A 72,089-nucleotide genomic window follows, 5' to 3' on the forward strand; every position below is an offset into this window, starting at 1 on the left:
ATGTTATTGGCTATTATGAAATAATTTATATTTAATGGAGCAGTAAACCCCAATTCAGTACACCGTTTTTAATACACAAATTCAAGTAGCTCCGTTTTTTTAATTTCTTTCGTAAGGCTAACGATCATTAATTTTTAAGTTTGGATATTTATTTTAGTAATATGCATTTATTAAGTTCGGTTCTATTATTAAAGAATAAAATTAACTAAATGTGACATAATTGATCATAACCGTATCTTTTAAACACATAATCATGAGTTTTATCTTTTTTTAAGAGATTATTTCTTAACCTTTGACCAAGAAATATTCTGTCCAATAAAAAAAACTACTAAAAAATAAAAATAAAAACACACTTCTTGATCGTTAATTTACCCACGCAATCTTCTTGCCTTTTTTTCATACTTTTTACTACTTATTAGTTATTACTATTAATTTTGATTATGAATTTTCTCCCCAATAACAGTTTGGCTGCGTTTTTCTAGTTCCATTTATGAAGGTTTTGATCATATTAATACGTTAATAAAGTGTTTTTCTTGTTTTAAATCCTGTTCAATTTAATTTTGTCACAAATAAAAAATACCTGTCACATTTTGCTTTGGTATGTGTCCTGCCTTTTTATTTTTTATTCATGCATTAAGATTCCGACGAAAAATGTTATAAAAAAAGTTTAGTTTTTCTAAGGTGGAGAAAGTTTCTTTAATTTGATAAAAAAAAAAAAAACGTGTTAATAGACTTTCTAAGGTCTCGGCAAGCAAAGGTCTCTGTATATATTGTTTACCAAATCATCTATTTTTTAGAAATAGTATATGTGTTGATAGTGTAAATGATTTAAAAATAATTATTTACATTATTATTCAATTACATTTTATTATCATGTACGATAAATTTTAATTTTTTACAATAATTATCTTTAAAATTATGTCAATCATAATTTTTTATTATTTGATAGTGTTAATTTTTTATACTAACAACAATATAAATTAAGCTCTTATATATGTTTTATCACGTTTTTGTTCTTGCTAAACTTTATAAGGTATCAAGTAAAAGTCAATTTTATTTTGTTCACCAAATCAATTATCTTTCATCATGTTTCGTGTCCTTGCTTTATATATATTTTTAATTATTTATATTTTTAATAATTGATAAATTTGTAATTAAATTTTAGATATATATATATATATATATATATATATATATATATGACTATAACATTTTTTTTCTAATTCACTAGGTAAATATAACTTTTTAATTTGCTCGAGTATGTAACTGACAATTTTAATAAAAGTTTATTGGATAACGTATGATTTTAGTTTTGACAGTTTTTAACTTACAAGAAAACATAATAAAATAAAATAATATAAAACCAACAAGGTGTCATTACTTAACGGTCAAAATGGACCAAAATGACAAAAATATTAGAGGAAAAAAGTTCAAAAATGTTGACCAATTATCAAAATATTTTAGAATTAAAATCATAAATGTCAAAAAACTTAGAGACTCAAAACATAACTTATCCACGTTTATTCGATATGTTATATATGTACTATTGGACATTAAATTTTCTGAATTGGTTAAAAATAACATTTTATATTAGTTATGAGTATAATATAAATTTAGGAGATATAGCATGTGTGAACTTTTTAAATTGATTATTTAACCGATGTAATTAGAATTTTTTTTAGAACTATTGTTAACGGAACTGTTCTGAAGTGGTTTTATAATACCTCAAGGTCAGATCCAAGTTTAAAAATTATAAATAAATAAAAACATCCGCAAGGTTTTTTTTTTTATATCCAAATAGATATTTTATTTTTTTAAGTGAGAGAGTACGGACTGTATGTAGTATGAACTTTTTTTTTTAGTAACATCAACTTTAGGCTAAAGTATGGACTTCATATAAGGCTCGGCTATGGACCTACATTTTAATCGTGGATAAGTAATTTAAAAAAAAATCGTGGATAAGTAATTTAAAAAAAACGTGGATAAGCCCAAAAAATATGCATAACTTTAAACTTTAAATCCATGAATAAAAAAAAAGTTAAACACAAGAAAAAATAGTGAAGAAAAAAAATTGAGAGCAGGAAGACAATTCATCAATTTTATATGATTATGAGTGTGTTTGAAATAATTGTAAAAATTATATTATTTCAATAATTGGTTATATGTATAATCGATTATAATAAAAAAAAAATTTATTATTGTGTAGGATGCAAATTAGGAACTATGGGACAATTGCTTCCATAAGATAAATCTTTTTATTTATACATATTGATAAAAAATTAAATTAATGTCTTTTAGTTATTATTATTCCATGACTCCATTTCTCTTTTGAACGGTAAAATCATTGCACCGAGTAAAATTATTACAAAAAAAAATTCCCAATCCCAATTCAATAAATATAAAAATCATCAACATGATATAATATAATGGATAAATAAAAATATTTCTTAAATATGTGATTAATTTTTTTTAGAGATTAATCCTTTAAATAAATATCTAAGCTTGGAAAGATTAGTCTTTTACTCTCTTAAGAATATATACTCTTGATATAAAAAAATGAACATACAAAATTCAAATACAAAATAAGATTGTACACAAATAAGCATCGACCTTGCAAATCAACAAATGTTAAATGTACGCAAATAAGTCTTTATAACAAATCATATTGCCAATCATGTTAATGACCTTTATGTTTATTAATTTGAGATTTATGTTTTTTCATGATGATTTTACTTTCAACTTTCAGACGATAATTATATATATATATATATATATATATATATATATATATATATATATATATATATATATATATATATATATATATATATATATATATATATATATATATATATATATATATATATATATATATATATATATATATATTGGCATTGTAATTAACACAATTATCATAAATACTTAAACACTTAACGCTCCACAAATAAAATATCTGATACCATCACAATTTTACTATAATATAAACTAGTATTGTAATTAACACAATTATTTGAAGAGAGTAGAACTAATAAACATCGAATAACCAATTAAAAAAATCTATCTCATGATCCCATCTACTATATTCACATAAATTAATATCATCATCTAAAAATGACCAAACACCTTTCTTAACCCTCCTCCCCTTGCATGTGTTCTTGCAACGACATAAAGGGATGCGATTGCGCACTAGCATTCCATTACCTTTCCATAAATGATCTACAAATTGTTTGACCCTATTCCTGCATTTTATAATACACATGGACTTCCTTATAAATCGCATATACTCGAGTCCTTGTTTTCTCAATTCATCATCATGTGAGCACAGTAAAATCATACCGAATACATATTTTGCTTCCATGTGACCCTCTAGAGCAGCGATTTTCAAGTCTTCAATGCCATTAATGTTTTCATTTGGATAATTAAAGAATTCCTACAATCCTTCTCTATACATATTAAAATTAATGTCTCATAAACATTTGTGTAGGAATTAATAAATAAATAATTAATAATTAAGAATTAAATTATAATTGAGTTAAATATGAAAAGTTTTTAAAAATAAATGTTCAAATTTGGGTTTGGGAACTAGACCACGTTTACAGGATCCATTTAAGATAATCTTTGATACCAGGTCAGAAAGTGGATTTTTCATGAGCTTAACTCAATCCTACAAAATCGGCCTGTAAGGTGAGGGTTATTCTCCACTTATATAGTTTATCTTGACACTATCTTTATTCGATGTGAGACTTCAACATACCTTATTTTTCCTCAAGGCTATCCGCCATATGAGACTTTTAACACACCCTTCTATCTAGGTGTGACCACATGATTAGAGGTTCCTGTATCAATAATCCACATCGTGTTTTTACCTGTCATTCTTTCTATGGTGCTTCCTCTTATGATTGTTCAGAAGATCACTAAAGTTTGCCACTACTTATTGCTTAAACCTGTCAACCCGCCCTTGTCTGTATCCATCGCTGGCAAAATCGTTCCTCCATTGGAAGTCTGGGTAGCATTTGCATGCACACTTATGTCTCTCCCACGGTCCTGATAAGCACCCCATGTTTGGACTTGGGTGATCACACTTCCAGGATTGTCATTCAAACTTAGATCATATGGAGATGGTGTTCTCTTTACCGTTTATGATCCTTCATCGCGCTTATCCGCCATTCTTTAACACTCTTTTTTTTAATTAGAGTTTGGCTTCGATACCATAAGAAAACAATAAATGGAATTTGTTGTTCTGCCTCTATTAGAAACAATCGATAGATATATATACAAGGTCATCCAATCATCTAGCTAAAATTTCTCTTATAGCCTTTCCTAACATATCTGATACAACTCTCTAACCTAAAAATAAGTGATCTTAATAATAAAGGGATCAAGATACAAAATAAAATTAAAATATAATTGTTCGTGTGTCGGCAAATATATCGATTCGCACAAGTAGTATATTAAAACGGTAAGACCAAGTGTCAAGTCCACAGAGAATTTGTTTCACTCAGAAACTGTACATCCAATATACAAACATTTGTATAAACTAAAAGCAAAGTAAATATCAAGTTGAATTATGTACTACAGTCTCTGTGAATAAAAACTAAATATCTAGAAACTTAGGGGTGAAAACAGTCAAGTAAAAGTGTTGGGTTGTTCTACTAAATTTTTCTTGATGTTATTATGTATTTTTCTCTATTTAATATTATCCTAGTTTTCTTATACTGAGAAATTACTCAAACCAAGATCCCTCTGGTGAATGAGCCTAACTCTCTTTAAACCTTGTTCTTGATCTTTCAAAAAACTCAGTCTAAAAGAGTTGCATTAAGTCTACAACATAATATGAACTAGATCACTGCACTTCATTCCTAGACATACAAATTTCTAGCTTGCTCTACCAAGTTCTAAGGCTTTAAAGCATTTCCCAATGCTGAAAATCCTAACTATACACACAAATGGGTGATCAAGCCATAAGCATGCAAAAATAAGCATAGATAGAAGTAATAAACACAAAAAAAAAACAACATTAAATAGATAGTGAAAGGGTATTACATTAAGGGTTCAGTAGAACTTTCCAACCAAGAAGTTTTGCCTTCCATTACAAGAAATATTCTCTCAATACAAGAAGGAACAAAGTTTGGTGAAAGAAAAAGTCAAAGAATGGTTGAGGATGTCTCCTCCAGCCTTTAAAATCCTAATTTCACTCCTCTAACCTAAGCTCTCTTAGCTGTTATCTCTTTGTCGCTTCAGCTTTCCTTTTTGCTCTATTTTTCGACTCCTCCCTTGTTTCTGCCAACTTCAGTGTTTTAAAGGCTCTTGGACGTTTCAACTTGTGAAGGCTCGCTTAGCGAGACTGACTCGCTAAGTGAGAGTAAGTGAATTTTGACTTAGTGAGTTGGGCGCGCTAAGAGCGAGACGGGACAACGACCTCGTTGGGCGGGCTTGCGGCACGCTGGGCGAGCACATCTCTGACTAATCCTCTTCTAGGGTTTCCCAACCCGCTAAGTAAGCTGTATGTCTTGCTTAACGGATGTCACTCGCTAAGCGGATCTACCTCGCTTAGCGAGTCATCAGCTATTTGAACCTTCTCTTCTTTTAGCTTGAAATTGAAGTGGTTTCAACATTAATTCACAAAATTAGAGTATCTACTATATAAAACCTCACTAAACATGAAAATATGTACAATTCTTACAAATAGAACCATAAATTGGAGGTAAGATGCTAATTTTGTGCAAATATTCAATACAAAACTAAGTTATGAATAACGACCAACAACAATCAATATTAATACAAATAGAATCAATTAGGATCAGCAAAATTATGCAGTAATATTCTCAATACAATTAGGATCAACACAATCATGCAAAATCATACAACAATATTCTCAATATTCTGCATTAGTTAACAATAAAAAGAATGCAATGTAGTATATATTATATGATTATAGATCTCCAAGTTATAGCCTTTAAACAACTTAATTATATATGTTGGAATGTGCTTCAACTTTATAGTCATCACACCTATTTTGCTTTATAGTCATCACACCTATTAGAAAAAAAAAACCCTCGGTATTTGATTTAAAGAAAGATTAACACATGAATTGTATTTTATGAAGAATTAAATTATTAAAATACATTGGCAACACTATTAAAAAAATATTTTTAATATTGTTAATTTAACATCGATTTTATGAAAATGAATGTTAAAAAAAAATATGATAACATTTTTATAAATAAAGTGACTTTTATTAAGATTGATCTTATAAAAACTGATATTGTATATATCACTTAACACAATAATCTTCACCTTTAATTAAAAATATTATATATCCAAGGGTTATAAAACAGTTTCTTACCGTGAGAAACTTTGCTGCTTTCCCGCTCTAGAGGCCGCCTAACAACTAAACACGACAACTAGACATGTTGAGGAAGTCTGGCTCTCCTCATTCCCCCCTACTGCAAAACGCTGTCCGGGTCAAGTATTTATTTCTATCAAGTTTTGTCGATTTTAAAAGTTTGAATTTGAATTCTAATTATTCATTTATGAATTTGAGAAAGTTACATAAATAACAGGACTTCATTTTATTGTTATTTAATTCATTTTAACAAATTACTAATATATTCTTAATTATTATATAAATAGTCTTAAAGAAATTATTAAATAATTGTTTCATTTTAGTCATTAATACAAAATTTGTCTCTCTCTTTCTTCTTTTTAATATATAAAACATATCATCTGGGTTCGTCCTTCATTAAAAAAAGGTTATCTTTTTAGTCACTAAATAAAAATAAAGATTACACACCATATATTTGGGACATATATACACTATCATATTTTTTAAGATTAAAATGATTACTCCCGAGTCTACTATTACTATAAGTGAAGAATAAGTTACTGATTTTACAAAATTAGACCAACTAAAAAATTGACACGTTTAGTGTTTTGTATTTTATTTGTCATTTTGCTTTAATAATATAATAAGTTTACTTTATTAAGCAATAAGCAAATATCCTTTGATCAAGAAATGTCAGTCAATGCTATGGGAAAGACTCTACCATTTTGTTTCTCTATTTTTCTTAGATCATGACACACAACATTATTCTTAATAATTTCTCATTTCTCTTTCTCTCTTTGAATGAAATGATGGTTGAGACACATACCAAATTTCACTTATTCCTCTTCGTGAAGTTGACAAGAAAACATGAGCAGAGGAAGGACTAGAAGCGAGCAAAAAAGAGGAGATTTGTGGAGAAATTTCAAAATTGAGGTCAACAAAGGTCAGTTTGATACCTGATAATTTCGTTCTCCTTCTACAATCAAACGATTTGATCATTTTTTTGGTTTTGGGGCTTTAGGATTTTCGTTACTTTGTAGGCTCTGATGTGGATGATTTGTTTTTTTATGGGGGTACATGTTCTGTAATTTCTATTTTCTTTTTACGGCTTTAGCTTCTTTTTCTAGTAATCTCTCCTCAGTATAAAGAAAAAACGTGAACAGGGGGTGTTAGGAGAAAATAAAAAAAACTATTGTGTTTTAAGGGTTTTCATATTTGCATTGTTTGTTTTAGCTTGAGGTTTAATGTTTTCTTTTTGGTGTTTTAATGTTTATTTTTTTTTAGATTTTGCATTTTTTTATCCTCACTTTGAGTATATCAATTGTTAGGCTTTTAGATGCTGACAATTATATTTAATCTACGATTTCAATGAGTAGGTAGTGTCTAGATTAATCTATGGTGTTTAATTATATTAACTAAAAACAGCTAAGTGCCTGACCCTATTTATTGTGATCAGGATTTTCTTTCAATGAGTTGTCTGTGGTGCTTAATTATATTAACTCTTTGATTACTAACCAAGCATATAAACCGTAGCTCCAATATCAATCTTTGATTTTGAAAGATATTGCATATAGTGGCAAGTGTGATAGTGCAAACATACTACATATGTTACCAAGTAAAAACAAAATTGAAGTTACTTTAGCTCTTTTATCAATCAATGATTGGAAGGTATTTCTTTTTTATTATTTCTATATGACATAAAAGTCATTGATTCTTACTCAATTTTAACATTATAAGTTCAATTGTTAGGGAGAAAAAGTTCCTCCAATTTGGTATTGTATTTGAGTGCATGTATATAGTGGATCAATCATGATGTGTGTTTATGGGTTATCTATTCAAAGATGTGACTACAACATTTAGTGTTTCTTATTTGCAATATTCTAAACCTTCTCTAATAAACTCTATTGCCTCAAGCCTTAACCTCTTGGAATTGGCAAAGGTGTACATTTGATATTTTGCTTCCTTCTTAGCATAAAAGTCTAAATAGATTCTATGCCAACATTTCACCGATCCAAGGACCTGTAATTAACTAAGGACTACTTTGAGAGCAAAATTGACAGTAATTCAATGCTCAAGGTAGAAGATAGTTTTAGAAGATAACCCAATTGACAAGATAGATAAAATTGAAAGCCAGGTCTTTGATGCGATTACACCTGGATTTCTAAATGCTTTGACAAGATTTGGTCTCCTAAATCATAAAATCAAACTCAAAATTGAAACCTCAGTCATGTTATTAAAAAATTTAGACCAAGTTGAAGGAGATTAATTGTTACAAGGCTTGCAAATCGTGTCATTGAAGCAAAAGTCATGTATGAAAAAAAATGAATTTTTTTTATATTTCGCGTATATGTATGTCTCCGTCCGAATCACCTTGGCCATTCAAATTGATTAGGAGACAATTTCCTATCATAGTCTTATTGTCATGACAATCAACAAAGCTCAAGGTCAATCACTTGAAAATGTTGAATTATACTTACTTAGGTCAATCACTTGAAAATGTTGAATTATACTTACTTAGACCTGTCTTTAATCACCATCAATCAAATGTATGTTGCTATTTCTAGAGTTAAAAGCAAACAAGGATTAAAGATTTTGATACATGATAATAATAATGAGAAAAAATCATTAAACACTACTACTAATGTTGTTTTCAAAGAGGTCTTTGACAACCTTTAATTAGGTAGTGTCAATTTAATTTAATTTACAAGTAGTTCTTTAAAATTTCTTTTCCATATTACAGGCATCAAGACAACAACATTACTTACCATTGATCAATATTATTATTGTCTTTGAAAATCTCAAATAGGTAAGTTTTTAATTTAAAACTTATTAAAATTTAGCATTGTTATAATTTACTTATTCAATAACAATTTTTTTTCATATATTGCATATATCACGACAATAACATTACTTATTTTGGATGAAAGTTATTATATTGTCTTATCATTATAATAGACTTGATTTATTTTATGTAATGAGTTAGTCAATTTAATTTAATATTTTTAAGTAGTTATTTTAAGTTTGATTTATTTGACTAAAATTAATTAAATTAAAATATTTGTTTACATGTATCCGCAAAATAACATTACTATTTACTCATTTTAGATGAAAGCTAAAACTCTCTTAAACTATTTTATTTATATTAATATAAATGGTAAATAGTCACTTTTGTCTCTCAATGTGTAATTCGTTGACAAATACGTCCTCAAAAGATGAAAATACAAAATATATCTAACCGTTAACTTCCATCTGATACCGTTAATAAAATAGCCTACGTAAAATGATGACCAGTACGGAATGTCAGCATAGAGACATATTTGTCATAATATTTTTTTGACTTTTCGTCTTCTCACTCCGCTACAAATGCGTTCCTGAAAGATGAAAATACAAAATTTATAGTCTCTAAAAGTATAAAAAGTGCAGCAAACATATCCGGACATTAATAATAGATCATTATTATTATTATTATTATGTGTTTATAGTTTAATGTTCTTATTCGTTTAATACTTATGCAATATATTTTTTAAATTATCTTTTAATATATATTTTTATTATTTTGATTTCCTTGTCAAACCTTAATTTTTGCTGTTAAAAAAAAACTATGTTATAATTTGATCAAATTTCTCACTTTAATCTTTAAAATGATTTCATATTTCAATTTCAACTTAAGTATCCATATATTTAGATTCAAAATAATATGTCAAGAATTTTGAATAAAAAAAATACAATCGATCGTAGGACTAAATTTATTTATTTATTTTTAAAAAAATTTAATCAACTAGTTTTATATATATATATATATATATACCTTAAATATGAAAGAATTCCTTGCATGTACTTCTAATTGAGAATAATTACTTACAAATAAAAAACACAAATAAATTTAAATAAAAAATACAATAATGTTGAAACTAATAAAGAGGTTAACTTCAAAACAAAATAAAAGAAGACAAATACAAAAATTTATTTTTTACTTTGGAACATAGAGTTGGATTTCTATCTAATTTAGGAAATGAAGGGACCTTCTATTCTATTTGGCAAGTACTTAATAAATATTAATAATTAATTACAAAAAATTTTAAGAAATAAAAGGTTTTCCTTTTTTTAAAATAATAACTTAATTTTTTTATATCATAAAAGTAAAAGAAATTTATTTTATTTTAGAGTTGATTAATTAAAAAAACTAATTAATAATTTAATAAACGAATAAATAGATAATCAAAAGTAGCCTAGTATAAATGTCTCTTAAACTCATTTTAGATGGAAGTTAACAAGCAATGCAAATGCACGGGTAACTTAGTTCTGAATAAACGCGAAAGCAACACTTATAGGGTGGTGACGAATTCAAGGGTAGATAAGAAAAAGAAAAAATGTGTAGCCTCGAGAAGCGTGGCAACGCCTGGGTACTAACCCTCGACGGCGACGACGGCGACGTCCAACACCGCCTCAACCCAACCCTAATTGATTCCCTCCTCTCAACGCTTAACCGTCTCGCATCTCAAGCCACTCCCGGCTCCGTCCTCGTCACCACCGCCACCGGCAAATTCTTCTCCAACGGCTTCGACCTTTCCTGGGCGCGCGCCGCCGCTTCCGCCTCCGCCGCCACCGACCGCCTCCAGTTCATGGTGGACTCCCTCAAGCCCGTCTTGGCGGCGATCATGTCCCTTCCCATGCCCACCATCGTCGCCATCAACGGCCACGCCTCCGCCGCCGGGTTCCTCCTCGCGGTCAGCCACGATTACGTCCTCATGCGCAGCGACCGCGGCGTGCTCTACATGCCGGAGGTAGACCTCGGGCTGCCGCTGCCGGGCTACTTCGCCGCCGTCATAAGGTCCAAGATCAGGTCCCCGGCGGTGATGCGCGACTTGGTGCTGGGCGGCGCGAAGCTAACGGCGGCGGAGGCGGTGAGGATGGGAATCGTGGATTCGGCGCACGATAGCGCGGAGAGCACGGTGGAGGCTGCAATGCGCCTGGGGGAGCAGTTGGCACGGAGGAAGTGGGTGGGTGAAGTGTACGCAGAGATAAGGAAAAGTCTTTACCCAGACGCGTGTAAGGTTCTAGGGTTGACTCAGAAAGCGATCGTCTCCAAGATCTGAATCAATGAATCTCTATTATTTCATTAATCCGTGTTTGGATTGGCTTTTTCTTACTCTTGGACGCGCATCCTCCTGCAACAATATAAAGCGGCTTCTACGTCTTTCTAGTAGATACTTACGCGCATCCAAACGCCACACAACAAACAATTATTAGTTAATTATTTTTGTTTGTTGTACTTTTGTATCTTTTCCTGGACCCGAAAGATCCGCTTTCACTTATCAATAATAAATAATTTTTTTTTTTCTAAAAGTAAATATATCGGACTGATAAATTTATTTCTAAATATGAAAAAAAAATTAGTCTTTAAAAATATAAAAAGTGAGTTAATTTTATCTTATCGTTTACTTTCATGTGTTAATGTTATGAAATCTAAAATTATTAACAAATACATTTTTACATTTAATTGACATTTTGATCAGATTCAATTTATTGAATATATTTATTCATAAGTTATATTTTTTTAAGAACGAAAATGCAATAAAGTTGTTAAATTTAAAAGTATATTTGTGAGTAACTTTATTTTTGTCTTTTGCATGTTAGGTAATTGAGTTTTCTAACATTAAAAAATGAAAGTTTTTGATGAGATAAATTTATCTTATTTTATAGATTAAATTTTATTTTTTTATCTTTTAGAAAAGAATTTGTTAGTATTATACACACATAAAAATAATTATTTATTCTAATAAGAATTCTTTAATTTTTAAATTTAATTTATATTTAATCAATGTGTAAAAGATTTTTATAACTTGATTTATACTACATTTGACTTGTTAGTTTTAGTTTGTATGTTTGGATTAACGTATAAAACCTTAGGAAGACCTAAGGATCTGAAATTCTGAATGCTCTTCAATCTTTTTAGTTTCTCCCTCTTTCATTTGACTTGTTCTTTTCATTTATTTTTGGGCTGGAGAGGTAAAAGAGGATGGGAGAGGATTTATGATAGGATGCGCCAAATGAGGTCCAAAAGGAAAAAAAAAATAAAATAAATGATTTAAGGATTTTATTGGGTTATTATGTATTTATGTTATTTAGTTTGGGAGTTGTTATTTCCATTCCTTTTTATTGCTAATACACTCCCATTTTCTATTTCTTTTCCCAAAATATCCTGAATTTTAGAAATTAATTTTCCTGCGTGTTGCATTTTCCCTCTTCAAGACATCAACGCACTCTTCCTCAATCAAAACAGTGAAACGCCGACCCCGCTCCCCTTCCGCCGTGCCACCCCTGTGTAACTCCCCTCTTATAAATTTGATTTAAAATACCATTTTTTGGAATTAACTTTCCTAAAGGAAAATTCGGATAGACAAAATGAATTATGTATTGTCTAATTTATGATAAATTTTTTTGAATTTAAGTAAAATTATCTGAAATATTATATATATATATATATATATATATATATATATATATATATATATATATATATATATAAATTATGATTTGTAATCAAATAAAAATTTGTGAGTGTATCAGCATCAAATTCTTATATCAAGATGTGACATTGGGATGCACAACCACAAAGGAGGTTAATATAGACCAGATCAGAACTTGGTTGATGATGAGTAATTGAGCTATCAAGAAAGTGACATGTTACCAAACCGTGACACCATAAAAGGGAACACTGACAAAACCCATAAATAATTCTGGTACGCAAGAGAGAACGTTACAAGGAAATTAAATAGTGTTGTAGAACTGAATAATTTGAAAATAGAATCTGAATTTGCAACGTGAGTAAGGCACAACAAGGGTATGGCACATTGCCACTATAGTGTAGTCTGGAGTTGCAACTTACATCTACTATACTCTATTGATATCTAATCATAAATTATTATTTATCATAAATTATTTTGAATTTAAACAAAATTATCTTAAATATTATATATATAAATCGTATCAGCATTAAATTCTTATTAATATTTTTCATTTTTTTCTATAAAAAATTATATTATCTATTATATATGTATTTTTCTCTCTTACAAGTGTATTTTTTCTTAATATATTTGAAGTGTTTAAGTATATTTTTTCTCAATGTATGACGCGTACTTACGTACGAAAGAAAGAATTAATTAGTGTATATATGTGTGGGTGTTTATAATTATATAAATGATTTTAAATAAAGTTAATTTTAATTAAAAAATAAATTTAAAGTGAAATAAGTTATAATTAGATTTTTTTTTTAATTTTAAAAATAAGCTAGTAATAAAATTTAGTATAATTTTTTATTCAATATAAAATTTATCTAAAATAATTTAACTCAAAATCAATTTTAATTTCAAAATTAATTTCTTAATATGAAATTAAAAATGTAAGTATTTACTTAAATTACATTAATTAATATATTAATATATTAATATAAATTTAGATTATCAAAGAAAAATTTAAATACGGATTAAATGGGCAACATTCTTCTATTATATTATATATACGTCCTCCAACTCCAAAAAGCCTGGTCAGAGGTGGCCCCAAAGCACTAATTAGAGTAGCAAAGGACTATAAATAGATAGGATCAGCCCCTCCTAATAGGAACTATAGTTGAGTTTGAGTACGTCTAAATCTTCTTGTAATGGAATTCTCACCGTCACAGTCCTCCATTCTATCAAGAGTTGCAAAGTTAAAGGGAAGTATGTTTAAGAACGTAGATCCCTATTTTTATTTGTGTCCTTCTGAATATGATACTGCATGGTTAGCTATGATACTCATAAGCCTTCCAAACCCATGTTCAAAAATCAAAACCCTGCAGGCTTCTGGGGAGATTGTGATGCCTTTGGTCATCCACCCATTGAAACTATTCCTGCCACTATTGCTTCCATGTTGGCTGTTAAGCAGTACAAAACAGGCGCATTAACAATTCAGAAAGTTATTAATATTTTAGTTCACAAAATGCACCATACATACAAATTGGTAAACTTATTCACAGGTACTTCTTCCAGAAGAATGTAAGGAAAAAATAAATAAATTTCTTCATAAATTCAAATTAATTTGTGTACGGATTAATTTATAGAAGGTCTCTCACTTTTTAGAGAACTTAATTTTTACTCATTAATAAGGAGAGCAACACTACTTAGAAAGCTAACTGAACAATAAAAAGTTAGTTGGTAGTGAAAAATTAATTATTAAAATGATTGAAAAGTGTAAAATAATATAAAAATAATAAAAATATTATTTATTTTATAAAATAATCAGAAAATTTAATAAATATATTAAAAATAAAATGGGAAAAAGTATTAAAAAATAAAAATTAAAAGTTAACGTTTTAAACAATACTAAAATTTAGTGAAAATCTATAAAAAAATTATTTTTTAAACAATTAAATAAATTTTTTAACTAATAAATAAATTATATATAATCAAGAATTATTATTTTAATAACTAACAAAAATTGCCCACGTTTAGTGAATACTTTACTTATTAGGAGCTACTAGCTATTGAAATCTAAAGTATATGTAACAGAACTGAAATATAGTACGTGTTTTAAATTACCACGTGTACTTACATGCTTTATTTAAGGATATAATTAATAATTAATGCACGTGACACAACTAGTGGGAACCATTAGTTTTTTTTTTTTTTTTTTGAATTAGGGGGACACCCCACTCGGGGGACCATTAGCTGATCAGTGAAAACTGAAAACACACAGTTGTTCGTCCTATTAATTTAATTATGGTGCATTTTTTAATTTGCGTAATTTTTAGCGATGAATTATTTTAGATAAGCTTTCTCAATAGCATTTTAAATATAGGTTATATGATTGGCTTTCATTATTTTTTCTTAAAAGTTCTAACAATAAACTGAATTTTTAAATGTGAGCAAAACTATTAAATAAATTAATTCAAACTAACACTGATAAAGCTTTTAATAATTCTTGCATTACGTCTGCAGTTTTGATTACTTTGAAATTCATTAGTTCTTGCTTTTTCAGGAATTACGTGAAACAAGAATCATGGATAAAACCAAGTACCATGCTTGCACCGCAGCTTCACAAAGACTCTCTAGCATTCCAACTCTTGCGCAATCATGGCTACAAAGTATCATCATGTATGAAAACTGATCACTAAATAACTTAATTATTTGTTTCATATATTCCAACTCTTGAATTAAAATTTTTAATTCTAAAATTAAAAATTTTAAAAGCTAGGCTTAGGGTTAGGGGAGCTAAAAGTTTTATTTGCCGTGACTAATGAAATGTCATGCACTACTATTTTTCAGCGAGTTTGTGTTGGTTTTTACATGACGAAGAAATTCGAGGTCTTGTTGAAAAGGATTATGAGTTCTTCTCAAGCACAATGGTTAACACCTACGGAGCGTCAAATCTTATGTTCTGCGGAGAATGTGAAGTTGAGGAAGCAATGTCTTTTTCAAGGAAAATACATACAATCTTCAAATTGCCGACCATACGTTCGTAGTATCCACTAAATTCCAAATTAAATTGGTGCTTTATATGATTTATACGTTTCCCTTTTTTCTTTTTATAATTCCCAAAGGTGACCAAGTGGGTGATTAAATAAGTGTTGCTGTGAGAGTCAAACCTATATTAATTACTGTTTTGTGGCCATTGTGATAGAACTAATTAATTAATCAAGTTAATTATTTTCGTTTTAACTTCATTGGTTAATAAATATATATAATGAATTTGACACTTTTAAAATATATGTATTTCAAAGAGTTTTGAAATTATCATTGTAATATGATTGTACGTAGAAGTTAAGAGTTAATTAAAGGAATTAATCATTTGAATTATTTAGCTGTGAATATTTTTGGGATATATATTTTTAAGAAGAGACATTTTTAACATAAACTTATATTAAAACCTTTGAATGTTTAATATATTAAATTTTTTTATATTTAAAAATAAAAAATTTAATTATTAACATAATTTCCATTTACTAAAAACTAAAAAAATGTTAATTTTTACAAAATAATTTTTTTAAAAAAATAAAAAACATATAATTAATTATGCTAAAGGCATAATGGATTATATACCTCTCCAAACTTAAATAGAAGGCATTTCATCGTGGAGACAGCAACAGCACCAAAAAGAAAAGAAAGAAGAAGAAAAATGTCACGGGTTGCATGCATGAGTACAACATGACAAAAACCAGCACTACCACACTCGATTCCGCCAGTATTGTGGTCTTTTAGCACTTCTTGTGCAATTATATATATACATATTACATTTGCCTATTAAAAAGAAAAAGCTATCACATTCTGTGTTACCTTCAGCTTTGCCATACAGAGACACTTTTTATATATAATTGAAGACATAACCCCGGTTCAAATTAATTAAGGACCACTGTGAGGATGAATAATTGGAGCCCGATCCTTTGTATTTCAACCAACACCATGCATTTTGATAGCTTAATGCTGTAAAGAAAGGAAAACAATAATGGGGTCATAATTAACCAGTAATTAAGAATTTACGTGAGTCTCTGCTAAATTAATTAATTATTAATTGTATAATTTATTATTAATTAACTGTTCAGGCAAAGTGTGTTTATGTACTTTAATTTGCCAATAGATTAATTACGAGTTGAATATATCATGGATTGCTCGTCTGGATCATTTGGAATACAGAATGTGGATCGAAGAAAATGAAGCCAATGCCCTGTCGAAAGGAAAGACCTCGTATAACAGGTGCTTAGCTCAATTATGTTTTTGCAAAATTTAATTATTTTCAGTCTCTAAATAAAATTGTGTTTTATATCTTATATTTTATCTTACGTTAATACTTTTAGTATCAGCTCTTAAGTTTGACCGATGATGTCGCAGTCACTTGACTTGTCATCAATAAATCTTACAGAAAGTTACGTTAAATATTTTTTTTATAAAATGCATTATTAATCCTTCATCAATAGTTTATTTTGATGACATCAACTAATTTAAAAAATTAAAATCTAAATGCATAATTTTTGCCAAAAAAAAAATTACGTGTAAAAAAATTAAATAATTACTCATCAAATTCAATGTGGCAAGTCACATAATTATAATTATTATGTCATTAATTAATTTTTTATTAGATAGTAAAAATTGAAGTCATTAATAATTTTGTTATTTGATAGTTAAAATTAAAATCGTTAGCATAAATAATATATAGGGATTAAAAATGCTAAAAATATTATTTAGGGACTAAGAGTGAATTTTGCAAAAAATAATTAGAAATTAAAAACATAATTAACTCTTTTGTTTTTATCACTTTATTTTAAAAATATTTTAAATATAAAAATTGATTCTTATTAAACCAATTTAAATTTAAACTTAATATTGATTTTTTAAAAAATAAATTGAGTTTTGAATTAATTTAAATTCAAATTAAATAAAGTCCACATTTAATGATAATCAACCGAATAACTGCTCTACTCAGTAACATTTGCAGTCAATTTATGTGTTTCGTAGGATATCACACCTGCATAATGATCAGCTGCTTCAACTTGCGATCGAAAACTATGAGTTAAAGCAATCAATTTACAAAAAGGAGCTGGAAGAACTAAAGTGGTATGATCTAGTTTTTTAGAATTTTGTCAATGCTATGATCTATCATTTGAGTTTTCCAGGACTTTTATTTAATATATTCAATGCTATGATCAATAATTTGTGGGTTCACAAAACATTATTTTCATTTGGGGTATAAGTAAGATGGGGTCTTAGTGGCATGGGATTTGGCAGGGATAAAACTAAGCTACCTTGCTATAGCTGCTGCCACTTCCGTCCCACATGACTCTTACATACGAATGTTAGTGGCCAAGAGTGCTATAATAATCACAGTTGCAGATGATTTCTATGACTTGGAAGGCCTCACTGATGCAGTCAGAAGCTATTAAAATTCTGTAAAATTTTCCCTCTCAGTAGTAAAAAACACACCAAAGAAACTTTTCTTAACAAGAACAAATATCAATGACCCCATTTTCTTAATTAAGTTCTTGTAAATCACATATGGGACTCGAATGGCTTAAGTGGCCACAGCAAAGTCATATTCCAAGCTCTGGATAATCTTGTGAGTGAAGCTTCTACCAAGTACCTTCAACAAGTTGGAATTTATGATGACATAACTAACAGCATGCAAGATCTTGTAAGTATAAAACCTCGATTATGATGTGATTTTCAACTTTGTTCTTTCATGAGAGAAAATAACATGGCAAACTTGTTACTTCTGTGAAGTGGTATGAAACATTCTATTCTTGTCTCATAGAAGCAAAGTGGAGCAAAACGGGACAAACACCATCATTAGATAACTACCTCAAATATGGCATGATCTCCATTGCTGTTCATACATTGGTGCTTCCAGCCTCATGTTTTCTTAAACATAGCTTATCAAATCAGAAACTGAGACCAGCCCAATAGAAAGCCATTACAAATCTACTTATGGTTATTTGTAGTTAACATATAAGTGAACTTGACATCAAATTTTAATCCAAAATTTTAAGGTTTAAATTTATAAATCTTTTTTTTCATATTTAACTTTTTTACTTCTACTTGACACGTGAGATTTTATTTTACACTTATATAGTTATATTTCCAACAGTTATCTAAATGATTAAATGTCATTCATGACTTTACTTGTCAAATAGTAATTAACAAGTATTTTTAAAGGTTTAAATATAATTTTGATGTTCTTATTTTTTAAAATTTATAATTTTTATCTTTTATTTTAAAAATAGTAATATTTAATTCTCATATTTCTTAAAAGCTATAATTTTAATCTCTTATTTTAAAATAAAAATATTTAATCCCAAAATATCAAAAAATTCTTAATTTAAAATAAGTTAACATCATTCTTTAATTCAAATCAAGTACAGGCGAATGATCCTTATTTTCTTATTTTAGGCACCAAACTAAATTCAAATATCTTATATATTTTTACGGGTTCCCAAATAAAATTACAATCTTATCCCTGACTTTTTTTTTTTTATGGAATATAAATATTTCATGTGTATCTACAGAAGGAAAAAGAACAGGGGAAAATAAACAGAGTTTTGGTGAACATGGTAGAGGACCAGAGTCAAGTATTGAAGAATCGATTGCTTTAGTGACAGAGATGATCCATAAAAAGAAGAAAGAGTTGCTTGAACATGTCCTTATTGAAGGACATTCTGATTTGCCCAAGGCTAGCAATCATCTCCAGCTGTCATGTCTCAGTTTTTCACATGCTCTTCAACTGCAGTAATCGATATGACTCCGAAACAGCAATGCTTCAAGATATCAGCAAAGCAATCTACCTTCCTTTGAGTAAAAAATCAAAGCCACTTGATGTTGTTCCTCTCCAATCAGTGCCAAAGGAAAAAACACCAATACCAGTCTCAAAGCAAATCGTGCTTTAAGCATCACAAGAGGACCACTTTTACTGCACATCATGTTTCACAGCCTGCTTTAAGAAAAGGACATGCAATGGTTCCTTTGACACACAATGTTGTCCGGGGCTTCCTTTAGCTAGATTTGTCGTTGTGGGATGTTAACTGTAGAGTTGGAAATGAAAAAATAAGGTGCATTCAAAATTGAATTTTTATCATTAAGTTTTAAATGATTTAAATGTTAAATAAAATATTATATTTTACTATATGAAACTTATTTGAATAAATATTTTTGTTTTAACTTTTAAAAGAATTAATTTATTATAGTCAATGACAATCTTTATTATAAATAGAGAAAAAAATTAATGAAAAAGCTACGCATGAAGAGAGAATATGTGAGAAAAGAGATTATGAATCAAAATCATTTTGTTGAAAGAAATGTCTTTATGTGAGAGTGTTATAATTTCTTGTAATCATTGAGTGTAGCACTCGGGTTTGTAAAATTGGAGTGAATTACAATCTTGTAATCATTTGTGTGATAAAAAAATATTTTTGAGATGATTTTATGTATATAGTCAAGAAGTATCGAATCATGTTAAATTTTTAATTATATTTATTATTATTTTTCTTACAATTAATCTTATATTCTTCCTAGAGTGTAACTAATTTTGTTTCTAAGAAGATTGATTACCAAACAGCTACAGAGTTATTAGGACTTCAATTCAGCATTAATTAATGAATTGATTCCCGGATGAGTTTAAATAGATTTTACCATCCTTTTACAAACTTCCATGTAAAATATTTTAAGTGTGTTTTGTGTTGCTTAAACGTTCTTATTGCAGACTTCCTCAACAATTAGAACAAGTGGTTCAGGAAGGTGTGTTAAAAACTGGATTTCAGTAAATTTAAATCAATTTTATTGTGTCTACCCTAAATTTTTATGATATGCTTAATGATTAAGTTGCAACCATCTCATCCCATTCACACCTTCAGGCCATAACCACGACCAGGGGTGGAGCCAACTCTAGACCAGAGGGGGGCAACTATTAAAGTCAAAACTTTGTCTAACAAATATATACACAAAATTTTATACACATTATTTGATTATTTATTTATTAACTATCTTTTTTACATATTACGAAAATTATTTATAATTGAATCTACCCTATTTTATAGTAATTTTCTTTTGAAGAAATTTTTTTCTAAACAAAAACCAGTGTATCAATTATTATTTTAACCATTAAAAACAATTATAAATAAAGAAGAATAAAAAAAAATTGTATGTTATTATCATTTAAGATAATAATTTTCAACAATCGTCGAATCGAAGAATTATCTCCGGTATTACTTGTACCCGTTCACATAGTTATACTTATAAATATATGAATTATATATCATCACCGATAAAAAAAAATTGAAAAAGAAGTTCGTTCAACCAAAACCAGTAACACTCTTTTATTTATATATATATATATATATATATATATATATATATATATATATATATATATATATATATATATAAATCTGTGCTAATTGGTTGCTTAACATTTTGATAAGATATAGACAACTAGCTAGCTAGACAGAAAATTATGTTGTGATAAAAGCAAAAACTTCTTTCGGGAGTTCACAAGTTAAAGATCACTTTCTCTCTCTCTCTCTATATATATATATGAATTCAGGATGAATATGATTATTTTGTGGACGGTGGTGATTCTCCAAGAAGAAAGGAATAGAAGAATGCCAATGAGTTGCTTGGTTTGAAACAAGGCACTGCATGGCCAGCTCCCCGAAATGTCGCAAACGTAAGCCCCTCGTATTCTTGATACCACCCACTAACCTGTTCCAAGGAGAGAATATATATAATATATCGTTAAAAAATAAATATTTAATGACAATACTAAATAATTTGTCCATAGACTTTAATTAAAATGAATTTTAAAATTTTAAAATACAAATAAAATCATTACTATCTAATCATACGTACATAAATTGTGTGCGTGAATTTCAAACAATTAAAGAAGAGAAAATAATTAAAAATAGAAATAACTTAAGGAAAAAAATAAACAATCAAATTAGAATAATTATAGCTAATATTTCAAAACGGATTCAGTTAATTTCTCAACATTCATATATTTTTACTGAAATTTTTATTTTTCTTGTAATTTTCACGAGACTTTACTAATTAAAACAATAAACATGAATTAAGCAGAAGTGTTATCTTAATTAAATCAATAGCTTCCTGTACGTACTAAAGTTAAAGGTTTAAGCAAAGATACGAAAGAGATAATTCAAAGATATATTTAAGAGTAGAGTTTTGAAAGAAAATTAAGATACTAGAGGATAAATTTCTGTTATTAAATTACAAGAGTAATATATATATATAATATGTTTAAATAAACAAAAGAGTATGTCCTTAAATTTACCAATTTATCATTTTTTTTATTTTAAAAATTATTAAATAAAAGAATATTTAATAGAAATAAATATATTCTCTCTTTAATTTCTTTTTCTTATTAAACCCTTTCTATTGAGCATATATACCTCTCTCACACACACAAAATAAAAGCAATATTCCTTCAATTCATGATCTCTTACCTCCTTTTCATGGTACCAAGGCCTCCATCTCTTAGTGATAGGCAAACCTAGAATACTTAAGCTGTATCTTGTTGATAGCACTGGCACCCTACCATCAGTGTCTCCACTGAGGTCAACAATGGAAAGACAGAAAACCATGCATGAGAAAACGTACGTGGTAGCTAGCACATGCAGGGACCTTTGTTTTGAACTTGAAGGTTGAAATAGAATATTATTTACCTGTAAACCCAAATCCTAAGTCCTGCTGAAATAAGCTTCTTGTAGATTGGGATAACAGAAGGCTTCGATTGTGCCCAGCCCTTGAATATGTTTTCACTGATTTAAATTAACCATTAAAAAAGGGTTAATATAGAGAAAAGAACAGGAAATATCCTATTACATCATAACAAATTATGAAGTTGTTCAATAACTCTATTAATTAATTTGGACAAGTACATTTGTAATTAACCTGACCAAAAAAGAAAGTGAAAATGAAATAGTATGTACTTGCAAATACTCCAATTCCTCAGATTGTAACCATCACTGGCATGGAGTGCCTTCTGAACATCTGGTCTATTATAAAAAGTTTTAGCATAATTATCCAAACATGGATCATAACCTCCCATGATCCGTGGCATCTGTAAACCAAATCCACAAGTGTCAGTACAACATATACCTTATATTCACAACTAGTAATGAATGAATAATGATATGTTAACACTATCTTTCTTCTCTTATCACATCATATATATTTTTTATTATATCTATACTTTTTTCTCTTCTTTTGCTTTCGCTCTCTGAGTCAGTGCATGTATATGAGCACTATGTATCCCTGCATCATTTTTGGTTATGAAATGGTCATCAATATTCGTTTTATACAAGTTATCTAACAACATATTAAAAGTAACATCAGACAATAAAACTTTTGTTAAAAGTTAATTCTCAATTAATTTCACTATGTGTGTGTATATAATTAATTATGCATTCTTTGATCACACTCACCATTTTAGATGAGCGATTCATCACCATTTTCTTGGATTGATCGTTTGACCGCGCTGTACTAGCGAAGCAGACAGAGGTGTAGAGGCTGTAGATATCAATTTCATTGTACTGTTTGAGTGTTTCATCCACTCCTTGAGTACAATCTTTGTTACTCCACGGATCACTGCTATTGAACTCACAGCTTGCTTTGATAGTTTTGTAAGTTTCATCAGATATCACTGCATGGCTCCAAGCATAATCAACCATACCTGACCAGTCCTCAGCATCAGATGTTTCAGGGTTGCCCAGCTGCAAAAAACTTAAAAATAAATATATTAAGGATAACATGTGTTATTTTCATTCTACTAGCATTAAATTAATGAGAAGGATTCAATCCACTAACTACCAGAGATGAAACTATGAAACGTATGTACGTAATTATTGATGAAAAAATTAATACATAATTATCTCTGTAAAGATGCTCATAGAACATGATGTGACTTTGCGTAATAGGTCATCGTGAAACTAACGTGTATAGATATGCTGAACTACAATGGAAATATTCTTGGTAATAAAGCAAGGTTCTTTATATACTTTGATTTTTATTTACCGCCTCTTCGGTAGATGCAAAAGTCACGTTAATTCTGAAAGAAACAAAAATTTTAATTCTTAAATTTCATTTTTAAGAATTTATTTTGAATGTGAAATTAAAAAATGTATATCTATATATCTTAAAAGTGGTTCTATCATATATACCATCTAAATTAACAATCAATTCCTCTTAACTTATTTTTAAACAAACAGAATTTAAGTATAGTACGTAAGTGTTTTTAGTAGTATATATTCTCCAATATACTACCAATCATAATTAGAATTTTGATTTGATAACCTACATCTATAATAAAGCAGCTTTATGCGAGTTAGCAAATTAAAGCTCCAATTTTATAATTAAACAATATTAATAAGATTTATAATTCTGCATTAAGTTTTGTTCTTTATAACACCTTTCTCAAGCACAATCAATTGGTTAAAACTCAATTCTTCGTTTGAAATCATCTTTCAACCTCGATTCTAAGATTATTTTTAACAAAATATGAAACAAACAAACTGTTTAGTAGCTAGGTATTATTAGCTATTAAAATTATGGAAGACTACCAAAATTCCCTTGAGATCAATGTGAAGGGAAGGGTCCTTGTTTCTATCGTGGATGAGTTCAGCTAGCTCCGGTACATACTTTCCTGAAAATTAAAGCGTGTCGCATGGTCACTTTAGTCTTTAGAGGACTATAAATGACGGGTTCATTGGTTTGTTTGTTAGTTTCAATTTAAGTAATCAGTACCTGCATAGCTCTCTCCTGCTATATAAAATGTCCTTGTTATATATGATGGAAACTTGAGGAACCAATTGTGCAGAAAAGTGTAAGCATCATTAGCTGTTTCAAACAGTCGATAGAGAGAGCTAGCACAGTTAAATTTATCAGAGAACATTGAAAAATTAAGCTAGCTATCTAGGAACAATAGAAAATGTGATTAACCTTGATTAAATTAAAATTAGTAACAGTTGATATTGATGTACACAACAAGGATATCAAAATTAAGACCTGTGAAGTCATCTCCCAGTCGTGCATATTCGCTGGTTGTATTTGAATAGGAAAAGCCAACTCCAACAGGAGATTCCAGGAATAAAATGTTGGCCTCTGCGTTATCATATTCCACTTATATATGTCAAGAATTCTAAGCATCAATTAACAATCATCATCATGTAGGGACAAATAATGGAGCACTAGTGTGTGTGGTTCAACATAATTTTATAATATTGTTAACATAGAAAGTAGAAACTAGAAAGCAGTAATTAGGTGGACTGTGTCAACAAATTTTAATATGTACATATGTTTGTGGTCCTAGATCTCACATTTCATACCTTTGTTCCATGAAAAGTTATTGAATTTAAGGCCCTTGCCATCGGTGTCCACTAAAAATGGGCCAATCTCCTGTGTTGCTCCATATCCCACAGAAGAGCACCCAGGACCTGTAGTTTTTTTAACAAAAATATAAAGGCACGTTGTCACCTTGTCAGAGAACATACATATAAAAAAGAAACATCAAATGAACTGGGGTTTAGGGTTTTAATGAAACTTTATTTTTTAAAATTTGTTAGAGGCTAGATCAATTTTAGTTTGAACCTATCAAACATAATGCTGGCACATTAGTTTAAACCAATCAAACATGTTGGCACAGTAATCAAAGCACAATATATATAAGCTTACTTACCTCCATTAAGCCACAGCACTAATGGTTTGTCTTGAGGCTTGGTCATGGCCTCATAGAACCAATAAAAGAGTGCTCGGCCATTGGTTTCGTTGACTGTGACATATCCAGCATAGTGCTGAAAATCTACAGGAGGCTGGCCAGGCAAGTTAGTCACAAGATCACCATTATTATGATCCCCAAAGCTCAATTTTCTCCTCACACCGCCCCATTGTCTATCTCTAGAAGAAACACTACTGGCCTTCAGAGATAGAAAAAGTATCAAAACTAAAGTGTAGATTATATTGTCCATAATATTATGGAAACAAGTCACAACAACAAAATTTTCTATTGATTAATATTATTCTATTCTATACTTGATTGATAGACAAAGAGAACTGCATACCTATTTATACTGACTGAGTGCTATGGATGGCTAGAATTTAGAAAAGCAGATTGGGTCGATGAGAGAGTCCAACCTGGCAATATCTTTATCCTCTCTTGTTGACTGGCAGGGATGATATGACCCTTGTCATGGATGTTAGGCAGCTTCTAGAGCATTCATGCATGCAACAAAATTGAGTGCAACCTCCAATATATTGTGTTCATCTGGGGGTGGTTCCACTTGAATAATTTATTATGTAGTAATTAACATGAATTATAAATATTTACGATGGTTATTTAAGAAATTATTCTTATTTGAATTTTGATTAGTAATTTCTCCATTTGATGTGAAAATAAAAAATAAAAAAAGTTTGAGAACAGGAGAAAGTGTGTGATATGATTGATTGTCCTAATTTTTACCAAAAATATTCTATATATAGACAGGTATATCATATTCTAAAATTAATAGTATTCGCTTCTTTTTTTTCTTGCCAAATAGATAAAAGACAATAAGAAGAAAACAAAATAAACCACACGGACACTTCGCCTATACTAAATATTAAATATTGGTTTAATTGAATTTGATCTGAAAATTATGATTTAAATATGTAAAAAGTTTGTGAAAATATTAAACTTCTATTACTATAGTTTATAATAAATAATTCAATGTAATTAATACCTTTAACATAATGTGTTTTTTTTAAGATTAATAATATCAATTATCAACTTTTTATTGAAATAATCATTTGACAAAAATAACAAATTCTTATCTCAATCTCAATAGGTGAATTTGACTACATAGATCATATTATATCATTGGACAAAGTTAAAAACAAAAGTTTGATACTTTTAATTAATACTTTTTTCTTCTTCTTTTGTACGTGTCCAAATTATTTTTACCAATTTTTTCCATCTTTTATTAAATACATATTCAATAAAATACATGTATATATTTATTAAACATATTAAAATACACGTACATATATTAAATATATATTTATTAAAATACATACTGACAATTATAATGCATATATATATATATATACTATGTATTTTATTATGTTTTACGGATATATTTAATCTATTTAAATTTATTAAATATATCGTATTTAGTATATCAGTAAAATTAATTTCCCAATAATATTTTTTTACAAAGGAATTTCCCAATAACATTAAATATCATATTTATTAAATATAGTATGCAGTGAGATATATTATTAAATGAAAATTAAGAGATAAAATAATAATATATTTTTATATCATCAAAATAATTATGTTAGACATTAAAATATTGTAAAACTTTTAGTGTTCTAAAACATATATTACAGTTATTAAATTTAATAAATATATTATATTTAAAATATATAAAATTTATTATATTTTATTGAAAATATATTATTTATTAAATATAATAAGTAGTAAAATAAATAAAATGATTAAATATTTAAATGTTGTATTTATTATATAATATATTTTTAATATTTTATTAATCATGGTATATAATTAAAATATGAACTATCTTTATTATTTATAAAAAACATTATTTTATTAAATATAATTGATATTTAAATTTAAAAATATGGTTAAATATTATATTTCATTAAATATATGTAATATATTTGTTAATTTTTTAAAGTATAATTATTAATTAGAGCTGTGAAAAAACTATTTTTAATTAGAGAAGTTGAATAGCATGATAGTAATTAATAGAAATATGAAACTAAAATTAAGATTAAATTTTAAATTTAATATTTGTATTTAAGTCTATTTTACTTTTTTTTACGGGCAGTCTATTTTACTACTGTATATCGATATAGATAGATATAGATTAATTAATGTAATTATTTTAATGGGAAACATAGAAAGATATGAAGAAAAGGAAGAAAAGAATTACTGTTGAGAAAATTTCAACAAAAATATACCTCATTGATTAATTAAATTTATAGCATTTGTATCTGATAATACATCATCATCTGGATCGAGATCGATCCTCTAAACTGAGAGTGCACCCATCTTTGTTCCTTACTTTTATTCTATATTTATGCTGCAATCATCAATCCCATCAAATGATTTCTGAAAAAAAAAAATACATTATTTAGCTATTGATTGTATTATGCAAGAATAATGCTTCCTAAAAGACAAATTAACGTTCCTTCACACACAAAAAAGGACAAACTAACGTGGTCAGCATGAGCGAAGGAGAATTTATTGGTTAGAATTATGACGCTTCTGCAGTTCTTGTTTAAGAGTCGATTAAACATTTCAATCAAAGTACATCAAAGATACCCTGTGTTTTTTATATCCACTAGATAAAACTTTGATGAAAAGAGATTTATCTTTCAGTAATTTAAGGATTCCTGTATTTAATATTGATTATTTAAAAGATGGATTATGATTAGATATTTAAAAGTAAATCACTAAATTGTTAGAAACATGCGGATTAGGGGTAAGTTTAAAAGTAATTTATATTTATACTTTACTTAAAATTAAAATATTCATAAAATACAAATGATACTTATTGATGAATTAATAAATGTAATTCCACCGTTATTATATATAACACTAAATTATATAATTATCAAGATTAAAAAAATTGTTAATTTAATTAATGATAATAAATTTATTTTAAATTTATAATTTTTTTTCAAAACTATAATTGGTGTTAATATTTTTTTCTGTTTTAATTGTTTGTCAATATATTATTTCTCTTCTTTTAATAAATGATATTTCTAATCTAAAATTAATTAATTAATAAAAAATTATAAATTAAATGTTATAAAAAAGATAAAATATTATTTTAAATTTACATCTTATAAATAAATAAAAATATGAAATTAGTGTTTGACGTCCTGATGATGTGACTAACTGTGGACCAGTAATTGCGATAAGCAACGTTATTTGGAATGATTAAACACAATTATTTGCTTAAAAAAAATTAACAAAGCATTTGTGAGTGGCTTTTCATGTTTATCATCAAATCTCAAGGCTTAACTCTAAATACGTGGTGGAAACTGGAAACTGGAAACTGGAAACCACAAAATTAGAGTACGGTGGGAGCAGAGAAAATTATCGGTGAAATAAAATGAGTAAAGATCAGAGAATATTTTTAATGGTATTCACATAACTAATACAACTTTTGTCACTACAATTTTATTTTTTTTACAATGAAAGTTTTTATTAATAAGTTATTTAATTTACAAATATTCTATTTTTTTATTTAATGCAAACTTAAGTAATTTATCGGTAATAATTATTTATATAAGTAATTCTTTTAATTTTTAAATAACTCAAAATCACATTTATCATATTAAAATAATATTTTTTTTATAACCACCTCGTTAAGCCACTTTGATTGTGAATGTTCGTTCTTATAGGCTGATATAAAAATACAAGTAAAACGTGGATGCCAATATATAAGTTAAAAAAAAAAGAATTTGGAATATTTAATATAATAAAATAAAATAAATAATAACAACTAGCTAAGAAAATATTAAAGAAACAGTTTCAGATTTGCAAACTAAATTTAAGAAATCTCCTTTATAAAGTCGATCGAGATTCCTGTTTCTGTAAGCCAATCAGCAGGCCTTGTGTTTTGCAGAATAGTTTAAAACTATTATCATTTATTTATTTTGTTGTGCACTTCATAAAAGCTACATACAGTTTTATCGATAAACTGATGAGTAGTGATGAATTGATTTTATCTTGATCATTAGTGTACACGTGAAAAGAAATCATAGTTACACAGTACTTATTACTTTATTCTAAAGACTAATATTCATTTAAGTTCATTTGTTGACATAGCTAGGCTAATCTTTTTTGAGAGAGAGGGAGCAAATAGATAGATTAATCTCTTGAATATATCTTGATTAATAATTTGAAGAATTAGTCTTTAAGTCTTGATCATTAGGGATACTCTTTATATATATATATATATATATATATATATATATATATATATATATATATATATATATATATGGAAAAAAATGTTGGGTAGTCTTTATTCGGTGCATATATAGTCATATCGAAAAGACCATACAAAGTCACAGAGGGCAAGCAGTATATATCTCTCTGCATATTGACCAACGACCATATTCTTGTTGATTGATGAACATGTCATTAGAGGAAAATTGCATTTTGGTATATATTCCAAAATGGTCGTTGCCCTCTAAAATATGTAATGAAAAGCTACCTATTTTCAAGAATCTCATCATCACAAAGTAGAAAGGTTTAGTTTTGTGGCTAACCTTGTGCGTTATGACTTGAACTAGGGGAACCCTAAGTGCCGAGAGGAATGCAAGAAGTAATCAATGCAAGTTGATCGTTGAACAGTGACTATTTGATGATGATTATTCCAACTTTATTAATTTGAAGAATGGGTAAATATCATCTTTAAATTATTCTTTTTAGTAATTAATTTCTTTCTATTTGTCAGTGTTCGAATGCAGTTTTTCAATTCGATCGTCTCAAATATTATTATTATTTGGGAAGAAATTGAAAAAAAAAATTGAATACATAACTTTTTTTTATCATGTTTCTTGTGTGAAATATCCATTATAATTTTATCGATGACTAATCTTTTTTAGAAACATAACTAATATTTTTATTAAGATCATTTTTCTAAATTACATTTTTATTTATTTATAAAGCTCAAATATACTTAAAAAAAATAAATTCAATTTCCTAGTTGTAAATACATTCATATTTAGCTTATTCAGCTGATAGGAGACATTTAGAATTAGAATAATATTACGTGATAGTTGCACAATATATATAATTCATACCTCCATATATACTATAGCCGAGGTGTAAGTGGGCTTAGGTAATGAAATGATCTTATAGGAACATGAAACTGTCAGAAAATGTGGTCTTTGAGAATTAAGATCGATCGACTAAACATAACATCACAAGAGCATTGCTACACACATAACAACAACTCGATCAACTCAGCATTAATTATATGGCCAATAATTAGTATAGATGTCCACCTGTTTAATTAACTGTAACTTCATTTTTATGTATTAATTTATATTTTTTATTATTTCAGGACCACCAAGTCACCAACACAAAGCAGGACTCTGATCAAAGGTAGAAAAACAAACAATGATTGTTAAGCTCAAAATGATATATTATAGATCTTCTTCCCCTTATTCAATATTTCAAGTAGAATGCGGCATGACTATAGAGCTGTTCATTTCCACCTCTTGGGTGCGGAAACTGGTGTGTGGCCATTTACCTCGATCGTGAAGGAGACACGTCTTCATATGGCAACTAGACACTGAACGTAAATGTTCAATTTGTCAAGAGTTGGAGTACATACATTAACATTTAGTGATAAGCATCAGCTTTTTTTGTCCCTTTTCAATTTTCTAGATGTTTAATAGGTTTAAGAACTTATAGTACCCCATAATCAAGTTAATCCTAAGATAAGGCGCACTTTCTAAATGAGAGATGGGATTAAGATCACGCAGGAATATGGAGTCAATTCATTGTCAAATCAATCAGAAATTAATTGTTACTGTATAGTTAAGGGCCATGCAGAAGAAAGGAGTGGGGAGCTAGGAACCTAGTCCACAATTTACATGAGCAATACTACATGTAAAAAAAATTATGGTAGGAAATATTTATTACCTTTTGATAATAATTAATATTTGTTTGTTGATTGATATTTTTAATAGAATTTTCTTTTAACTTATATTTATTTTTTTCATCTATAACATTTAAAGTCGAAACTTTATTTAGAAGAATCAAATTACTTAGACAAATCACTTGTTACAACATGTAATTAATTACTTGCAAGTTATAACCTTTGTATCTACTTATTACATGCTGGAATATTTTTTCCTCAGCTAGTTACGATTTACAGCACATGCATGTTTGCTACCCAACAATTGTTTCTTTGATTATAAAAATCCTCTGCCCTAGCTTGTTACTCCAAACGTGGAACTTGACCAAAAAGATTGAATACATATATAGACAATTCTGGCAGAAAAAGGTGTGCATGCATGCGCAATAGATAAAGCAAGAAATTGAACCGAGGTGAGGCGTAACCGGCCGGGGAATATCACTGGCAGTGAATAATAGATATAGTGGAATGAAAGTTGGATTTATTTATAAACATTGATTCTTATTACTTACTTCTTATTCTTGTTGGGGAGATTCGAGGGGTACACCTGTGGACTACGAGAGCCACCACATAAGGAGACCTGACACCACACTCTAACCCAAAACCTTAAGGCTCAGGTTTATGGGTCTTCTCCTCACTTATATGGTGTTTAACCTTTCCACTTCTACCCAATGTGGAACTTCACCTCACACTTGTAACCCAACACATCTCCCCCTCAAGTGTGAGTCTCTTCCACATGATAGTCTCCCCCTCGAGCGAAAGTCTTTATCATCCACGAGTATAGCCATGGCCACCTGCGGTACTTGCCCTGCCCGCTAGCCATTCTGGCTACCCCGCTCCACCTGCGGGGCACGCTGTACCGCTAGCCATTCTGGCCACCTGCGGTACTTGCATACTCGTCTGAGTCGGTCACCAACTTGAACCATCGGCTCTGATATCAATTGTTGAGGAGATTCGAGGGGTACACCTGTGGACCACGAGCCACCACATTTATTCTTGCTCACATTCTTGATGGGAAAAACACATCAACATATTAAAAACTTAATAACAAAATAATAGGCAATTAAAATAAATTTCCTTAAACTTGCAAGAATTTATTAGGAGTACCAATAAAATATCGAACGCAAAATAAAAATTAAGAGCACACAAAAGATACAATTTGTTTAACATGAAAAACACTTTAATGTAAGGGTAAAAATCACAGGTAGTTCAGAACAAAGAAATAATTCCACTATAATCAACAAAGGTACAAGAGAGTCTCCAACAAGTATACTAAAACGTGTTACAAACAGTCAAACCAAAACCAAACACCAATGCTTACAATAGAAAAACCAAAAGATGGAAAACACCAAATGCAAAGCAGGAAATGCGAAGCACTTATCTCTCTCTCTAGATATCTTTTTCAGAATCCAATCGGACAATTTGAATTATCACGTTTGTAGAACCTGTTGTCCAAAAATAAGTCTAAGCCAACAATGAACGAATCCACAGTTACAATTTGAAAAATGCTCTATTAGGTGTGCGAAAATCATAATGATTCTTCCTCTCCTTTCTCTCTCAATATTTTGTAACTGTTTTCCCTTACAAATAAGTCTCTCTCTTACACCCTAATCTGACCCTCTCCACTTAAACAAGTGAGACAAATTGAGTTTTCTCATTTGGGTCTTTACTCCATATAGGAAGGGAGCCCAAAAAATCCAACAAATCTCCCCCTCACAACTATGTGGAGGTGACCACCAAACCGGCGATCTCACAACAATCTTCAAGCTTCCCTCCTGGTAATGCCTTAGTCATCATATCAGCACCATTATCATCAGTATGAATTTCGGTCAACTCAAACAACTTAGCATCTAAAGCATCTCGTATCCAATGATATCTTACATCAATATGCTTAGACCTTGAATGAAAGGTTAAGTTCTTACCAAGATGAGTAGCACTCTGACTATCCACAAATAGTAGATATTTATCTTGAACAAAATCAAGCTCTTGCACGAATTTTTTCACCCATAGCAACTCCTTGCAAGATTCGGTAATGACGATGAATTCTATCTCTGTAGTAGACAAAGCTACACACCTCTATAGTTTGGTCTACTAAGTCATAGCTTCCCCTGCAAATTTAATCAAATAGCCCGAAGTGGACTTCCTGAAATCAATGTCTCCAGCCATGAGTCTGGAATCAATGTCTCTAGTCATATTTGAGCCAGAGTACCCCACCGAAGTAGGCTTATCACCACCAAAACAAAGCCTCTTATCAACAGTACCACATGCTCCTTTCCACTCGATTTCATTGCTTATTGACAACAAAATTTTACTCCACAAGATCGATTTTCAGCGACCTCCTGCAACTGAAAACTCATTGAAGCATGATATTCCTCAACCAGGATGAGGGCATGAATTGAAAACTCAACGCTTGAGCATCCTTTGTTGCGGGACTCTAACGTACGTGGCACACACACGACATCAATCATTGCACATGTTTCGTCAATGTACAAGTTCTGACATCCTCACCATAGCAACCGATGACATCAACACAAATTCCTTAATGCTATCGGTGTTGCAAAGCTTCAAACGTGATTAATGCTTGGTCCATTAATGAGAATATTACAGTAGTTAGAATCTTGGACCGTTGCCATTAAAGAAGTTTCTTAGGTAGAAGGATATAGTGGACACGAAACACTTGACTTTTGAAAGGATGACAAGTAAATATTAACCAAATGATCCAAATTAAATTAATAACCCAAATAAGTTATTTTGCAATTGAATGAAATTTGATTACCTTCATTTAAATTACTTTGCATTTTAAATTTTTTGGTATTTTTAAACTCTATCCAAACACGATAGAATTTTAAAATCCTGCATGCAAACACATACTAAAAGAAACTAAATAGAGCAAGATTGAAAAAGGAAAAAGATGTTATCTATCTATACTATTTACAATGAGCACAATTTCTATGTTTCTGTCTATGCTACTATTCTCTACAGCCTATACAAATTTTAACGACTAAACCAAAATTTCAAGGTAAACAATTGAATCATCTCTCTATGAAAACAATTCATATAATCTTCATGTCAACAGAGGCCATGCTACAATATTTCCAGCACCCTGTTTCTTCTGCTGCCCCCCAAAAGAACAACCCACTGCGCCTGCTCCCAGGAAAAAAATCATCAATCCAAAAAATTAAAATTATATATCTGTATGGATATATGTCTAATCACATCATGAACAAGTATTTTAGATCATCCACTGTAAGGCGACTTTGACGACCACCAGTTCCATCCTCTCCAAAGGCAGATGCAACCATTGTTCGCTTTTTTTGCTGCAAGAAGAGAGTACAGATTTTCTATCGTGAGTGACCACCCAATACAAATGTGTAAAGCCCAGATACAGATAAAAGCTTAAGAAATCAAAGACCAAATTGCAAGCACCAGAGAAAAAAGATAAACCAATGTACAACATTTTTTAAAGAAACAAATATGATTAGCCGAGTTCCATATTCTCTGTAAACCACTAAATTTTGTTCAGGAATACTATAATTCTTATATATATATATATATATATATATATATATATAAAAGAATCATCTTCAACCACAAAAATGTTAATTAAAGAAAAAGGCAAATTTTGCACCAGAACACAATTATATGAGCCCATCAATAAAATAAACTAATTATAGCCTTTATACCCATAATGCAGCAGCAAGACTTTATTGCATTAAGTATTTTTTTTTCTCTTATGCTACTTAAATACATACACATTAAATCTGTCTTTAACCCAAAAGGCATGTGCTCAAAGCTCCCATCAAGAATCAGAGTTATGCATAAACGCATACTACTGGTAAAAGAATATTCAGCAAACAGAACCCAATAAACAAAGGGAACCAGAAAAGGACTAACTCACTTAGTGAACTCATTGTAATCTATGCATTTATATGTGCAATTGTCCATTGAGAGTTCAGCAGTATTCCGATCTCCTTCCAAAAAGTTTTGTTCATTAAATTGTCCCTCAAGAATTGTTTTTAAGGCGACAAACCAACTAGATCAACTTTATCATTACTATTAATTTAACACATACACTGCCCTAAGTGTACTACTAACCACAATAATATAATAAATTTCGTAGGCAATTTTTTAAAAAAAAGCATGTTTAAGGCAACCTAAAGAAAATACCTGCAGAGCTAAAATACGGTCTTCAACTGTATCTCTAACGGTTAACCGTAAAACTGTGACAGGACGAGTTTGTCCAATTCGATGGGCTCGGTCTATTGCCTGATCTTCAGTTGTAGGATTCCACCATAGATCTAGCATAAGAACATGGCAGGCAGCAACCATATTCAGACCAAGACTAGCAGCCTTTAAAGACATAATCATAACTGAAACCTGAAAGACAACATAGATCATAATTAGCAATTATATTGAATACAGAAATAGAACCAAATAATATCACTTGTACCTCACTCCCAATATTCAAAAAACAACCAAAACCATTTCCCACTAGGCAGGGTTGACTATTGTTCCAAATATTCCTGACATGGAAAATTTAGAACTTCGGTTATTGATAATGTAGCTTTACAAACCTCAGGGAGAGTGTTAAAATCTTTGACAGCTTTATCTCTTGCAGTGACTGACATTGTTCCATCCAGTCTTCTATACTGGATTGAAGAATTCTTAAGACATGCTTCAAGTAAATCTAGCATCCTTGTCCACTGAGAAAACACTATAGCTTTCTCTCCTACACCGACTGAATTATTAGAGCTTCTCTCCTCAAACACATTTTGACTCTCGGGAATTTCATTTAAGGATTTCATTCTGTCAGCACTAGATGAACTACCAAGGCCATCAGTACTTTCCCCAGAAGTGCTCTGCACAGAATTGTTTTGGGAAGCACAGCATTGTGGTTTAGACAACAACTGCAACACCTCAAGTGCAGCCTTTATTTTTGAAGAATTGCATGGCTGAGCCTGAGAAAAAAACTCAGATTCCTCCACTTCACAACCAGAGTAATCAGGCAAATTATCACCAGCCTGTTCAGAAAAAGAACTATTCAGTGTGACTTTGGAAAACACTGAAGACATGCTTAGTCGGGTTGTGCAGTTTGTAGCAGGGCACTGATTGTCATCACCAGTAAGATGTTCACAAATGCACTGGTTACAAAAAACATGTCCACAAACTGAAACAACAGCATATTCAGGAGGGTCCTGCATAGAAACCAAGTAAGAAGAAAATCAGAGCAGAGAAGTCAGGCTTGGGATTACTAAAATAATGATATGGTAAATTGGTAATTATAAGATAATCCCATTATTATCAACTTTAACTCTTATCAAGCAAGAGGGCTTAAGAAAATAAATATCATACTTTCTACCTACCATGAAATGCAACAAGTAGAAAAAACAAGTCTCTTATTTTTAGTACACTCTTATTTTCCTCAATCACAACCCCCAACAGTACCATAATATACGGTTACAACTATCAGATTGAAAGCAGTTACAACTATCAGATGGCAAGCAGAGTGATAAAGAATATAAGTAACGAAGAAAAGGAATTAAGTAAAAGTTGTAAGCAGAGGTATTAGAAAATAGAAATTCGGAATAAAAAATATAAGATCACTTAATTTCTGATTAAATACTAGAGTATTGTGTTTTCTCAAATCACCATTGTTTCCCCTTTTTCTTTCTCTCTAAAACTTGCATTTTTCTTAACACATGTACATATGTGCGTACATTAAACATCTCATGCATACACAGATCAGTTACACTAATCCATATAACATATATTAATTTACAAAAAAAATACAGTCAAACATACATTACAGATACCACAGAGGGCCAAGGATGCCTCCAAACATTTTAAAAGAGATAATCGTTTTTCCTGAGGAAGATTCTTTGCCATCTCAACTGAGGATTTCCAGAGAGAGTTAGAATTGTAACGTTTGACAAGCAGAGGATGATCGCACGCTTGTCTAAGGCGCAAAAGCATCAACAAAATGTTAACATAGTTTTGCTTCACAGTTCCAGCATCAGCATATTCCTATGACATGACAATAGGAATTTAATAAGGATCGGCGTTAAAGTATACTACCAGGTACAATCCTCCTGGATTTGGAATAGAATAATGAGCACGACAATATTAAAGAGAGAGAGGAAGGGAGATTTTCATTATTTAAATGTTTCAAGACCATAATAAGAGTAAAGAACAGGTCATACCTGAAACTGTGCTCGGGAATCAGCCTCTAGTTTGGAATAAAAATCTCGTTCCTCCTGTGAAAATTCCACTTTTTTCAACTCTACAGATTTAGGTGGCAAGGAAATGATAGGCTCCCCATCAAGAAGTGAGCCTACAGCAAATAATCACCATAGCAAGGTTATATACAAGTCTTACTTAAGGGATAGCAGCAATTATTTAATAGAATGAATTCATTTATAATCAACTTGCTAAGGGTGCAAGAAATGGAAACTGTAATAATCTATGATTCAAAACTGTTTCTAACTTAATTTCCATCACGCAGATGGAGAACAGCATAAAATATTGAAATTGAAACATATTAGGAAACAATAAAGGACAATACTCTAGGATAGAGAGCACAAAAGATTATTTAACCAACTTAAGTGATGATGTGATTCTTGCAAGCAAGTTTACCTTTTGTCCGACGTAACATTATTGTTTTTAAGACAGCTTGTAGCTTTCTGTATCCTTTTGATGGACTTCTGCTGATAGGGATCTTAATTGTGGAACAGAATGAAGTGTACACAGCATAAGGATCATATCTTAAAAATCTAAAGTAACTATAGAGATCGTCAATTGCATTCTGGATAGGAGTCCCCGACAAGCACCATCTACGCTTGGCTCGAAGACCCCAACAGGCCCTTGCAACTTGAGTTCTGTGATTCTTTATACTCTGGGCCTCATCCAGGACAACTCTAAACCAAGCCACTTTTGCAAGAGGACGAGCAACAGCCTCAAGCATCGCACTGTCCAATCGCTTCTTTCCACTTTTAGAACTAGGAGGGCATTTCCTTTTCTTACTTGATATTGCATGATCATCATAAGTTCCTTTTTCTTCATCATCTTTGTCAACAAGAGGCTGCTTAGGAACCTCCATGCTGACAATTGAATAAGTCGTCAGAACAACATCATATTTGGCAAGCTCATAAGGATCTTTTGTTCGATTGCTTCCATGATATACTAGCACAGAGAGTTTTGCTTTGCAGGTTACCTTATTGTGCAACTCCTCGGCCCATTGCCGCAGGACACTTGTTGGACAAACAATAAGGGTTCCTGCAGATGGCCTTCCCTTCGCAGGCACTAACAAATTCATGTTCTGGTTTGGATTTCTACTAGACAAATCCTGACACATATTAGATTCGTTCTTTACTATTCCATTCTCAGGAAGCTGATCATCATCTGCATCCAGATTCAAAGTTTCTAATTCAAATTTTTGGGCATTGCTGCACTTATTCAGCAATGGAGGTCTTTCCTTTAATATTAAAGCTATGGTTGACACTGTTTTCCCAAGACCCTACAAGAGAATAACTTCTAAATCAATTGAGTGCAAGGAAATCATATACTTGTTGACAGTCAACTATCATCTCAGATTATGAGTGCAGTGCACTGACCTGATCATCTGCAAGAATTCCTCCAGAACAGTATAAACTTGACGTTTCCTTCTGAACCATCCATGATAGAGCAATTCTCTGAAATAGCAACTACTTTAGTTGGGGGTGACTCAGATACAGAGTAAGCAAGTTATCAGGGCATCAAAGCAAAAATTGGATTGAACTTATAAAGGAAAAGGATTGTATAGGAGTCAGAATAACAAACACCAAACCACCACACAAGAGACTTTGTAAATTTAACCAACAATATATAACCTCAAAAGGAAAGCAAAATATCTTCAGGAACAATTTTCAACCTTCAAGGAAAAAAAAACACTTTAGTTTCTGAAATTTGGAAATAAGTTTTGATTAGACAAAACACAATCATTGAAACTAGGACATACACATGAGAGAAATCTTTTTCAAAAACTGAAGCACACTAGTTTCAATGATTGTTTTGTCTAATCAAAACTTCTTAGTGCTTCTGTGAGCAAGAATCAATTACAGAAGTTTGAGGTACAAATAACTAATTATTACATTACACTACTAATAATTGATTCTTAGGCCTCAATGCCTTATTACTTGGATTACTAAGGCAGCAAGGATGAGGTGACTAAGGGTCACGATGGGGAGTTTACTTTTCAACCACCCTTCACACATTGCATGAAGGAGTAAGGTGTACCGCGTAAAACCTGCTGGGGAGGCGCAGCTAAGGAAGCAAGGATGAGGTGACTAAGAATGGAGGCTTTATGGCAGGCATTAGAAATGTTGAAGCACTGGAATATTTCATATTTCTGTCTTTTGTTTTCTTGTTTTACGAGTGTGGAAATGAGGAAGTCAAGATTCTGATTTCTAATTGGGGGTTGTCCATATATTTTTGAAAGAAAATACCTAGTTTCCATCATCGATTGATGCAATTCATTCACTTGCAAGATAAATCAAATAAAAGTTCCTTTTTCTGTTTGACTGGCAAATTCCAGATCCAGACATTACAACAGACCTAAAAATCCTATCTTTACATTTTTAAAGGAGAGACAACACCTAAAAAAATAAAAAAGATTGGACTTGCAAAGTAACCTGATGTCGTAAAAGAGGAACTGCCAGCAGACCATCTGGTGGACTAATCTCTGACTTTGGTTGGGATAGATCCTGCAACAAACAGCAAAAAGTTCACAGGACATTAAGATATTATGATATGTCCTACAAGCCTAGGCAAAATTTGAATATAGCAAGAATCAGGGAGGGTGCGGGGACAATTATAAACCAACTCTATCCCAAAGATAACATTTCAAAATAATACATGCATTACTGTCTCCACCAAATTTCATCTATTCACATCATACCTTCAATAACTATTAAAGGATATAATTGAAATCATGCCAGACTGAAGGGGGGGGGGGGGGGGGGGAGCAACTTATGTACATGGCTGCATGTGCGAAGAATACCCTTAAAACTTCCAAGAGCTATGGAATATAAAAGAAAAAGTGTCAACCTGCAATGCAACTCGTAATATGTACTGCTCGTCACGTGCCTTGGGCCTCACACTTCCCGCCATATAAGAATGAGTATAACCCCCTCTAGAAGATTCTGATGTAATAAGGGAATTCCCAAGCTCTGCTGATCGACTTATAAGTGCAGGGTGATTGATGTCTTCAGTATTAGATGTCTCAATACTTCCTTTTGAAAGATGAGAATCAATACTTCTATGTTCGATTACTTTGCCCTCTCCTTCACTCATAACACAATTATACTGCTTCCCACTGGCAATAGATGTCTGGGCATTATACAAAGATTTGTCTAATGGTTTTAAATTCAAATTTCCCATGTTTCCTGGAAAGTTATTGGCAGCTCCATCGACACCATCTTGATAATATTTGGCTTTCTGAGTTGTTGCAATTGTAACCCCATCCTCGCAGTTAAAGAAATCATTACCCTGACATCCAACAGCAGGGAAAATACCAGATAGTTGTTTCATCTCTTGACCTACACTGAACTCAGCATCATCACTGTGAACAGAGTTTTGGTAAGGCATAACCCGTTCGTCTCTTTCGGCTTTGACATTAAGTGATTGAACTTCACTCGAAATATATGAACAACAATTTGAAAGTTGCACTGACGCATTGTCTTCAAAGAGAACATTACCGGGAAAAGATGATGCATATTTACTATCTGCAAACCTAAATCGACTATCTTGAAAAGATATCCCACCATTAATGCCGGAATGCATGCCACTACTTGTATCAGCAAATAACTCCATTTTAGCAACCTTCATGTTCTTCATCATTTCTTCATTTTTCCGCACGTGAGGATAAACACCATTAGACAAACGACCAGAACTGTTGGCAACAACAGGTCTATCATCCATACCTTGGTAACAATTCAAAGATGGATAATAGTCACTAAAATCATTGGGAACATTGGAACCTTGACAAATAGAAGAATCAGTTGAAGTTGCAACATGTGAAGATCTATCAGCAGCATCCACATACGACATTTCAAAAGATGTACATGAGTCATTTTCTTGTTTACCAGAAAATCCAATAATGTCTTCCATATATGTTTCATAATCTCCAAAATTTAAATCAATATTCTCAATGATAGAGCCATGTGAAGCATCTGCATGCATAAAAAATAATCAGACTGCCGCCCAAGTTTCAAGTATAACATAACAATGATCTAAAGTAAAATTTTTAAAGAATGAACGAGTTGCCAATGTCTTTGTCTAATGATAACCCAGTAAAGATTTTTCATACATTCAGATTGTGCATCATATCCTATATGCTTGATTTGGCTGTCATTTTCACGCTTCCACGGAGTCAGGTTCAAATTATCTCCACAGACAGCTGCACAGCTTGAAATCGCCTCAGGAACAGGGAACCTTCTGTCTGCAATGTAAGCAGGCAACTCACAATTAGAAACTTCTGTCATTTCTGTGAAGCAATTTTCATCACTTTCAACCATGGAGGAGTCCCTGAAACCACCAGCAAGAGCATTTGGGGAAGAAAAAATCTGTGATGAAGGCCCCTGGTTTTCATGTTTACATTCAAGGACATAATTCCCTGCAGAATCACATAAACTAGTTAAGCCCCTGATCTCAGAATGTAACCCATCTGAAACCACTAAGTCAAATTTTAAGACAAAGTGGCACTTGAGGCACTAGTAAGTAAGTAGGCAAGAGAAACAGTCTAGACTCTACTGTAAAATATTAGTGCAACTACAATACATATTATATCCAATATTCAGAGTTAAAGAATGTTCTTCTAAAGTTCAATAGACTAATTACAACCAATAAGGAGAGGAAATGACCAAAAAAGGCCACATAAGTTTACATACCATTTTGAAGTAGAAAATTATCATGGAGGCCAGCTTCACCAGGAGAATTATTTTTCAATGAAAAATCCTCAGGACTACTCTGCAGCATGATATCCAGAAGATTAGAATAAAAGATAATATTGCATATGAATTCTAGATATTCATAAGAGGCATAAGGATTAAGTAAACAATCATTTTAATGATGTTTTCAAACATAAACTAATTGAAAAGACCTATAGGAACATAAAGCAACAGAAGCTATGACTTCTCAGTCTCCATGCTATTGTTAAGCCCCTTTTTCTGTATAAGAATCAACACCCACTACCCCATTCAGCACCTCAAAAATTTAACTAAAACAAAAGATGATTTCGGTGACACCGGCACAAACTAGTTATAAAATACCACATGTCCTTCAACATTACAACAAGGAATTGAAAATGAAAGGTGCAGAAAAAATCATGACAATATTCTTCATACATACGGTACAAAAAAGAAGGCGTACAAACAGATTTTACCAAGTTTCATGGCCCAACAGGATAAGCCATACATGATCCTAAGTCTAAGACTTTCCGACTCAATAAGTCACTGACAACTATTGAAGATGATTCTAGGAATAAGGGATTTAACACGACAATCGCATTTTGCAGTGAACATAGCATACAGAAGAGAAACTGAAATACTGCATCCATTGAAAATTAACATTGCAAGCAGTTCCACATCTTATATAATCAAAGAATTCAATCATACAAATGGCACCGAAACATGAACATAATTTATTGCAAACAATTGGTAAAGTTGAACAGTTGAATTCCAGTATTCCACTAAATCCGATCAGAATTCACAATGACCTCCACTCACAGCATTGAAAAATTGGGAGAATTCGTCGGCACACTCATTAAAGGCACAAAACCATACCTCGGAAGGATTGGTGTCCTCGTCGAGAACGCTCATAACAGTGTCCAAATCGATGCAGAGCTTATCGTCGTTGGCGACGTCTCCGTCGTCGCCCAAGAGATACGGGTAATCAAAAACCTCGTTTGCCATCATCGCCAAGAAGTTAAAAAGATCGAATCAAAACCCTAACTCGTTTTTTTTTTTTCAGAAGGCGTCGCCACAAAAGCAAAACCTCCGGTGGCAAATCTCGAAATCGAAGAGCGATGAGGTTTTCAATCCCATTCCAAAAAGGGAGAGAGGGAGGCGTGAAGCGCGGGTTCGTGAAGAATCTGCGGAGGTTTCTGAGAAGGTTCGTGAAGCGACTTTTCTTCGTAACGTCGTGTTGTGTTCGGAAGAAGAGAGAGAAAGAGGGAAAGTTAGAGAGAGAAAGGACAAAGTCGTTCGTGAATCGTGGATGTAGGTTTAAATAGGGTTTGGGGTGAGCAGGGGGGTAGGGGGTGCGCACGTTAAGAAGGCGTGCTCGCCTTATGATTGGGTTGTTATTCAAGTTATAGTGCGCGCGCGGGCACGGAGAATCACCATACGTCATGTCTATAGTACGACGCCGTATTAATTTCCACACAACTGGTAGTTACCGGTTAATTTCATTACTGTTGTTTAAGATCGACAAAATCATGTATTTGGTCATTTATTTTAGTTTTATTTTTTATTTTTAAGTTTAATGTAATCTTTTATTTTATTTTTTGGTTTGATTTAATTTTTATTAGTTAACTTTTTAAAAGATAAAAAATTAGACCGAATAAAAAAATAAAAAAATAAATTAAATTTTTAAAAGATAAAACTAAACATCCACTAATAAATCGTTTTAGAGATTAATATTTATACATGTGCATACACAACCAATTACATCCTTTTATTTTGACACCTCACATAGTATTTAACTAAATATAGATGGAAAAAATAGTTAAAAATGTAAACAACATGCTGCAGTTACAGTACACCACGTTCTCAGTCACACGTTTACGTTTTGCACCCTCTTGATTGTGGCCGTTGCCTCCTGCCTCCACCATATGATGCCCAACGGTGCTGCAATGACTGCTCTATTATGAGCAAAGACAGTATGTGTTATTGGTTCTGAAAAGTAAGGCAAAATGGTTTATCGCTGCCGCAATTTGATGCTTATTACAGGGAACGTCATACATCAACGTAATTATGCAGAAACCCATGTGTCTCTACGTGAAAATTGAGAATTGGGTAAGACAAAAAAGAAAGGTGCATGAAACAACACTCTTGAGAGAGAGAGAGGGTGAAAGGTAGAAAACCTGCAGTGCCCTAAGGTTACATTTTTAAATTAACTAAAACACTATTATTATATGATGTGACAAAATAAAGGAATGTAATTGGTTATGTATGGAAAGTCTTTTTACAATTTTACCCTAAATAATGATGTATGGGCATTAATCTCATTAATAAAACACCTGATAAAACAAAGTCAAATTGAAAAATTACATAACATGAGAAGATTTTCTTTCGTTATCGATTGGGCCTTGTTCAGGTCCAGTTGAGACCCGGTAGAAAACGAAGCGGATCCGAACTCAATGAGGAAAACCGAAGCAAATATCTGTATATCACATTGAAACAGAACTCTAGAAGCAACTTGGAAGAAAGGGATCGCCGGCGGCACCCTCCGAAGACGGAGATACACCCACTCACAACCACTTTCCCGGAAAATAACCACCGACCACAATTTCTTGGAATTTATTTTGCGGTGAATTCACTTTCTGCCTTTAATTTTTTCATCCCCTCGCGTGCGGATTTTGTTTTCCCCTTCCGCCGATAGGGTTTTGATGATTTTAATTTTGTTGATTTGGAAGGATGTGGAAACTTAAAATGCGACTGCTTTTTGATTTTTTTTAAATTGTTGATGCTGACCTACGACCTGCAGTTTTGGTGCCTTTGTTGTTCGGATTTTCAGGTGAGGGAGCTCGTCTCGTGTGTCGTTTAGGGCTAGAAATGGGGTTTAAGTGGGTGCACTGATGTCATTGTTCTTGCTTGAGATTCGTCAACTTGCAGAAATCGAGGCAATGGTATTTGACTCTCTCTCTCTCTAGCTTTTTCCTTTGTGGATGGTGAATACATATTTAATTAGTTTAATTTTAATGTCGGTGGTGCAAAGGATCTAAAATTTGTGCTCATTTAAGAATTTTAGAACTCTTGATGCTTTGTTCTATATTCCATTACCATGTGACTTGTAAAGAATCTCGTAATGATGGTTCAGATTTGTTATATTTTGTGGATTAGTTTTTCCTACATTTTCACAAGCACCTCATATAAATAGAAGGAGTGCTTCGTTTTATACTGAACAACTAATGGTTTGGATTTGGATTCTGTGGGAGGAGATTAATTTAGCAAGCAAGCAAGGTCTTTGTTTTCTCATTTATTTCGGTTTTACACAACAAATGAATAGACAACAAAGGAATAGAGGGAAATATGTGATGCATATGAAGTCAATTTTAGTCTTATTTCTGGAAGTATTACTTTTTATGGGACTGATTGTGGACAATGTTTTACATACTGCATGGAAGTGATTAAAGTGAACTAACTCCGATATATGTCATGACAAATGATTTTTTATCCTTGTAATTTATTGTGTGAAGGCTGCATCTAAGAAACTGATAACAAGAGAAGAGTGGGAGAAGAAGCTTAGTGATGTGAAGATTAGAAAAGAAGACATGAATAAATTGGTAATGAATTTCCTTGTCACCGAAGGCTATGTTGAAGCTGCTGAGAAATTTCGAATGGAGTCTGGAACTGAACGCATCCTTTTTATTAATTTATTTATTTATTTATTTATTTTTGGGTCTATGAGTGCAAGAGATTGTATTCTTTATCCAGCTATGATTTTCCTTATTGATCTACAGCAGACATAGATCTTGCAACAATAACAGATCGCATGGCTGTTAAGAAAGCAGTACAAAGTGGTAATGTTGAGGATGCAATTGAAAAAGTGAATGACTTAAATCCGGAGGTAGGCTTCCTTTTATTTATTTATTTTGTGATGTGATAACTTCCCATTTCTATGCATATTTATTTTTAGTGTACAATAACACGTAATGCATGCATTATTCAATTTCTTACCTGCTGGATAGCTAAACACGCACTTCCCTATGGGATAAATATGTGGTAGTGATATTGCAATGTAGTCCACATGTTAACAATGCCAATGACAGGGATTGTTTGTCTTATATACAGTGCTTGTATTTTGCTTTATTTTTTTTAAAACAAGGCCTGCAGGGAGGTATGCAGAATTTAAATAGAATATGACCTAGCCTCTTTCAGTTGGTTACCATCCCATCTCCTACCCAACTATCCTAACTTGCTTAATACTACATGCTAAAAATTGCACAATTTGCAACTTGCAATTTGCCAAGCTAGCTATTTTTATCTTGTGGTAAGTTGCATATGACTCTGAATCACGTGATACATGAATGAATTGTGCAATCCAACCAATTCTGCATCACCAGTACTAATCACATGATTCAGTGATACTTCCCCCCATCTTCTACTTTTTTTCCACCAATTCTCATCAAAGAAATTCACATTGTTTCCCAATAATTGTTAGTATGCACTTTATTTGACTGTTTCCTTATTCTGTTTTCATTTTTCTAATATAGAGGTTTTAGCTTCACAGTTCACATCTTCAGTTATGACTTATGACATGATTTTGTTTCTTTATTCTGTTTGGCCTAAAAGGCTTTTTGACTGGCTTAAAGCATAGCCTTTTTAATTAAATAGGCTTTTAATGAAAGCCTTTGTTTGACTTGACACCTAAGCATAATATTAACATGTGCTAGGTCAGAGGTTCCTGATGAGAAGCTTGGCCTATTCTCACTCCTAAGCACTAATTCACTGTGCATCATTACATATTCTTGTTTCTTACGTCGCTTCTACATTTTTTTCAATATTTTATTTCAAAGGTTAGTTTGGTATCTTAATTTTTTGCGTGTACATTTATTTCTTGCAGATTAATGCCTCTTTTATACCCACTACTTTTTTTTGTGTCATTCTTCTTAAAACTAGTCTGGCATCCAATCAAATACATAACAATTTTGTACACCTCAGAGCTATCACTTGTTATTGTCTTATCCATTTTGTTTTGAAATACTGTCTGCAGATACTGGACACAAATCCCCAATTATTTTTCCATCTTCAACAGCAACGATTGATAGAACTCATCCGGAATGGAAAAGTAGAAGAAGCTCTAGAGTTTGCCCAAGAGGAGCTTGCACCAAGGGGAGAGGAAAATGTAAATCTAATCAAATGAATTTTCTTATCTCTATCTTTTCATGTAAAATCTTGGAAAGAATGTAAATTAGTATTCTGAATTTTGGGTTGTGTGCAATTTGCTCTCTGACATAAAAATGTATATTTCATTCCCAAGCCATTTTTATAATGTGTGGAAAATAATCCTTTCGTAGCTAGTTAATTTGCTATCAATAAGACAATTCCTTGCTATGGGGTATCGGAAGGGTTGTTTTGTATATTTAAAAAAGCTAGGAAGTGAAATACACCTTTGAAAACATCAAGGACTAAATTGCATACGACCCAAATTTGAAGTCCAGGGTATTAAATTGCATTTTTCCATAAAATCTTTGTTAGGATTCTGGCCTTTACATTAATGGGTTATTTGTTTGTATTGTCAATTTACTTTAATTGCTTGTAGTTAAGAAAAATCCAATATGGGAAAGTAAATTGTTATTGTGGAAAATTTGTATGTAACTGTTTCAGAGACTTGGGGCTAATACTTGCCTGTTGGATTTCAGCAAAGTTTTTTGGAAGAGTTGGAGAGGACTGTTGCACTTCTTGCCTTTGAAGATGTTTCTAACTGTCCTGTTGGAGAGCTGCTTGACATATCACAGCGTTTAAAGACAGCAAGTGAGGTGAATGCAGCCATACTTACTAGCCAGAGCCATGAAAAAGGTTTGTGCTTGCTGCAGAAGTCTGTTTCTACGCATATATAACTTGGGGGGTTTTAAATCTAGTTTGGCACTCAATTTTCACACGAATGTGTTATTTTTATGCATTTCTATAAGTTTTTCTTGATTGTGATTGAGATATAGGTTTTATTGAAACAGCAAGTGTAAAATCTGGGAACATAATAGAAGCTTTTGCCAAATTGGCACCTGAATCACTGTTCAGTCTGTTCTGTTAGAGTAAATCAACTGACTTCTGATGATTTGTTTTATGCTTCAATGATGGATTCAAACTTCTAGAGCTTGGAAGTGAATAACAATCTGAATTATATGCCTGCTTTCACAAAAGTCCAAGAGAATATTGAGAGGACTGACTGTTCATCTACTGGGATAAATCATTTTGTGGCTTGTTGGTTTCCTTTACATGCCATTGGCTATGCCAAAATCATGTTTACACGGATTTTATTTCTTCCCTCTACACACCTCATGGAAAGATATAGCTTGGTTTTACAGGAATTATTTGTGGAGTTCAACTTCTGCATTTGAAATGTGATTGGAATCCACATAATGTGAACGCCAATAGGAGAATTTTTTTTTTATTTTTTTTTTGTCTTGTTTATTTTTTCTTAAAATTTCTAAACATCAAATTAATTGAAAAATTATATATATCATTATGGATTATGAAGTGCATAATGTTGATGACAATGTTGGGGGTGAAAAATTGAATTCATATGCATGTCTGCATAGAATGATAATTGGTGTTAAAATTTTCTTTTATCCGTTATAATTGTTGCCAACTGGGCTTTCTCCTTGCACTAGTTTGTATTATGTTCCAGTGTTCCATTAAGATGATTTGCTGTATCTAAAATGTTAAAAAACTACAAGTATGCTCGGTTTTATTTTCACCATTTGAAAAATTTGCTAATGGGCTCCAGAATTTGGTAACCTTGATCAATTTTTTTGGCAGACCCAAAACTTCCAAGCCTGTTGAAGATGCTGCTATGCGCCCAAAACCAGCTGGATGAGAAAGCTGCTTATCCTCGTGTCAATGATCTATCCACCGCTACATTAGAAGATCCTGCTGTTTGAATACTTGTAACGTTTTAATTTCAGTTCGGGGATTTTAGGTGCTAGATGAAGATATTGCAGTGATTAGCATTAAAAATTGTGTATGTACTTTAATCGAAAGATATTTGTTGAAATTGATATCCATTTCCTCGTAGATAGCTCTTCCGTTGGTTTTATACTCATGTACAAAAAGATTTGTGAATACAGTCACCAATTCTTTTCTTAGACCGCTTGTTAAGGTATTCTGTTGCATATTAAGGTTTACTATGCCATGATGATGGTATAAGTTAGCCCTAGTCTGACGACCCTATCATTATTTTCGATTGCCACGAACCGTTTCAACAATATTCACTTTGCTGCTCTGCTTCATTAATGAGAAACACTATTCTCTGGCAAAAGATGAAAACGCGTGACTGCTATGTGCAGAGAGCAATTTAACGTTGCTTCTTGAATAAGACTGCAACTTGTTTGGGATAAAATGTTTGATTAAAATCAAATTTTAAAATGTAAAAACGTAATTTTATTTTGTAATTTTCATTCTAAAATTTAAAGATTATGGTAACTGAGAAATCTCCTATTTGAAGTGCTTAAACTGGTTTAAATTTCTCTACATACCATATTAGTTATCTAAAACTAATGCAATTGTTGGTAGTAACATAATTGGTTGTCACTGCCACCATCATCACTATAATAACAAGACCACTTTCATTGTCCCTATGACCACCACTATTATTAGTTTGACCACCACTATTATTAGTTGCTACCACTATCATGATTAGTATCACAACTACAAAATCAATACTATTGTAGTTACTAATATTGTTGTTATCGTGACTTAGATCATTAGCCACTACCTCTCTATTTGCTCTCATCATCAGACGAACTTGAATTAAGAAGTTGAAGTAGTATGTGTGGTTGAAATTTAATACTTAGTATTAGTATTAAAATTTGAGAACTGAATTAAAAAGGACTTAGCCGACAGATACTGTTTAGTCTCTTGTCGTGTTGTAGCTTTTAATTTTGGGTCAAGACACAATTAGCGAAGAATGTAGACTAACGAGTGTTGTAGCTTAGAACAGAAGTTAAGAATATATAAGGTGCTATACACTAACACAAGGGAAGAGAACAAATTCCATGAAAAATCCTGCAATACTTTTCTTATCTACGAAACCATAAACATTAAAAAGAAAAAGAAAAAAAAAAAAGAAACTTAAGTAGTACTAAACAGCAAAGATGACAAAATTTAATGAAGAAGCAGAACTTCAGTTGGTTTTGATCCAAAGCACATAAACCAAGGTGTTGTTGTGAATGTCGGTAAGCTCCATGAGTCGTGCATCACCAATGAATTTCTTGGCCGCGCAACAACCATCATCGAAGTTGAGTGCATAACTCGAAGGATCGTATTGAAATTTGAGTCTCTGCTTGCCCCCATTCTTGAATGCCCTCTTCAATGCAGCACGCACCCTCCAAAACAAGCTCCTACAACGCTTCTTGCCATAAGTATTCACCCATTCCAAGCGCTCCAACAAACCCATCTTCCACAAAACAGAGAATTTTCTCCAAGATAAGAACAAGAAGAAGGTTGTAATGGTGGATATATTTAGAGTAGAAATGAGAGAGAAAGAGCAATGCTGGTTGTGTATGTGTGTGTGTGTGTGTGTGTAGGGGTTGAGAAAGGTAAAAGGGGTTATATGGTGAATTGGTGATGGAGAAGAAGAAACACTGAAATGGAAAGGGTAAATATTTGGGGTCTTTGAAAGAAGGTGCGCGTGCACAGTTATCTATAGGAGTGAGAGAATAGGGGTTACGTTGGGATGCTGAAATTCCATCTTCTATAGATTACACATTACAGAATGATGTTGGTATGTGGGGTTGCAATGGGCAGAGAGCCTCAAAGTCTAACAAGCAGGCTTCTTTGTCTATCACGATTCAGAATGTTGTTGTGACAGTGTAACGAATTTTAGTATAATCTAATCTATTCAATTCAATGCCCCCCATCTCTCTCTCCTCCATTTTTTTCTTAACTAAAAACCCTTCTTTTTCCTCACTCTACGGAACTGCATTATCTTCTTTCATTTCGATATTAACCTTCAAAATCTGAATTGCCCCGAAAATTCCGAACAACAATTTTGTTTATTCTCTTACGTCTATTATAAGTATCACTTCTTTTTTTTGTACGATTAATATTCTTGCAAAGCCCTCAACCTCTAAACCATGTGGATTCTGGGCAAAACAAAATTTATTCCCATAAAAACCTGTTAAGGCCACGAGATATTACCTGAATTGTGGGTTCCAGTTAATTAGAGTAAATTACGAATTTAAGATTGTAAAACTTAATTAAAGAAAAACACAGTGAAAACAAAAAACGTAAATTAGTAATTCGTAATAATTAAAATTGAAGGTCCATAAATAAATTGAAAAGGAAAATATTTTTTTGACCCCCAAACCGTACATTAAATTGCATAACTGCCCCCTAGCAGCCAGGTCCACCAAAATAATGCAAGTCAGTTTAATTAACACCACATCTAGGTTGTGTGGCAATGGTTGGTAAGTAATTGTATGGTTTTCCCTTTTATTTATTAATATTTTTCACTTAATTTTATTCGCACATCTATTTTTTATTTAAATAGTTATATAGTTTTTCATAATAAAAAAAATCACCTTGTGTGCTAACCATTAATTAACGAAAATTCAGTCTAGTAAAGATTAGTTTTTCTATGACAAAAAAAAACTATGATGTTAGCTGTGAAAGGAGACATGCATATTTGATATTTTATAAACTATAAAATAATTTTCTTAGACTTAATATGTAATTTTTTTATTAATTATTTTTAGACTAAAAATACTTCAAATTAAAAAAATATATAATATATTAACAAACAATTAAATGAAAAATAAATATTAATAATAAGAATAATTTAAATATATATATATATATATATATATAAATTTAAGATAAATTTATCGTCAATCAAGAAAAATAATTCCCTCCTTAATCTATATTTGGTCAAAATGCAAAATTTTAGATTCAAAACGGTTAGACCAATAAGGAAACCAAAATATATAACTAAGACCAATGAATCACTATCACATTTACCATACTTTAATTCGTTATAATTTGGAAACCCTCGATGATAGTCAATTTCCCGTAGCAACAGCAACACCAGTCAAAGCAAGCAGGTTCCATTGCACGGGTTTTTCTTCTCTACGAACTACTAGAGAAATAACGGACCAGTAATAAAAGAAAGGGACATGGCAAGTGTGCAATGAAACTCCATGGTGATCAATCAAATCAAAGTTGCCTTTTTAGCTCCAAACTGCTTTGTCTCCCGTACAAGCCAAACCAGAAACCATGTGCCTTTCTCTGATTACCTTCTGCCACCAGTCTGATTCTCTCACTTTTTGTCTTCTTCTCTAAAGTCTTTTTTGACTTTTGCTTTTTACACACCACACAAACATATCCTGATTTAAATTCTCTCTTGTCTCATTCTGCAGCTCTTATCCTCCTGTCCCTGCTATCTTGTTCTCACTGCCTACTGCCCCCCACTGCATGCTGCCTTATGTTATGGTGGGATACCCTTTTGATGACTTGTCATTCTTCCCTCTTGGTACCCTATGCAAAGTCCTTTTCTCTCATTATACGTTGTTATTTGTTAGTAACCCAACCCAAATGTGTGAAATTTATACTATTATGTTTAATATATATCATATACATTGTATTTTTGTTATAATTTTTCATACAGAAAGATTTTTTATTGGATAAAATTATAAAATGGATATATTATTTATTATTCAATTGAATTTCATAAAACTTGGTGATTATGTAAAACATTTTATTGTCCACATGTTATGTTATGGTCCTTCAAATGTGTCCCCACATTTTTGTACCCTTTTGTCTATGATCACAGGCTGCAAACAGAGAAGTAGTGTTAATATTCACATTGAATCCACATGCAGGACCAATTAGTTACGTTCATAAAATAAGGGAAGCACTCACAACTGTCAACTCTCTCTAGCTAATTCATTAACCTTCCCATCCCTATCAGCCTTAGCTGGACTTCTATGTTAGGCGTGATTCCCCAGTTCCCTCTTGGTGATCATGTGCCCACTCACAAATCACAATCCTTGCAACTGAAAAACCAAACCCACACATAACCGGTTTAATTTCTTATGCATGTCCCATTAAAATGTTATTCCCGTTTATGGCCATTAGTTTTGCAATCTTTGACTAGGCAACAAAGTTTTTTCTGTCACTATGTCTTTGTCGCCCTTTGTTGCTTTGAATGATTCTTCATTCTTGACTGCATTCAGAACAAGCAATTAGTCGTCATCGTGCAATTTGGGAGCAAGTTCCCAAAAATCGAACAAACGAGGGGTTTCCTCCGTATGATATTTACCATACAGTGTAGGTATTGTTGCTTTCCCTATTGCCTCTTTTGGTCAAATAGTTAATTTCAGAGTGCAGCTACAACTAGTTACAATCACTACTCTTTCTCTGTCATTACAGTCGTCCAAATGATGCCACCAATAATGGGCCCTGGGATTGAAAATTGAGTACAAGTAAAACCCAATAAGCCTTTATGAATACCCAAATTAACAGAACCGGCAAATGTGAAACACAGAACATGTTATACTTTGAGTAGCAAAAAAGTAAAAAAAAAAAAAAACAAAATGAACTTTGTCATGCACATTGCACGGTTACAAATGTCAAGGGGCGAGTCATGCGTGCAATTACACATATTGGAGTATACTATAGTGCTAGTAATTGCCTCATGGGCAATCTATATTCTCAAAGTTGCATGCTCTATTTTGTTTAGTTTACTAATCACATGCCATGACTCTTTGTTTGTTGTCGCTGACATTAAAAAAATCTCAGTCATGGTACACCAAATCTTCAAAGGTAAAAAAGCAGATAAAGAGGCGAGATTGCAAAAGCATGCAGTATTATTAAACCAAAGCATATACATCATAGAAAAAACAAAGTGCCATTTTTTGATAAGCACACCTATGCCGATAGCCGAACTAGTGTTTGCTTAATGTGAAAAGAAAAAAAGAGAAGCATCACAGATCCCACACTTCATGTATCATACAGTGATACACTAGTATCTCATTTGGATTTGCTTCCAAGCTACAATCTTTTTAGATGCTTTCCCAGCGTGTTTCTCTTGGATTTATCTCTCTCTTTTGTTTTTTTGTGTTTGTCACATTGCCTACAAGGTACTTTTATTTTTTAGTATTTCTCTAACCCTCCTCCTTTCTCCCTTTTGGTTGAACCAAGAGGCTATTATTTCAGTACCTCATTACTTTTTCCCCCTCAATAAATGGCAACTTTAGACTTAAAAAGCAGAGTCTAATCTTACGCTACAAGTCATTCTTAAATTTGGTATGCTCATGCCATCATCATTTCAATAATTCACATTCCTCATAAGAGATACCCCAGCACTGTTGGAAAAATCAAATTGATATTCTAGTTTGTAAAATAAACATAGTGTGTAATTGAAAATGTTGCTACCAAAAGAGAGAACAAATCCCATCCAAACAAGTCCTAGCCTAAAAATACACGCCACAAAGAGATTAATTAAATAAAAAATTTGTTCAAATCCTGTTTACTACCTAGACCTTGGAAAATCCGGAAAATAATAATCTTTGTCCCATTTGCTAAACAAAATAAGACATGACCATGTACAATAACCACCAAATGTTTCATCTCTTATCACAAGAAGAAAATTCATTGATTTCAGCGCCACGTGTTCTTCCTAGTCGATGCTCACGATCCAACTTTTGGTTTTCTCCGTCATTTTTCCTCTATATCTCTCCCCCACCTTTATACTATTACATTTCCCACTTGCCATTGACACACAAAACTTAGGAATTAATACTCAGTGAAAATATCACTAGTACTGGGCTACTAGCACACTCTCCCAAAAACTCCAATGGGTTCGCTCCCTTCTCCACCAAGACCAACAGCTCCACCATCCCCAGAAAATCTTCTTTCCAATCATGTAGTGGTTGCTGTGTTTTGTCCTAGAGAACCAACCCCAGGTGTCAGTCTCCCAAATTCAATTGAGCTATATTACCCATCCATGAACACATGGACCTATGTAGGCACAATTCCTGGCCTAATTGATGACCAAATCTTAAAGGGTTTTGCCATAGTCTCCCTAGGGGACTTTATTTACATAATTGGTGGCCAAATTTGTCACAAAGAAATGGTTCATGTATCTGATGAATGTGCTGACTACGTTGATGAGGGTATCAAAGTTGTGGCAACAGTTCTCCGTTACAACATTAGAACCAACCAATGGTTCAATTGTGCACCACTAGGTGTGGCACGGTATGATTTTGCTTGCACAGTTTGTGACAACAAAATCTACGTGGCAGGGGGGAAGTCCACGCTGTCATGTGCCGGGCCAGCACGGGGGATCTCATCGGCTGAGGTGTACGACCCCGAAAATGACAAGTGGATCCCTTTGCCTAATTTGCATATTTTAAGGTACAAATGTATAGGTGTGACGTGGCAAGGGAAAGTTTACATAGTTGGGGGGTTTGCTGAGAGAGAAGACTCGGATAAGACAATGCCAAGCATAGTGGAACGTAGTTCAGCAGAGGTGTATGACACGCAAGCAGGGAAGTGGGACATGATAGCGGGGATGTGGCAATTGGATGTGCCACCTAATCAGATAGTGGCAGTGAATGGTACACTTTTGAGTTCAGGGGATTGCCTGAATGCATGGAAGGGACACATTGAGGCCTATGATGGAAAACTTTGGAATGAAGTTGATGGATCGCACAAGAGAAACCTGTCCACATTAGAGGACAACTATGAGAATTGGCCTCCGAATGATCAAAGACTGTACCTAACTATGGCACCAATTGGGACTCGTTTGTTTTTCTTGGCAGGTTACAGGATAGGTGGGGAACTACCAAGAACTATGTCTGTTGTGCACATGTTTGACACTTCAGCCACCAGGGATGCTTGGAGGAGCTTTGAACCAATGGAATTGGAGGGTGAGAAAGAGCTTTGTGGCCATTGCTGTGTTGTGCAACTCTCTTAAATTGAGAGTTCAAAAAAAAAAAAAAAAACAATATGTAGAATGGTTTAAGTTTAATTTATAGCTATATGTTATTATCAATGCATAACTTTTTTTTTGGCTAGATCACTATATATGCATTTGAAAGACAGCTCTGTCTTTGGTTGAATTGTTTGCTACAGATCAAATCCTCATGACAATTCCAACCCAGTTAACAAATAAAAGGAAAATGGCTTAAGATGCAGTTTTAATCTTTTTAATTTCATGTTTGAGCAATTTTACTTTCATAAAATGCCTACCTCACTATGCTTCCAACAGGGCTATCTCTAAAGGAGATATATTTGAGAAAGAAAAAAAAAATTGACTTCGGTAACTTGAGTTCCTTAAGCAGGCAATGCTAATTATCATTTGTAATAACTATCCACGTGATTTACGTTAGCTCCGTCACTATCAATCTGCTTTGCGGAAAGTTTTGGGAGAAAGGATTGTTTGGCCCAAATTAGCAACAAACAGGTGTTCCAAAGTACAAACCATGATACCATTTATTAAGGCATATATCAAATTAAACACGTACTACTATCTTCAATAGCATAAAGCTACGGGGGTGGGGATATATAAGAGTATCCATCCAAAAGTAAAATAACTAAAAACTTAAATTTTATATCTATAAAAAAATATTTGTTATTATTGTTTTATAAAATAAAAAAGTATCATATATTGTCCTTTGACAATAAATCTAACTAGGGATGCTAAAAAAATACCTATAACTATAGTTAGTTATATAAAAGTAGATATCAAAACTATAACCAATTTTATAGTTATTATGTATTTCAAAATAAATAATTTTTATTTAAAAAATAGTTATAATTATAAAACTATACCTAGTTTTATAGAAATTGATATTTCAAATAACATATTTTAATCATCCATAGTCAGTTTTGTAATTGATTTTAGACCTTGCTATATAATTGATTGTATAACTAATTTATTCATACTCATATTTTAAAAACAACAACGGATTATATCAAATTATACTCATATTTTAAAAATTAGTTATAGTTATAATACTCACTTATAATCTAGTCATTTATTCAGTATGATTATAGTTATATAAATACCTAAATTACAAGCACCCATAAGTCTATATATGTCGACAAAAAAAAAATATACTATATAACTATCATATTTAAAGTAAAATATTTTCCTTAAATTTTGTTTTCGATTTCACCAGTTAGACAGATCTACATATGATATTTAATTATTTTCATTACAATAAATTCATTTATAAGCATCAGAAAACTATCATAACACATTAATGGCAATCATTAATGTTCTTCACTGATTATCTATTTAGGGATCAAAATCTTCTACAATTAACTTTTAACTTTATAAATCTTAATCACTGTTCTTGTCGATATGATATTTCCGTTGTCGGCTTGCGAGTTTCTAGTTTATATTTTCTGCTGCTTTTCTGGATATCTATTATTCTTATGTGTATGCGTAAACATGTTTATAATTATTTTTATGGCCCAAAAGCCCAAGGTGAAAGAAAAGAAATCGAAGCTACCCCACTTAGCGGAGCGCAAGTAGCATTGGTTTGCTTTATTGAGCTCACTACAATCATAATCACTATATAAACATTGTTTAAGGTGTGGTTCATGTGAATATAAAGTGTTGCTTATTAAACATGGGTGTCACTGTTTACTGCTCCACTAAAGCATTGCCAAAAGTGCAAAGGATACAATTAATTTAATTTAACCTAAAGCATTCCCCAAACAAAACAATAATGGGCAGCCCTTTGAAAGGACAAGCCCAGAATCTGGTTCATGGATCAAGATATTGGGCCGGCAACACCCACCCTAAAAGCCTGAACATCAAACTAGTATAGAAAGCCCAAGCCCAATTGAAAGGGTTCCCAGTCCTTTATGGAGTGGTCAACGCAGCACTCAAAAGTTTTGACCAGAGCAGCTTGAAAAGAAGAGAAAGTTAGAAAGAAAAGGGTCCATCGGACTCAGTCTCTCTCTGCATGACATGACTGTTGGTTACGCACGTGTCAGCTGAAGCATGCACGCGTGAAGGGTTCACATCACAGTACACAATGATTTTCTTTTTCTGGTACAACAGCACTGCCTTGACGAACACGATTTGCTTCTTTAGCCATTGATCTTGGAGACAATCAGAGGGCCACATGTCGGGTTTTTGGGCCTCGGAAAGGTCGACATACATAATAGTTCAGATTCTTGTGTATCACACAAAAAAGAAAGCTAATTAATTTATACATTTTTTAGGTAAAATCATGCAAATCGTAACGAATTCTGTGACTTTTATTCTCTATTTAATTTAAATAGACATGCATAAAATTTATTTAATGATACAAATATATAATTTCACGTAAAAGTACAATATTAGTGCCCTAAAATGACCGATCGTTCAGGTGGAGCCTGAAAAAGGAGACAATGCATATATATTATTGGATGTGTGCATGTGCTTTGTATTTTGTTTTCTTCATCTGCCAAACCCCTATGTATGCATTTGCATTATCTAGCTCCACCTGAAGGCTTAAGTATGCACGAACACGTACATGATCACCATGATTGGATTCGTTTTCTTTTAGAAAGGTCCCTTGGGTGTTGACTAATCCTGTCATTTATGATTGATCGTGTGGTCTTTTAGTATTTTTCTTATGGGTATAAATATGTTTTTCATCCATCATAATACTTTTTTAACTGTGTTTAATAATTCAAAATCAATTATTTGATTAGTTTAATTACTTCATCAGCAATCAGCATAGCCGGCCATTCTGCCAAAAAGAACAAAGCTTATGAAATGGATCCTGGGGTAGCCGATGAAGGAAATTCTCCAGCAGCAGTCTATATTGCTGTTAGTCTGAGTCTTTGACTATAAAATAATTTATATGAACTAATGTTAGTTATGCCTTCTTTTTGCTACAGAATCTTCTCAAAATTTAATTTATCTCTGAAAGTTGCTGCCATGCTCATGTGGTCCCTTTTCTAACCATTTGCAATTAATGCAAACTTATCAGCTTATTTCTTTTTTGACAGTATCTTATTTGTAACCAATAACTTTTGCTTTATATATATATATATATATATATTATGGATACAAGTATTTTAATTTTAAAATAAGTACAAAAGTGATGTATTTTAAAATTTAATTAAATAAAAATATTTTTTAATTTATAATTGTATACTTATTATAATTTTAAAAAAAATAAAAATTTATGTGAATAGTATTAGAACTAAATAAGTTAATCACATTTGATCTAAAATATAATAACTAAAGTATATTATTTGATCGAAAAATAATATTAAATAAATCACATTTGATCGAAAATATAATAACTAAAAATATATTTTATATATTAAAATATACGCTTTTATTCTTTTGACAAACTCAAGTATATAATTCCGTTTCCTTTATAAATTTCTCTCTAAATTTTTTTAATTAGTTCTTGTTAAAAAAAAAGAGAGGTTAAAATACCTTTGTGTTCTTTGTCTTTTTCTTGTTTTAATTCAGTTTTTTTACTTATTCTTTTCCCCTCTGGTCCCTTAACATTCTCTATTAGACAAAATGGGTCATACTATCAATTTGTCTAACAATTTAATGTACTAAACTAACAAAATGACTAACTTAATTTAACAAAAATACTTCAAAGTATTAAAATGAAAATTTTAAACTTAAAACATCAAACTGAAACTAAAACAATAAAATGACTGACCAAAAGAATATTTTATATTTTTTTAAAGGGTAAAAAAAAAAAGTCTGATCTCTTTCTTCTTTATCTTTCCAAACAAATAGAGTTTTTTTTATATTTTTATCTTATTTCTTCTTCTTTCGTTTTATATTTTTCTTCTTCTTTAATTTCACATAAATTAAAAAATTAAATACAGGTCTCACAAACTAAAATGATTCAACACAATTGATAAATAATTAAATCTTTTAAACATGCTAGCAAAAGTTTGACCAAGTATAAAGAAGATTTTATTGAAAAGAACAAAACCTACTTCATTAATTTTTACATCTTAAAAGATTAATCTCAAGACTTCCAAACTCCAACTTCAAGGATACCTTACTTTCAAAGAAAAAAACAAATACAAGCCTTACAGACAGCTTCATAATTCTGAATTTCTTTTTGCGATGGAGAAGAAAACAGGAAGTGTTTTCTCTCTCCAATATTTAAACTCTGCTAAAATCAGTACTCACTTGAACGTTAGAATATTGCAAGTATATAGCACCCTCAGTCACCTTCAAAACTCAAAATCATCTTGAGATCATTTTGAAGCTTTGCCCGACATATGTTTGTGGATGTACGTTCGTAGTTTGACTATAACACTTTATAATCCCAAAGCCTTCTTTTATTTATTAAAACAATAATTAAATAAAAACATTTGTGGAGGATCTTATGGTTGGGAACTCAAAGATATCTCTTTTAGTGATGAATGAAAGATGTAAGTGATATTATGTGTTGGAGGATATGATTGAGAAATTAGTCACAAAGTTTTATTAAAGTATGTCGAATTCTGATTAGACGCAAAGTTTGCATGATTGAAATTTAAAACCTTTTTTTTTCGATGTGAAAATTTAAAACCCCGAATGGAAGCATTTTTCATGGAAAAAATTTCAGTCATCTCCCGCTTGCAATTTCAATCATATATAAAAGGATTAGGATTAGAATGAGAAATATTATTTTACAGTAATGAAGAGGGGAAAGGTCTAGAATCATGATCAAAAGTAAAAATTCTCATGTCGATGACAAAAAACCAAATGAATAAATAAACAAGATTTCAATTTCCTTTATACTTTTTTTTTTACATATTTTCACTTATCTCTTTATTAATTCTTCTGGCCTCTTCTCTAATTATCTTTAGCCAAATACTTTTAATTTGTATTTTATTTTTCATCTATTACTACTCATTCATTCTATTTTCACCTATCTTATTTTTAGCGTCTACCAAACAACAACCCATTAAAAAAAACAATAAGCAAAGTCATTTTTTTAAAAACAAAAAAATGGTGTAAAAGCTAAAGACCAACTTCAAAGGGTAAAAGAGCTTTTTATCATTTTATCCAGACAGAAAAACAAAAGACAGGGTCCTAAATCCAAATTCCAAAGTTTCTCCTTTTTTCACCCCCCACATGCTTGCTATAGTTGCTTGAAGTCCCAAATTAACAGTGCTGTTGAGAAGTATAAAGCCAAACCTGAACTTGTAGTAAGCGTGCTCTTTCGTGGTTGTGCCACCTCTATAATTCTCTTCCACTGTCTTGTGTTCTCCTGCAAGCCTGCAACCACAAAAACCAAATAGTTTTTTTGGTCAAACTCAAAGCTTTTAACTTAACAGAAGCAAGAATGGTAAAACGGAGTTAAGCAAGACAAAGGAAGAAAGAATGGTGAGAGAGCATAACATTAACAGTGGATGGCCACCAATAGGGGCCCCACTACTGAACGTGCAGAGAGATGAGTATGATCAGCATTGGAGCAGCTTCGATAGCTCTGTGAATGCTGTTTCTTTTGGCTTTGTTGCCACTGCCATTCTTGTTTCCATGTTCTTAGTCATGGCTATCTTTGAGAGGTTTCTCAAACCTACCTCGCCGCCCATTTTGCCGTCCGGCGGCAGGAACCGTCGCCGGAGCTCTCAGATGGACTTCAATGGGAAGCTTGGACACCCTTCACCGAAAGTGAGTGTTCAAAATCTCATCTTTTCTTGGGTTTGCTTTGTTAGTATTCACTTTTTATTGCAGATTCATGACAATGTGAAAGCCTTTTTTTTTGCTTTTGGCTTGGTTCTTCAAGTTTCCTGTTGTTAATGGTGGAGACACAGTGCCTTCCTTGTTTAGTGTCACTGTTTCTTGTTTTTCTCCTCTTTTTTTTGTTCAAGTTTAACCTCAACCAAACAGAATGAGCTAAAAAAATGCATTATTTTTTCTCTTTCTTCTTCCACTTCTGGATGCATTTAATTTGGGTCGTTATTTTGGTTTTTGGATGAGTGATGATTACTTATCTGACATAAAGCTTTTATTTTACCTAATTTTTTGGTTGTTTCTAGGTTGCTTTTTTACTTGCATCTTTTGATGTTGAATATCGCTCCCATAATTTGCCTTTGCTTCCCATATTAGAATGTTGGATTTTTTTCCTCTATTGAATTCTTCTGCTGTCCAAATAATCAATTCAAGATGTATCTGTTCTGTCCTTCATCATCTCTTCCAATGTTATCCTTCTTCAGAATTATACATTCATGATCTCTTACTGCGACCTTCTCTGCATTTTCTTGTTCCATTGGCTCTCATATTCTCCTCAAACACTATGGTCTTCCTAAAGATTTTCCTGTTGGCCTAAGACTAAAAGGGTGTTCCTCTTCCATCCTTAAATAAATAGACCAAACTTTCACATGCTTATGTTTTTCTTCAGTTTTATGAAGAGATACGTACACTAGTAGTTTACTGTGTTTTAGCCTTTTAGCTCCTCTTCGTGACTTATCCTCATATTGTCTTTAAAACAAAAGGGTTAAATCTTGTCAAATCTGAATTTAGTATCTGACAAAACATTTTCTTTTCTTTTCTTTTTTTGTTATTTGAACTTAAGAACTCTACGATAACCCCACCAAATTTTTCATTCATTCTCCTTGCATTTACACGTTCAGTCAAATACCTTAATTATATATGAGTGGATTGTGTTGTCTTCTGCTTTTTATAAGGACATGGTTCTCTGTAGAAGTTTTCTGTTAAATCATTGATCCCTAGCCACGAGTCTTTGGACTTATTTATCCATCTTGGTGTGGGAGTAGAGACCCACATTGTTGTCCTTGACACTCAACTGCACCATCACCTCCAATTTTTAATGATGCCGTACATGGCCAGTGTTTGTGGTCTGCGACACACGGTCAACACAAGTTAATCTTATATTTATGGTCTTCTTATATTTGTCATTGATTGTCTGTCCTACTAGCTACTATAATTCAGAAGTTAATCACACATCCTTTCTTAGCCATTGGCCATTAACTTTTTTTAAATATTGTAGATTTAGCTTTCATATGATGAGCTACTACCATGCAACAATTGTGTTGTCTACTCTGTGCCATTACTTTGGAGAAACACTCCAGGTCCACCTACTTATCTAACCTCGCTGTTTTGTTGGAGGGCACCAACTTGATTGGGACATTGCCTGTAGAGTTGTTTCTCTCAACTTTAACAAAATTATTAATATGTGATTCCCTAGTATACTTGCTAATGCAAGTTTTGAACGCTAAAGTCCACAAAAGATTTAAAATTTTAATACTTCATTTGTTTGGCATTTGGATTACATTGGGAATTTGATTGTGGTGTTAATGGAATATAGAATATGGTAATTTAGAGAACATGCTTCTGCACTTAGGCACAAGTCAGGGGTTCTTTTTATTGTTTATGCTAATGATGCCACTCAGGCACTCAAAGATCACGTGAGTAAGATTTTTCTTATTAATAAAGTTATATGATATAAAAGTCACTTTAATATTATACTAACAGGTCATGCCCTGAGGGAAAAATAGTTTAAAATATTGATTTTGATTCTTGAATAACTAGTTGTAATACTAAGTCATTCAACATCTGCCTGTGACTAGGAGTATTTGCCTTTGTTAATATCTTGAGGAGGTAGTGATTTGAAGCTCACTAACTTCAATAAGTCGTAAAGATTTCAGTGATAACTATAAATTAGGAAAGCTCTCAACATGTTCTAAATATGCAAACAGAGACTTTTTTAATCTCCTTTTATTTATTACTGTACTATTTTTTTTGGATCCATAATCTATGTGTTAATATCTACATCACTATATTTTTTAGATCCGTTGTCTCTGTGTTATTATCTAGGTGGACATGTTTAATCTACTCTATTTAATATTGTGTGTTAAAAGTCAAATATATGATACGGTGTTGGATGATGTTGGTGCCTTATATAAATCGTCCAGATTGAATGGAAAGGGAAACAGAAGTGTCGGGTTTGATAAATGTGTTGTTTATATTTTATTTAATTTTATAAATAAGTGAGATCCACCTAGAGAATATTCCGTGTACATTGTGAATCATAATATTTTTTTAACTTTAATTTCTTTGATGATTGATGGGATGCATATCACTAGCTATGGCCTTGGTTTGTAAGTTTAGTATTAGATGCAAATAATTTAGCAGCACAGTTCTGCTTAATCATTGTTTCTTTAAATGGTTTAGTTTAGGGGACTCATTAGTGCTTTAGCTTTACAATTTAAAAAAAGAAAAGAAAAATAAGTACTATTTTTAATTTATTGCAAATGAAATAATTTAATTTGCTTTTCCATCCTGTGAGGTTGTCTTGCACTGTCTGAAATGTTCTTATCAAATGGCTTTCTTATCCTCACTATCGTAATACTGTCTCAGAGAACCAATCTCATTAAATCTTGCTGATAATCCGTGATAAGGAATTATTTCCTTTCTCCTTGCTGACATTTTTCTGTTTTCCTTTTTACTTGCCGGGTTCTCTTGAAAAGTCTTAATGAATTTGCTTATTGTGTTGGAATTAAACTAGGAAATAGGAACAGTAATGCATTAAATTGCTTGACCATAAAAGAAGTCATGTGGTTATCAACAAGACATTTAATGCTATTGCCTTGAATTTGTGATGTGACGTTGAAAGTAATGGCTTTAGGAACTTTGAGTAAATACAAAAGCATTTGTTGCTTTCCTCCGAAGTTTGCAGTGGACAATGATTTGTCAAGTCCTTTGTAGTTTGATTTATGGTCCACACTTAGTGTAAAGTAAGTCTCCCATTCCAACTATGCTGGATATCAGAGAATTTGTTTCACCTATTGTAGAAGATAGTAGGAATTTTTTTTAGTTGTACATTTAAAGCCAGAAAGTTTTTGTTATAAACTTTTAAACCAATAATGTTCTAGTTTTAATTTCATGTTGATGATTCATGGATTAATTGAATTCACCAGATTGTCTAATTTGTACAGATGAGTTTGTATGCCAGCTGGGTTTCAGTTTTAATGCCTGGAGATGCGACTCCTTCTTTCATTGCTCACCCTGTGCCTGCACCATGTTGCCCTGAACGAATTTCATGGCCTTCACATCAACATAGCACATTACCATATTCCACTTACAACACCATGCCTAGTATCAACCACGTATAAGAAGAGAATTCAATATAACATGGTTCTGCAATCTGCATGTTGCATCAAGGAGTCAAATGAATTTTATGTGAAGAGTAGAATCTTATGTAGGAGCTGCTCTCTTTATTAGTTTATAGTATACCATGTACATAGGATTTAGTTTAGTGCAAATTGGGTTTGATAATGAGATCCATCTCTGTCCAAATGTTTCTTCCGTGTAATTGAAGCTTTGGGATTTCCCATAGTGTAAATCAGTGGTTCTGAATTGCATGGAATGTTGTGCACCAAACCAAGCCATCAAAGCCTCTTTTATGTTGCACACAAACAACGACCGTTCTCGATATACCATGATAAAAACGCACGCCTAAACTCAAAATAATGTTGGCACACTGATAATGACACGTGAGTAATCTTTACCATCATGATTTTGTTTGGTCTTTGGACCTAAATTGATATGGAATTCTCGGGTATGTAGCTATAATTATGTTGCCGATATTCTTGGATCTATGGTAGCAATGGATTTTAATCAGAAGGTAATGCTGCAAAATATCACTACGTAAAAACTCTAGACATTAACTTAATCAAAACCAAGATATCTAGGAGTCTGTGTATAAGAATACTATTAGGAGATGTCAGTTTTTTAAATAGACTTTAATACTTAAATGAATTAGTCTTTAATTCTCATGAATATATTGGTTTTGAAAGAAAAACTAATTGAAATTATTTCATTTATTTCTGTTATTCTCTAATGCATGCCACCACTAATCAGCTATGCGATGCAACTTTGTTTCTTAAAGGTAAACGTTTCCCATTGTAATTTTGGCACCCCTTTAACAGCATTTTTATCCTTGTCATGGACCCTGACCCTGATCAAGAGAGAAAGCTTTGAAATGCTCCCACCTTTCTTTAAATAGATTTTGTACCTGATTCGCTTCCTGATGATTTGTTTTGGATGTGAAGTATATTTGCCCTCATAATTCAAACATTCATTCATTTATGCATGTGCAACTATTCGTCAGAGTACAAGATAGGGATTCGGCTACATTATCATGGGCTTTGAATCGTGTTGCAGAGCCCGGAACCACACACAATTGCGATTGTCTGGAGAATATAAAAAATTGGAGAAATAAGTATTTGGTGTGTTATATTTCCAAATGTGTTATATATTTACATTTATTTATGCTGGGCAGATATAAGATTGGTTTGATAATAAGAGAGTGAGGGAAGTGAGAGAGATTGGTCGTGGGCTTGAATCAAATAAAAAAAAAATACTTTGATTACCCTCTTCTCGCATCTCTCTCGTGCCACATAATGTGAGGCTGTATTGGATTCGATCACAGGGCGATTTCAAATATCATTGCACTTTATTAGGCTGTGTTTGTTTCAAAGGAGTAAAATAATATACCACATAAACTTTGTACTATATGTGATCCACACCTCCTAATACTTTAATTCAACAAAATGTCTTCTATTTCTCTCCTCTGAATCAGACGTCCACAAGCTGTTTGACTGATTGGACTTTAGATGGGGCTTCTCAGAAACATAGCATCCAATTCCAACCCATTTACGTCTGTTAGGCCTATGGGGATACTTTTTCAATTGGGCCAGCCTGGAAGGTTTTATTTGGACCTAGCAAAATAAACTTCCACTTGCAACTTCTACAGAAATAATTTAGGGTTATTTTTTATTATAAAAACAGTTTATTTATAAATGCTTATATAATTAGTACTATTCGATAAACCTCGATTAATTTGTTTATCTAAACATATCACAAATATATTGGTGGTACCCTTATAAAAAAAATTTGATTAGTGGTACCAATTTTAAGGACCAATTCAATTAATAGTTTCTAATCTCTAAAACTTAATTGATAGGTGGTGTTAATTTCAAGGAGGAACAATGGTATTTTTAGTCCTTTTTTTTTAATTTTGGCTTTTGTCTCTGACTTTTAAAATCTATACTTTTCTTATTAGTATTTTTTTTTAAAATACTGAACACTTTTTCTCCTTATATAAAAAACAAAGTTTGGGTATTTTTAATTAAAGTATAAATTAAAAGCTTGAATTCGAAAACATAACATATTTTTAATTAAAAGCTTGAATTCACTTTTTCTTCTTTTCCCGACAATTTTTTCAGTTTTTTTTTTTAAAAAAAAATAGTCTCAACTTTTTAATGATGAAAATAAAATTTTCTTTGTTTTCCGGAAAAACTCACGTACGTACTCTCGTTATCATCACTAGACACCGGTCACCAATATTAATATTGCCCCTCACCACCACTTCTACCGGAAGTTAAGTTGTTATTAACCTTTACTTTCATTATCATCAATAGCTTCGCTGCTATTGACCCCTCCCTTCACTGTTGCAATAAATTGGCTAATTAGAGATCAATCAAGTACAAAGAATTTTATTTTTAAAGAGCCGTAAGTGACTGAGAAAATAAATACTGCTTTAAAAAAAGTTGAAATTTAACCTCACATCCAAACCGAAGAAGGAACAAAATAATATTTTACTACTCAAATTGTTGCTGTTTTTTCTCCATGTGATGGTCGAGGATAGTGTGTTTGGGAAGGCCATTTTGTGTTGCGTAACATACGGCGAAGGACATTGCAAGCTCTATAGGATTCTACAAATAAGTTTCTTATTAAAACGCGATTTTATTTCTTGTCCTAACTAACACGGTGGATTAGTTCCACTAAGCTGATACAAATTGCCTTGTTTTCAACCAAAATATACTATCCATTCTCGAGTCAAATAATATAGATGATATTCGTTAACATGTGACTTGGAGTCTAGAGACAATTAAGGGATCGATAACTAAAATTTTGTTTATAATTTTTTTTTCTAAAACAATTAAAATACAAAAAAAATTAATATTATTTTTTCATCAATTTATACACTAAGTTTTAAAGTTTTTTTCTGATCTAATATTTTATTTTATTTACTCAATACTCAATCAATTAGAAATCATGATTTCTGAAGGAAAAAAATTAGAAATCACGATTGATAATATTTTTAAACTAATTATTATAAAAGTGAATAAACTTATTATATATGATAATTTAAAATTGAATAACAATGTAAAAAAATCTTTTTATATACTCTATGTGTATGTGTATATATCATTTACTTTTATAATAATTATTTTAAAAATATATTAAGATTTTTTTATTGATTGATATATTAAAATTTTATATCAACATTAATTGAAATTAGACTCTTAATATTATACAAGTCTTTAAAAGATGAGTTTAGCAATTATGACGGTGTAAAAAAAATTATATTATCATCTAATCATAAATCATTATTGATAAGATTTTTAAGAAAATTATCATAAAAGTCAACAATTTTTCTCATACATGATGGATTGTAATTAGATGATATAAGATTGTTTTATACTTATTCTCCTTCCATATGTATATTTTAAGAATAATAGTATTAATATTGTCAGAAAGTGAATTTGCATTTAACTCAATCATACAAAATTAAATTATAAATTAAGAATTGTTCTCCACTTATATAATTTAAGTTAAACAATATCTTTAGTTGACATAAGACTTTAACATGTTTTCTTTTGTCTATCGTTAATGCGAGACTTTCAACATATTCTCTATCTAAGAATGATCACAATTTAAGTGATTTTTTCAACGGATATAGTCTACCTTAAAATGGAGTGTTAAATATAATAGATATTAAGAAAGAGACGTGGAAAGATAAATAAAAAAGTGATAAATATAATAGTTAAAGTCTTTGGCAAAAAAATATAATAGATAATGTGATTAAAAATTGAAGAAAAGGATGGAAAAAAATGAAATAAAAGAGATAAAAGAAAAAAAAATGAGTGAATGAGAACTCAGAAAGTATTTTTCATATTTCATATTTTAATACAATGGGTAGATTTGAGTTTTGATGTTTCAAGCAAAATCAAAACCGTGACCCTTTTGAATGAGTGGTGGCATATATTGACGAATCCCCAAAGTTTTAAAAAAATGCCAAAGCAATCCATAGTTGTTCACAATAGGATCTGATTCATTGTGGTCCTCTTCTGGGATACTTTTTAAGCTTAGAGCTTTGGACATTCCTTATTTCTCCACAAAATTTAACATGATTGATGGCAAATGAACTGTTTTGTCTATGTGCTCGAAAGGGACGACTTATAAGAAACAGTCCAAAATGCTTGATATGCCACCAAAAATATTATCCAGATTGGAAAGCCGCCAAATGAAAGCACCTTTAACAGTTTGCTCTTAAGTTTTTCTTGTCTGCTCTAAAAGCCCCAACGGCTAAAAACACGAGTTTCCTTTCAATCTTCGAACCGAACTCAACACTACTTATTATTACATTCGCTCAATATAAAAAAACACTCAAAGAGATTGGAAACATCAGAGTCTTCAAATGGTTATCACTTATTAGTGCCTGTATAGGCCTCCCACAGAACGTAACTAAGGTTTGCACGAATGGTGCACTTAGTTGTTTTAGAATTTCTCCATTGGAAGTTGGAACACGAGAAATCTCGTTGAACGTGTCTCAAACGGTTTCTCAAACATAACCTTAATTAAACGTGGTCCAAATAGTTTGTTTTGCGGTGCATGCCTTTTTAAATATTCGAATAAATCTCCAAGTCTTTAAAATTTTAGAGACTAAAAAAGATGATGCATATAATTTTAAAGACGTTAGCCAGTACATTTTTTTTTTATCAACCAACTAAATCATACATGTATCCTGTGCAATACAGGGTCAAATTGTGTGTGAGTGAAATATATTAATTAAAATGTTTGATTAATAATTGTTAATACTTTTGGATAAGCTTATTCCAACATGGCCTAAATATATTTGCACGCGCTTACTGTTAAAAACAACTTATATAGTTTCATGTTGTGATTAATTGATGACCATTATTTGGGTTACAATCTAAAGAAATAAATAATCTTATAACCAACCATGCCCCATATATAAATATAATTACGAATTAAAATTATTACATGATATGCAAGCTAATAAAACCATAAGTAAAAAGAAGAAAAAAAAAGTAATAAAAAAACATTTTTTGTATGCAAAACAATGATCCTCAACACATTCAGACCTTATAAAAAAAATTAAGCACCTTGTAACACCGTCTACCAATAATAACAAAAAATCGTTTACACTCCTAATGAGACGGGCAAAAAGAACTATTAATGAGTTTTGATTAAGTTTATGGTGAAAAATAATCATTTAAATATTATGGTAAAGTTAAAATAATAAATAATTATTTTTATTTTTTTATGATTTCGTCATGATGTTGTGGAATAAAATTAATTTGTATAATGATGTATTATCCAAAAACAAAATCTGCAACACTTTTTGACCATATTAATTAATTTATGACATGACATATTGACCTGAATTGATTTTAGATATTTGTTTATATGAATTTTATTTCCAACAGATGTAAATTTCTTGTTAAACAATCAATCAGGTGGGTCAGGTAGCACACTTCCATAAGAACATGCAGTGTTTTTTTTAGTGGAATGTCCAATATCCCAGTGCTAATCTCATAAATTAGTTGTTGGAACATAAAAAGCCCTAGTACTACTCACTGCCGTAACCGATTTTAATTATACATTTTCCCCCATAATAAAACAGTGAATAAATTTCATGCTTTGTATTGGCATTCATCTTTGTATGTAGTTCACCTTTCACTTTCAAAAAAGCGAAGGTGAATATTTTGGTAAAGACTGAATCACATATGGCAGAAACGCAATCTTTCCAAACCTGCCAATAGGTGAAGTAGAAGAAGCAAAATCTACCCACAGGCTACAGGGGGAGAAAAAAGAAAAGAGCACTGCTACAACACTGCAGGTAAAACAGAGGTCAATTTTTTCTTTTAACCATTTACGTATTCAACTATCCAAAAGGCCATGTTGCAATGCAAGTAGAAGTAGGGTCCAACCACCCTTTCCCTCCAATAATAACTGACTCCTACAATTCAATTGACCATTGACTTCAACTATTTACACCCAATTCAAGTGCTTAGTGCTTACCATCAGTCATCAGACACTACTTAATTAAACAAAGAAAGTACAGAAATTAATACTACGAGTTACTAATAATACCTCTGACAAGTAGTAATAACTACTTTAACTTTAACCCTAATTTCACCTACTCTAGAGAAATATGAAGCATTCCAACGACACAAGTGGGTTTTCTAGTGACTCATTAGCTGATGAAGGCCATTTACCCTCCATGCTCGAATTCTCCATTTTCCGGCCACCGCTCTCCGCCGCGCAGCTTCTGACCCGAGCTGGTGATTGATTCATAGGCGTCCTCCTCTTCGACGGGCTCCGACCCACGATGGATCTAGTTGACACGCTGTCGGTGCGGGTGCCCGGCGACCTGGATCGGCGGCCGGAATTCTCGCCGGAGTCTCGCCGGCGAGGCTGGCTCCCGGTTCCACCATTGGCCATTTGAACAACTCTCACCGACCCAATATTCCTTCTTCCCGGAGACTGCTCCGGCCTCCTCGCCGGAGACTTCCCCGCCGTCATTTCCCTCCGGCAGCCGAACTCGCCGGAAAAGGAGCGTGC

The 72,089-nt window shown here is 31.7% G+C and overlaps 7 protein-coding genes and 1 long non-coding RNA gene across 12 annotated transcripts in view; 5 read left to right on the forward strand and 3 right to left on the reverse strand.

The window, feature by feature from the left end:
• Positions 1 to 10,538: 10,538 nt before the first annotated feature.
• Positions 10,539 to 11,671, forward strand: LOC100819162 (enoyl-CoA delta isomerase 2, peroxisomal). The gene has a single exon (XM_003543023.5). It carries the CDS (start codon positions 10,696 to 10,698, stop codon positions 11,419 to 11,421), a length of 726 nt encoding a protein of 241 aa, XP_003543071.1. The 5' UTR covers positions 10,539 to 10,695; the 3' UTR covers positions 11,422 to 11,671.
• A 9,568-nt stretch (positions 11,672 to 21,239) lies between these two features.
• On the reverse strand, positions 21,240 to 26,053 carry LOC100819700 (serine carboxypeptidase-like 31). 2 transcript variants are annotated; one of them, XM_041008337.1, is made up of 11 exons: positions 25,914 to 26,053; positions 25,532 to 25,769; positions 25,182 to 25,289; positions 24,862 to 24,957; positions 24,601 to 24,693; positions 24,417 to 24,499; positions 23,283 to 23,570; positions 22,788 to 22,918; positions 22,521 to 22,616; positions 22,302 to 22,407; positions 21,240 to 21,543 (listed from the first exon to the last, which is right to left on the reverse strand). In XM_041008337.1, the coding sequence occupies exons 2-11, from the start codon at positions 25,575 to 25,577 to the stop codon at positions 21,397 to 21,399; spliced, it is 1,194 nt and encodes a 397-aa protein (XP_040864271.1). In that variant the 5' UTR covers positions 25,578 to 25,769; positions 25,914 to 26,053; the 3' UTR covers positions 21,240 to 21,396. The 2 variants fall into 2 exon arrangements, with proteins under 2 accessions (XP_040864271.1, XP_003543072.1); XM_003543024.2 differs by lacking the exon at positions 25,914 to 26,053 and having other exon boundaries at positions 25,532 to 25,873.
• A 3,422-nt stretch (positions 26,054 to 29,475) lies between these two features.
• On the forward strand, positions 29,476 to 31,539 carry LOC121173330 (uncharacterized). Its single transcript, XR_005887963.1, has 2 exons — positions 29,476 to 30,270; positions 30,939 to 31,539. It is a non-coding gene; the product is annotated as an uncharacterized lncRNA (long non-coding RNA).
• A 2,873-nt stretch (positions 31,540 to 34,412) lies between these two features.
• LOC100792901 (helicase-like transcription factor CHR28) lies at positions 34,413 to 43,768 on the reverse strand. Of its 2 annotated transcripts, none has more exons than XM_014765817.3 (12): positions 43,334 to 43,768; positions 42,440 to 42,518; positions 41,860 to 42,165; positions 40,599 to 41,722; positions 40,184 to 40,255; positions 39,128 to 39,205; positions 38,151 to 39,030; positions 37,718 to 37,848; positions 37,320 to 37,541; positions 36,092 to 36,712; positions 35,685 to 35,894; positions 34,413 to 34,834 (listed from the first exon to the last, which is right to left on the reverse strand). In XM_014765817.3, exons 1-12 carry the CDS (start codon positions 43,463 to 43,465, stop codon positions 34,730 to 34,732), a joined length of 3,960 nt encoding a protein of 1,319 aa, XP_014621303.1. In that variant the 5' UTR covers positions 43,466 to 43,768; the 3' UTR covers positions 34,413 to 34,729. The 2 variants fall into 2 exon arrangements, with proteins under 2 accessions (XP_014621303.1, XP_006594608.1); XM_006594545.4 differs by having other exon boundaries at positions 42,440 to 42,513; positions 43,334 to 43,467.
• A 1,017-nt stretch (positions 43,769 to 44,785) lies between these two features.
• On the forward strand, positions 44,786 to 49,578 carry LOC100820568 (protein GID8 homolog). 3 transcript variants are annotated; one of them, XM_003543026.5, is made up of 7 exons: positions 44,786 to 45,080; positions 45,258 to 45,399; positions 45,970 to 46,129; positions 46,234 to 46,340; positions 47,487 to 47,618; positions 48,136 to 48,292; positions 49,253 to 49,578. In XM_003543026.5, exons 2-7 carry the CDS (start codon positions 45,349 to 45,351, stop codon positions 49,372 to 49,374), a joined length of 729 nt encoding a protein of 242 aa, XP_003543074.1. In that variant the 5' UTR covers positions 44,786 to 45,080; positions 45,258 to 45,348; the 3' UTR covers positions 49,375 to 49,578. The 3 variants fall into 3 exon arrangements, with proteins under 3 accessions (XP_003543074.1, XP_014621304.1, XP_006594609.1); XM_006594546.3 differs by having other exon boundaries at positions 44,817 to 45,080; positions 45,288 to 45,399; XM_014765818.2 differs by having other exon boundaries at positions 44,813 to 45,399.
• Positions 49,579 to 55,209: 5,631 nt separating this feature from the next.
• On the forward strand, positions 55,210 to 56,509 carry LOC100775668 (kelch repeat-containing protein). The gene has a single exon (NM_001317707.2). The coding sequence runs from the start codon at positions 55,287 to 55,289 to the stop codon at positions 56,406 to 56,408; it is 1,122 nt and encodes a 373-aa protein (NP_001304636.2). The 5' UTR covers positions 55,210 to 55,286; the 3' UTR covers positions 56,409 to 56,509.
• A 5,070-nt stretch (positions 56,510 to 61,579) lies between these two features.
• LOC100527043 (uncharacterized) lies at positions 61,580 to 65,808 on the forward strand. The gene is made up of 2 exons (NM_001250850.2): positions 61,580 to 62,081; positions 65,369 to 65,808. The coding sequence occupies exons 1-2, from the start codon at positions 61,791 to 61,793 to the stop codon at positions 65,543 to 65,545; spliced, it is 468 nt and encodes a 155-aa protein (NP_001237779.1). The 5' UTR covers positions 61,580 to 61,790; the 3' UTR covers positions 65,546 to 65,808.
• Positions 65,809 to 71,365: 5,557 nt separating this feature from the next.
• LOC102665505 (serine/arginine repetitive matrix protein 2) overlaps positions 71,366 to 72,089 on the reverse strand; it is a 1,303-nt gene continuing 579 nt past the window's right edge. Inside the window, exon 1 of the mRNA XM_006594547.4 lies at positions 71,366 to 72,089. This exon is cut by the window's right edge and continues 579 nt beyond it. Coding sequence (XP_006594610.1) covers positions 71,670 to 72,089 — 420 coding nt within the window. The 3' untranslated portion in view covers positions 71,366 to 71,669.

Source organism: Glycine max, chromosome 13 (assembly GCF_000004515.6).
Source record: "Glycine max cultivar Williams 82 chromosome 13, Glycine_max_v4.0, whole genome shotgun sequence".
In the NCBI taxonomy this organism is placed as follows: Eukaryota; Viridiplantae; Streptophyta; class Magnoliopsida; order Fabales; family Fabaceae; genus Glycine; species Glycine max.

What these genes read in the sequence shown, in the direction of transcription:
- LOC100819162 (XM_003543023.5), top strand. Translation starts at nt 10,696, where the DNA reads ATGTGTAGCCTCGAGAAGCGTGGCAACGCCTGGGTACTAACCCTCGAC.
- LOC100819700 (XM_003543024.2), bottom strand. Translation starts at nt 25,820, where the DNA reads ATGGACAATATAATCTACACTTTAGTTTTGATACTTTTTCTATCTCTG. An exon ending in AGTGCTGTGGCTTAATGGAG is followed by an intron (nt 25,290 to 25,531) that starts GTAAGTAAGCTT and finishes AAAAAACTACAG; the next exon opens with GTCCTGGGTGCTCTTCTGTG. An exon ending in CTTGGTACCATGAAAAGGAG is followed by an intron (nt 21,544 to 22,301) that starts GTAAGAGATCAT and finishes TCCTTGGAACAG; the next exon opens with GTTAGTGGGTGGTATCAAGA.
- LOC100792901 (XM_014765817.3), bottom strand. Translation starts at nt 43,465, where the DNA reads ATGATGGCAAACGAGGTTTTTGATTACCCGTATCTCTTGGGCGACGAC. An exon ending in AGGACACCAATCCTTCCGAG is followed by an intron (nt 42,519 to 43,333) that starts GTATGGTTTTGT and finishes ATCATGCTGCAG; the next exon opens with AGTAGTCCTGAGGATTTTTC. An exon ending in TTCCTCTTTTACGACATCAG is followed by an intron (nt 39,206 to 40,183) that starts GTTACTTTGCAA and finishes TTGCTATTTCAG; the next exon opens with AGAATTGCTCTATCATGGAT.
- LOC100820568 (XM_003543026.5), top strand. Translation starts at nt 45,349, where the DNA reads ATGTCATTGTTCTTGCTTGAGATTCGTCAACTTGCAGAAATCGAGGCA. An exon ending in AATGGAGTCTGGAACTGAAC is followed by an intron (nt 46,130 to 46,233) that starts GCATCCTTTTTA and finishes ATTGATCTACAG; the next exon opens with CAGACATAGATCTTGCAACA. An exon ending in TGAATGACTTAAATCCGGAG is followed by an intron (nt 46,341 to 47,486) that starts GTAGGCTTCCTT and finishes TACTGTCTGCAG; the next exon opens with ATACTGGACACAAATCCCCA.
- LOC100775668 (NM_001317707.2), top strand. Translation starts at nt 55,287, where the DNA reads ATGGGTTCGCTCCCTTCTCCACCAAGACCAACAGCTCCACCATCCCCA.
- LOC100527043 (NM_001250850.2), top strand. Translation starts at nt 61,791, where the DNA reads ATGGTGAGAGAGCATAACATTAACAGTGGATGGCCACCAATAGGGGCC. An exon ending in TTGGACACCCTTCACCGAAA is followed by an intron (nt 62,082 to 65,368) that starts GTGAGTGTTCAA and finishes TAATTTGTACAG; the next exon opens with ATGAGTTTGTATGCCAGCTG.